Source organism: Pollachius pollachius (assembly GCF_949987615.1).
Source record: "Pollachius pollachius genome assembly, chromosome: 6".
NCBI lineage: Eukaryota > Metazoa > Chordata > Actinopteri > Gadiformes > Gadidae > Pollachius > Pollachius pollachius.
Window position 1 is genome coordinate 17153584 of NC_136939.1, and position 57500 is coordinate 17211083.

General features: G+C 44.8%; 2 protein-coding genes across 2 annotated transcripts in view; both read right to left on the reverse strand.

Moving 5' to 3' along the window:
* Positions 1-22782, reverse strand: part of nsg2 (neuronal vesicle trafficking associated 2) — a gene marked incomplete at both ends in the record, with an annotated part of 37905 nt that extends 15123 nt beyond the window's left edge. Inside the window, 2 exons of the mRNA XM_079738449.1 lie at positions 12697-12807; positions 22654-22782. Coding sequence (XP_079594575.1) covers positions 12697-12807; positions 22654-22782 — 240 coding nt within the window. The remainder of the gene's footprint in view (positions 1-12696; positions 12808-22653) is intronic.
* A 1305-nt stretch (positions 22783-24087) lies between these two features.
* On the reverse strand, positions 24088-56190 carry cpeb4b (cytoplasmic polyadenylation element binding protein 4b). Its single transcript, XM_079737517.1, has 10 exons — positions 55800-56190; positions 53586-54824; positions 46863-46953; positions 40311-40361; positions 35977-36147; positions 34463-34552; positions 33490-33608; positions 32549-32663; positions 29055-29236; positions 24088-28659 (listed from the first exon to the last, which is right to left on the reverse strand). Exons 2-10 carry the CDS (start codon positions 54777-54779, stop codon positions 28432-28434), a joined length of 2241 nt encoding a protein of 746 aa, XP_079593643.1. The 5' UTR covers positions 54780-54824; positions 55800-56190; the 3' UTR covers positions 24088-28431.
* Positions 56191-57500: the final 1310 nt, after the last annotated feature.

A 57500-nucleotide genomic window follows, 5' to 3' on the forward strand; every position in this document is an offset into this window, starting at 1 on the left:
ACGGCAGTTTCAACAGCTCCATTTACCAAGCTAGGCACGTGTTGGCTGACTCCTAAAGGTTAGACAGGTTACTTTGTGAACAGTAATGGGACCACAGTGACCACAGTAATGGGATGAATGCAACAGTGGTACTGTTGCATTCATCCCATTACTGTGCTGATAGAGCAGCAGTTCCAGCTCCATGAAAGCTGAAATCGCTTTAATGTGAACACCGGTCTGTGCACGGTCAGAGGAATACGACCCCACAGTGTCCAATAAAACCAAAGCTGAGAACCTTGTCACTTTTATTCAGTGCGTTGACATGGGTTGTATAATACACTGATTCTGTCTGCTACCGCTGGCCGTCTTTAGGAGACCCGGAAGCGAAAGCCAGGATAACATCCTTTGAGGAGACCCTTTAACGAAGGAAACAGTGACCAGGCCATTCCAGGAAGGTTTAGCACATTGGGGATCGAACTCAGAACCTTCCGGCAGGGAGACGAGCACACTTGCCACGAGCTTCTCCTGCTTCCCGTGTAGCATTAACACAGCGTTCTCCAGACAGCCAGTGTTTACCACCTCTCTTTGGGTAACAGCCCAGCCCGCCTGCAAAAGCCAAGCTCTCCTGCCGTCGTGGTTCCCCAAGCAGACATGATTTGCGTAAACAGGATGCTGTTGTCAAGGCTTAGGGGTTGATAGAGACGAACTGACAACAAGGGAGACGTGAACCATGCGGAGGAGACCATGTTGGCTAGGGACCCCTGGGGGCCCTCTGGTGCAGGAGAGCGGGATGAGGCAGGCATTCAACGGAAGTAAAGAAAAGACCAGAGAAAAACGACAAAAAAACGTTTGAAAACAACCTATGGAAACAAAGACGTGTAAAATCCCTTCATTTGTGGTCCAGTCTGGCTCAAGCCCACGCACACACACACACATGCTCTGAACACGCACACATCCTGGGATGATGAATGGTAATGGTTATAATGAATCCCAATGAGGGAAGGTCTCTGGAAACAGAACTTAAATGTGTGTCGGAGCAGCGACGGCAGCAACCGTCAAGAAGGGATGGTCCCCAAACAAGGGTGCCTGGACTCAGAGGCTGTGAATAACCAGACAAAACGAGTCGGATAATGATTTATCCTTTTTATTGTGTTCACATGTCACTTTAGAACATGAAAACACTATGCGCTAACAATTGCATACTTATATAGAGATTCCTTTATTTATTATTCGTTTGGTATTTCCTATTTTTCCTTAATATTTTTTGGTATTCTATATTTTATGTTTCGATTTCTTAAGTAATATTAGAATAGTTATTCATACACGTTATTATTTCTTACAATTGTTTAAATGTTCATCTGCCTTGGCAAAATAAATGTTTATTTGACATGCCAACAATGCTCTTTTGATTAAATAAAATTACCTTGTTAGGAGAGGCAGAGAGAGAGAGAAGTGACAGAGAGAGAGAGAGAGAAGTGACAGAGAGAGAGAGAGAGAGAGAGAGAGAGAGAGAGAGAGAGAGAGAGAGAGAGAGAGAGAGAGAAGTGACAGAGAGAGAGAGAAATGACAGAGAGAGAAGAGATAGATAGAGAGAGGAGACAGCCTAAACAGAGATATTGTTAACACCACTAAATCTCTCGATGCATGGCAGGGAGAGCGCCTTATGGTTTGGCTTATGTGTGATAATGAAGGTTACCTGCTGTAAATTCAATCCTTTCAAAGTAATGTCAAAATCGTATAACGGGCAAAACTTTGTGAACCCATTGTACACAATGCTCTTGAGTGTAAAAGCATCCATTATCGTCCTTGTTTCTTTCTTTCTGCAGCGATAATCAAATGAAAAACAATTTTATAACACTACTATAATATTATCAGTAATTTACTGATATTTTTAATATTGTAGATACATCCGTTAGATACTGATATTAGACTATTCTAGAATCCTAAGTAGAGAGAGAGATGTGCCTGAGTATTAAGATCTGGTTCTACTGTGTGTCCATACGTATTATCATTGATATTACACAATATTCACAGCAGGGTAAATGCTTTAAAAACAGCTTCCAACGTCTGGCCAGAACTGGGCTCTGATTGGTTCATGCCAAAACCAACCCATGTTTCTATTTAACGAACAAATCGTACTACTTTAATAGCAGGCCTGTCGCGCCAGTTACTCAAGTAACTCATGAGCGCATGGGCCTAGCAGCCTGCAGCTCACACACACACACAGCACTCGTGACCGCATACACACACCGCAAGCATGCACATACACACCGCATACACACACTGCACACACACGCACCTGCGCACGAACATACATGGAAACAAACACACACACACACAAACACACGCACGCACACACACCGCACATCAAGACAAAGGCAGCGACACATACACGGAAGCGCACACACACGCATGCACACACACGCGCACACACTGTACGTCAAGACAAAGGCAGCGACAAAGTCCCCGAGCTAAGACGTTATGTTTTTAAACATAACGGCTCCGCCATGGACACGCGCAGGTAAGAACACTCACGCACGCGCACACACTGCAGCCACACTCGCCCAGGTAAGACGTTGTGTTTAAACACGGCTCTGCCGTCGACAAACTCTCCCAGGTAACACGTTCTGTCTATGGACTGTAGAAATTGCGATAAAAGAAGGGAAGAGACAATTTCTCACCTCGACAACCAACCGCGGGTCGTTCATTTTGTCATATAAATATCGTTAAATTCAAACATTGCACCGACCGACATACCAACACACAAGTCACATGATCTTAAAGAGACAGCAACCCTATAACACAACGAAAACATGTCAATAACACAGTATGCTAAATTATGTCTATAGAGTCCACCACAAGACTACACTTTGCTGCTCAAATGTAATATTACTATCTTCCTTGAGCCTCCCGAGATGTCTTTACACTTTGTTGCTCAAACTTAATATTACTCTCCTCCTTGAGCCTCCCCAAATGTCTTGTGATATTGATATCCTGCGGACTCTTTTAGCTGTTTTATTTTTATTATGTTTTGTGTGTATGCTATGTGCGACTGTAGGATACTGCTGCCTGTCTTGGCTAAGACACTGGAAGAGATGTTTAATCTAAATGATTATTATTTTCAACTAACCAATAGTGGTTGCCTTGCATTTTAAAATGTCAATGCAGTTTTTCAGCCCTGAATAACAGTAAAAGCTATTTAATAATTGATTTGCATGCATAATATACTACACTTTCCATTGAACAATTACCCCTGTTATCATAAATTGACAAATTTTATATGTAATCAAATGCTCACACACTAGCTGCTTTAAGACACACGTGTAAGTCCTGATATTCTCCTGATGGGCCATATGTGTGTGAACAACATATCCTTACATTTGTACCCTGAAAATCTCCTGAATAATACTACCCCTGAGGTAGTATTTTCTCCATAGGAAATGTAAATTACGTTATATGTGAATGAGGAGTAGAAAGTCGGTATTTCTCCCACCACTTCAGTGGGAGTGTTGACGACGCTTCTGCATGTCATTGAGTGGCCCCCTAAATGATTATCAGCCTGTTGCCTTTTGTTCGCTGAATGGTTAAAAAATATTTAGAGGTTGGCAGTGCTTTTAAGAGTCATTTGTGGTGAACGAATGTTATACGTTGTAACATTATAGGCAAAATGTTATTATATTAAGCGCTCAGAAATTTGTTACATTATCGACTGGGTTTCCACATTATTGCTACGGGTTTAATTACAACTAGAGGTAGAGCGAAAAACTCTAGTGTATATTAAATCATGTCCCTTCTCTAGCTGTCCTTTTTGTAATATGACTGAGACAATGCTACCCTTCCACCACCCACGAGCACAAACCAACACACGCACATGGGATCCACTCAGACACGCTCCAGCAGAAGCAAAACCAGACATCTGGGTAAGCTAAACATCTGGACTGGAGATGCTAATCAGCTCGATACTCTGCTAGATCAAGGTGTCTCGGAAGAGCCAGAAAAATAATTGCTAATACGGTATGTATCTCATCAAACCACTTAAATACACAATGCAAAATGCACGCACACACACACACATTAATTATGTGTGCAATTGCATCCATATAGGGGCCATTTTCCACGCATTGTGTCGGTATCCCGGGATTGGAGCAAACGACCTTGTGGCAACACCGTGTCTCTGGTGTGGTTGTTTACATCGCCTGACGAGCTTCATTACCCTAATGCTTTCCTACCTCTCTCGCCCCGCGGGACACACTGTTCCTGTTCTCCATCACACCTTTTAATGCGTGAGTGTGTGTGTGTGTGTGTGTGTGTGTGTGTGTGTGTGTGTGTGTGTGTGTGTGTGTGTGTGTGTGTGTGTGTGTGTGTGTGTGCGTGGGTATGTGTGTGTATGTGTTTGTGTGTCTGTCAGTTTGTCTGTCCGTATGTCTGTCTGTCTGTCTGTTTGCCTGTCCATCCATTTCAACATAAGTGTTTTCTTTGACTGGGTCTAAATTCTGTATATATTCCTGTAAGCTCATGTTGGGTAAATGACCAAATCATACATTTGTTTCACTTTGTATCAGCTGCAGGATGTCAACAAATTAAATATGCACAAACCCAGTGCAGTCATTTTACATATTTAAAAAATCATGGGGACAGTGATTGGTTGACTAAATGAGACAACAGTAGAGAACAAACTGGCCTGGCTCCGTTTCTATAGAGCTACAGAACAACAGATGCACACGGCCAACCAGCCCTTAGTGTCTATCACAGCGTTCTCTGCATCCCAATGTGACCGTGAGCTTTGTTCACGGCATTCGCCACACGCTCGGATGAGCCACATCAGTGCTTCAGAATTAGACCGCTAATTCCTGGATTACTATTATGAGCAACAACAAAAAAAAAAAAAAACACACACTAAATGTGTAGCTGGAGTGTCACCGTGATATTCCCGTTGGTCCGGGTGATTACTAGGAAAAATGCTTGAAGAGAGAATGTCCCTGTGAAATGAATTAGGAAGAACCAATGAGATAAGGAAATAGTAGAAAATAGTGCTTTCCTTCAAGATAAGAGCGCATTCAAGTCAGGACAGGGGGTGGAGAGGAGGCGGTGTGTGTGTGTGTGTGTATGTGTATGTATGTGTGTGTTTGTGTGTTAGTGTGTGTGTGTGTTTCTGATGAGTGCAGTTTCTGATGAGTGTTTACATCTGTACAACACGACGAAGACGAGGTCTGCTCTGCAAGGGTGCCAAGGTCAGCGCATGCCATTAATATTCATATCAGTATCATTCCATAGTCTGCTTCTGAGCTAAGCAGAAGACAGGGAGGCCAGAGAGCACTGCACACACATTTGAACTAGACTAGAATATTTAGTATGTCAGTATTTTGTTGTAATTGTGTACAGTGATTCTGTGAGATGTACTTCTCTCAATGTTGGTTCCTAATGGTTGCCTTGAAGGTTTCGTACTTTCCTGCAGAAATGTGTGGGCTAGGGACTTTATTGCCTTTTACATTGGGGGATCCAATATCACAATCAAATCTGATTAGTGGAGCGGTGTTATTTATTTTAAAATGAATCGATTAATCATTTAGTCTAAATCTCTCCAATAGTACTAAATGGTTATCTCATGTTACCAGCGACCAAATGGATGTCTTCAGTTTGGTTGCTTCATCTGACAAGCAGCCAAGAAAACTCCATTATTTATTTTAAAATGATCCAAGGACCAAATATTAAATTTCTGGAGCGTTAAGCAGGACATGTTTTTGGATATTTTAGACACTTTTGTTATAAATAAGTCAAATTAATAATTAATTATCGAAGTAAGGATAATACAAGTTAGGGTTTGATACATTGTCTGTCTTTCGACTGAATACCGGGATAACCATTCAGGCCCCGCTATTGATTTTCATATTGTCCCTTGTCTGTCATTCTGTCTCTCAGCCTGTCTCTCTGCCTGTCTCAGCCTCTCTCTCAAACTGTCCCTCAGAGAGAGAGAGAGAGCGAGAGCGAGAGAAAGAGAGCGAGCGAGTGGGCGAGAGAGCGAGAGAGAGAGAGAGAGAATAGTAGGGTTAGGTATGTTGGATGATCAACCCCCAATTTGTTCTAGTTGCTCCCATGGCTCAGATTTTCTAACCATCAGCTCGACCATCTTTCCCATAGGGAAGGTGTCACATATCACGCAACTCAATATGCAAAATATTACCAGCTCTTTATCTGCCTTGAAGAAATAAAACATTTGACATATTGGGGAATGATTCCATAAAAAATGTAAATAACATAATATCTATAAAGAAAGGAAGTGCAGCAGGGTTTGTGTCACACTTTGAGTCCGATGTACTCGTCAGAGATGAAGGGGTGATTTATGTTTCATGTATTCACACCTGCGGCTATTGATAAACGCCACTGACTAGCATGCTGTGCGTTTGAGGAGCTTCTCTGATCCCAGAACTGAGGCGAAAGGAAGATGAACGCAGCAACACACACGCCTTCTGGCGCTCTGAGTCCTTCTGGATGTCCCTCAGTTTGTCTGTAATCCTGTCTCTGAGTCTTTCTCTCAGTCTTTCTCTCAGCCTGTCTGTCAGCCTGTCTGAGTCTCTCAGCCCGCCTCTGAGCCTGTCTCTCAGCCCGCCTCTCAGCCTGTCTCTCAACCTGTCTCTGAGCCTGTCTCTCAACCTGTCTCTGAGTCTGTCTTGCAGCCTATCTCTGAGTCTGTCTGTCAGCCTGTCTCTGAGTCTTTCTCTCAGCCTGTCTCTCAGCCTATCTGAGTCTCTCAGCCCGCCTCTGAGCCTCTCTCTCAACCTGTCTCTGAGTCTGTCTCTGAGCCTGTCTCTGAGCCTGTCTCTCAGCCTGTCTCTGAGCCTGTCTCTCAACCTGTCTCTGAGCCTGTCTCTGAGCCTGTCTCTGAGCCTGTCTCTGAGCCTGTCTCTCAACCTGTCTCTGAGCCTGTCTGTAAGCCTGTCTCTGAGCCTGTCTCCCAACCTGTCTCTGAGCCTGTCTCTGAGTCTGTCTCTGAGCCTGTCTCTCAACCTGTCTCTGAGCCTGTCTCTGAGCCTGTCTCTGAGCCTGTCTCTCAACCTGTCTCTGAGCCTGTCTGTAAGCCTGTCTCTGAGCCTGTCTCTCAACCTGTCTCTGAGCCTGTCTCTGAGTCTGTCTCTGAGTCTGAGGTTCCTGCAAACCCCTTTTGTAGGGTCCTGCAGACCCTCATTTAAAAATAGATGATAACAAATAAGTCACCAGGCGCGAGTCCAAGGTAGTCCTAGCCCCAATGTGAAGGCCTTGAAGACCTGATGAGGTGTCCTTGGGTTCAATCTGCCAAGGGAGCAGGCCCGTGTAAACGCTCCGTTGTGTTCATGGAGAGGTCCAGCAGGAGAGAGCGGTTCTTCTGTTTGTGTGTGTGTGTGTGTGTGTGTGTGTGTGTGTGTGTGTGTGTGTGTGTGTGTGTGTGTGTGTGTGTGTGTGTGTGTGTGTGTGTGTGTGTGTGTGTGTGTCTCAGTGCACTAGTACCTGTGTATGTCTGTGTGTGTATGGTGGTCTGTGCCTGTGCAGGTCTGAGGGTTTGTGTGTTGTGAGGCGGTCCAATCCAGCCGACTGCAGCGTGTATTGTGGTGTGCGCGGTGGACCCGGCAGAACAACATGATCTACAGGCAGGCTTCCAGAGCCAACCTCCATCAATCTCCCCTTGATCGCTCATCCCCCCCCCCGCCCCCCTCTGTGAGCACGCATCGACAGCCCATTCACTCCAAAACTACAAAGCGACGGGGGGAAATTGCTAAGAAATATGATGCAATGTAAGACTACAAGGATGGTTTTTCCACATTTCCACACATGATGTCAAACAGTGACAGAGTGAGTGTGTGCTTGGAACTTGCCCTTGACCACACACACACACACACACACACACACACACACACACACACACACACACACACACACACACACACACACACACACACACACACACACTCACACACAAACACACACACACAGCTCTAATAAGCCATCTGTCTCTCAGCCAGAACCTGCTCCTAGTGTGTACGCTGCTGCCATTCAAAATCAATCAATTTGCAGTCTTTACAGACATTTACAAATATCTTTGCGTCACTTGATTTTTCGCAATAACGTGATCTGATCACCAAAAACTTTCCACAGATAAGAGACAAGGAGACAGTAAACTACAAGTCAGACAGCCCATAATAGGAGTGCTTGCATGGAGATGTCCCCCTCTTTGATATAGGGCAGTGTTTCCCAAACTTCTTTTCTGGGGACCCATTTTTTTCAAAATTACAAACCATCACAACCCGATTCACAAAAGGCCTCATCTATAAAATTGTGAGAAGAACAAATTTGGGCATAAATTAACATTCCTAAACGTTTTTACTGCCAATTCCGCATCCCCTTATGTATTAATTTAATCCAGCCATTTCAAAGAGATGAGTCAAAACTTTGTTTTATGCACTTGTTAATGAAAACAACACAATACACGTATTAAATACTTAAATAATATAAATGAGACCAAAGAAATGCATTTAGGCAGAGTTAACATCTCCTTGTTTTGGCTATCTCATTGTTTTTATTTCCTCTCATCAGTAAAGCAAACACAATGTACAATAGCCTTTCAACTAGATTCAATGTTATATGTAAAATTATCAGAACAATACAAATTCAGTACTATCAAAGACATGGTTCTTATTGAAAGTTTTTTTAAATGTTAATGTGTAAAAAGGGTCTCTATTTATTTGGCGACCCAATTCAAATCTCCCGTGACCCAGTCTTTGGGAAAGATTAACATAGAGTATAGTAGTATGTAGTGATATATGATGATATAGTATATAGTGATATCAGGGCAGTTTTAAAGCAGAGGGCTATATTGTTGTATAGTAGTATTGTAGTATAGTATTGAAGTATAAGACCCAGGCCCGTCCATCTCTGCTGGCTTCCTGTTAGCTTCAGGTCCATACAGGGCATTAGGCAGCAGATGAGCGGATTTACCATAATTGCTAAACTCAAAGCGCTTAACAATATTGCCTAACGTTCATCCATTCATGCGCACATTCACACACCGATGGCGATGTCAACCATGCAAGGCAACAGCCACCTCTTCAGGAGCAGTCAGGGTGAGGTGTCTTGCTCAGGGGCACCTCAACACTCGGCAAGGAGGAGCCGGGGATCGAACTAGCAACCTTGAGGTTACCAACCAATCAGCTATATCTCCTGAGCCACATGCCTCCCCAAGGATGCTTAGAGGTAGCTGGAGGATATTGGGGATCAAACCCATAAACATAGAGACAATTTACCTCAGGTTCTATGCCAAACTTATATTTTAAACTTCCTGTTGTTTCTCCCGACAGTGTCTGCTCCCTGACTGCTTCGTGCCTGAAGCCCCGCCCACTTCAACCCAACCTGGAATTCAGGGTCTGGTGTCGGCTGCCTGAGTGGCGCTCAAATAAGTGATGCAGGTCCACAGAGCCAATCAGCCTCTAGTAGGCGGGACTTGAAGAACAGCGTCAGCCGTGATCTGTGTTTCCACAGCGAGCATCAGAAAACCACACGCCAAACTCCCGCAGCTGAAGGTCTGGATTCCCCCTCTAAAGTGCCTGTAGGGCCTTCGCTGTTCAGGCTGTTTGGATTCTCTTGCGGAATCGTTATCCCCTCCGTGATTGGTCTAGCCGAATGCAAGACTGCACAGCCTCAAGAAAACAACTCAGACGGAAGAAACATATGCCGGAATTATGGAGGGAAATCCAATCAAACTTCAGGATGATTGTCAGGCAACCGGCTCGCAGCCACAATAACACCTGTCTTCACATCGCACAGCGCAGGGAGCAAAGGGGCCCCAGCAGGGCTGCGTGCCGTGCAGGGGCCCCTGCCCTGCTGCAGTGTGGTATCGGTTAGCTGTTGCTGTAGAGGTAGTGACCAGGGGGGTTGGAGCTGTGCCCTTGTGCTGCTGTAATGACTGAATATAAAGGAGGCGACTTAGGGGAGCAATCAGAGTGACGGAGAGAGAGGGGATGGAAGAGAGAGAGAGATAATAAGAGATGGGGAAGAGAAACACAGAGAGAGAGAGAGAGAGCGAGAGAGAGAGAGAGAGAGAGAGAGAGAGAGAGAGAATAAGAGATGGGGAACAGAGTCAAACGAGAGAGAGTGAGAGAGAGGGAGAGAGAGAGAGAGAATAAGAGATGGGGAACAGAGAGAGAGAGCGAAAGAGAGAGAGATAATAAGAGATGGGGAACAGAGACAAAGAGAGAGAGAGAGAGAGAGAGAGGAATATTGGAAGAGGGCCAGGTGAGAGAAGGAGAGGACAGAGAGAGGGAGAAGGAGTAAAGATTGGCAGGGGACTAAAACCAAAGAGCAGAGCAGGTAAGGCCAAGAGAGTGAGATGGAAAGATGGAGAGAGATAGTCCCAGAAAGCATGGGGGGAGAGAGAGTGAAAGGGAAGGCGTAGAGAGAGAGAGGGAGGAAGGAGAAGGGCTGGGAGGGTGAGAGGCGGCGTTTGCCGCAGTGCATGAGAGCTACAGAAAGGTATGTTTGTTTGTCTTTCATTTTCCTCTAGAGAGAGAATGAGAGAGAGATCGAGAGTGTGAGAGCGAGAGAGAGTTAGAGAGACTCTGAGGGAGAGAACTGAAGAGATGGATGTTGTAGGAGGTAAGGTCAGACAGACCAGCAAGGTCGAAAAAAGGTAAGTTAGAGGTGGGATGGAGAGGGGGTGGGGTTAGAGTGTACTTAGGGTGGAGGTGGAGTTGGGGTGGAGGTAGGATGGAGGTAGGGTGAAGGTAGGGTGGAGGTGGAGGTAGGGTGGCGGTAGGGTGGAGGTAGGGTGAAGGTGGAGGTAGGGTGAAGGTGGAGGTAGGGTGGAGGTAGGGTGAAGGTGGAGGTAGGCTGGAGGTAGGGTGAAGGTGGAGGTAGGGTTGAGGTAGGGTGAAGGTGGAAGTAGGGTGGAGGTAGGGTGAAGGTGGAGGTAGGGTGAAGGTGGAGGTAGGGTGGAGGTTGAGGTGGGGTGGAGGTGGAGGTATGCTGGAGGTAGGGTGGAGGTAGGATGGAGATGGGGTGGAGGTGGAGGTAGGGTGGAGGTAGGGTGGAGGTAGGGTGGAGATGGGGTGAAGGTGGAGGTAGGGTGGAGGTGGGGTGTAGGAGGGTGGAGATGGGGTGGAGGTGGAGGTATGCAGGAGGTAGGGTGGAGGTGGAGGTGGCGGTAGGTTGGAGGTAGGATAAGGTTCACCCCGCTTCATGTTCATGCCTCACTGCGAAATCTGCACTGTCACTCCAACTCAGAGAAATCAGTTCAGCCAAAGGCAGAACCACAGAACCACCTCCTGACTCCCACTCATCCCCCTGATACTCACAGAGTAAAGGTTGTGTGTGCGGACTGTGACACAAGAGATGCATTGTGGGTCCGCGTTCTGCTCTCCAACATCCTGCCGCTGGTCTGGCAGCTGGCTTCTTAATATCAATAGTAAATATGAGTATTACAAAATATATGTAAATTGTACTTGTTTTATTTATTAATATACAACTACACTAGACACACTAGAAAACTACACTAGATAAATACACATGTGTTGTGTGTTTGTGTATGGGTGTTGAGTGAGCGAGTGTGTGTGCAAGTATTTCAAGGGAGAAAAAGAGAGAGGGACACACGCAACACGCACACACATACAATGGCATATCAGCCATATTATCCCCTCACCCACATACAGACATGTCGCAGCACACACACACACACACACACACACACACACACACACACACACACACACACACACTCCGACTCCTCTTAGTTCATTTTCAATCTTCCTCAGTCAGGGTTGCCATGGAAGGAGGTTTTGTCCGCTGCCATGACAACATCACTTCTATCCGGTCTCCCCTGACAACAATGGGAGACTGGAACACAATATGCCTGGCTGATGCCTGTAGACGCACTCCCTTATTATGGGATTCACCAGCCCTGCTCCTTCTGCTATTCCAGATAAAAGTGTACATGTTTTTGTGCATGTGTGTTGCCCTGTGTGTGTGTATGTGTGTGTGTGTGTGTTGGCCTGTGGCCGTGTGTGTGTGTGTGTGTTTGTATGTGCAAGCGATCATGTGTGTACATGTGCGTGTGCGTGCGTGTGTGTGTCACATATTGCCTTCATCAACAGCGCTTTCTACATCCTTACTAACGGTAGTAATTGCTTGTCAGTGCTGCCACTTCTTTGCCGCAGGCTTTTATTCAACAGTCAGTCAGAGTAAATCACAGGTAAGCGTGGGATTCTAACTGGCAGCCAGTCCGAGTTACACGCCGTCAGAATTGGATAAGCCCAGGGGAGGGGTCGGTGGTGGGCTTCTAGCGAGCGCATCTCTTGATTGTAATTACTGCTAGGCCATGCATGGAAACAGAAAAAACTGTAAAGATTGCCACGGTAAAGTAGCGTTGAATATGGGGGTACAGAAGGGTTGTTTCATTCTCTAACTCAAGCTTGTTTTGTTTTGCGATGTTCACGCACATGCTCATGCCAGATGCGCGCACGTTGAACACACCTCGTTAGACTTCTGAGATTACCCACCAATCAATTCACACAGGGCTGTGATGGAAACCTCTGAATACACAGAGATTCAGGGCCACACTCGCCTGCCAAGCCAAGGTTGGTTCTGCCTGGGCTTGATGAGGACGTGGAAGAGGAAGTGTTTGAAGCCAGGGAGTTGATAAGGAGAGGGTTAGGCCCTGAGTCGATGGCTACTTCCCTCATTAGCGCGGGTCCTTACCTTGAGACGCTCCGACACGCTGTCCGTGAAGCTGATGGTGAACTCCTCCACCTTTGGGGGCTTCAACCTCTTCTTCTCTGTCTGGAACTCTGTGCGAGTCTTCACCACCACCTGGAGGAGACAGAACAACGTCGAGGGACAGGACGGTAAGACTGGCTTTAATGGAGGCTGAAGTTTGACATTCTGAGACGCTCCTCATAACAAAGGTCAAGACTATTCTAAATCCTGTTCCAAACGGCAGTGGGACTCCAGGGAGACATCAGCTACAGAAGGACAGACAACAATAATCATAGTAATTGTGAAGCTGCGTAATTATCTTCAATTTGGCCTTTGATATTGAAGTTAATACAATCTCGAACAGAACAGTATCAAAGACTCTAAATAAAAACGGATTCAGCTCAGTAAATAAGAAAATAAATGACACTAATCCTCAGAACTCCCTAAAAGAGAAGAACAGGTTTTATCATGAGTCTACTGATTAACTCAGACAAGGGATCACAATTGCCAGGACACCCACACCCACACGCACACACAAACATGCAACCTGAATTTCCATCTATTGCTCAGTGTGTGTTCAAATCAGTTCAAAAGCACACCCTGCTACCCTTCCCCTTGCAACTCTTTGAAATATGGCCCTGCATTGAGAATCAAGAATTATCACACTGTCTTTAACGCAGCCACCAGCTACACACTTCATTCTACCAGCACCTCAGTCTCCAAGTCTGTGAGCAAGGCAGTGGCATGTAAACACAGAATCCAAACTCGTGGATTTCATGATGTCTAGGTTCTATTCTTCATGTCAATGGATGGCCAGCTGCCCAATCTGGGGACGTGTCGACACGGTCAGAAGGAAGAGCTGAACAAGAATCACAGCCGACATGTCGACACCTCGACATAGACAGCCTCAACAAGTAACCTGGGGTCTTAACAAACCGCTCAGGTTATTTAATCAAAAGACTACAGACTACCAATTTCAGAAAAAAAGGTACAATGTAAAAGCACAAAGCTACCAGTAGACACATATAGGAAGCTGTAATCAACAGCGCTGCAGTGATGTGCTCAGTAACACTTTCCCTGATTGGACCCTTGAGGCGCAGTCTCACCAGCTCAGAGGGGCTGCTGCTGCTGGCTAGCTCTGCCACCAGTTAGCAGAGTAAATAAGCTCTCCGTTCAGCCTCCACTGCCCTCTCTTCAAGCTCATTTAGCAATTATATGCTCAGAGCCTGGAGGGTTAGAAACCAAAAATTAAGAAAAATGGAAGCTTTCGGTCATTACCTTTGGCTTTAGCACTGGCTGTCTGGTTTAATTGGCCCATAAAGCCACTATTAATCCGCATTATCTCCTAGAACAGTCATTAGTTTCCATGTATGTCCATGAAGAGCTAAGTATTAGGGCGGCCCTTTGGTCAGTTAGCATCTTATCAGCAATGCTTAGGCAATGGTACAGATGACAGCATTTGGTCTTATATTTCTGTTTGGTGATGAATCTATTTGCTGATACTATTAAATGCATGCATTTGTACCAAAGAGCAAGAGTCAGAATAGACTTTATTAATATCAATAGTTGGATATGCCTACTTCAGTTAGGGACGGCATGGTACGAGGTGACCATTGATTTCCTGTTATGATCTGATTTGGAAGCTTAATCTAAAATGCCGACCAGAAGAAGGGCATTATTAACCAAACCACAGCGGCTAGGTGTATGTTGAAGCAGAGAGAGACGGATCTGATGAAGACAGATAAGCTAGTAGTTAAACATTACAAATTATGATCAATAATAATAGATAAATGAATAAATAATAAATCATGAAATTAATTCCTAAATATTTTTTTTCTCTTCTTTCTTTCTCCGTTTTCCCTCCTTCCCATTCTCATCATTAAACATCTGTCAGTCAGGACTTTCTTTTGCTTCGCCTCAAGTGACCCGATCCAGTCTGATCCGGTCCATCCAATCAAGCCATTGTGACCCAGTGGAGCCCTTGTTTCAGCTAGGCCCTGCTGGGCAGCAGAAATCAAATCTAATACCTTCCCCAGTGTCAAAAGGCCAGCGTGTGTGTGTGTGTATGTGTGTGTGTGTGTGTGTGTGTGTGTGTGTGTGTGTGTGTGTGTGTGTGTGTGTGTGTGTGTGTGTGTGTGTGTGTGTGTGTGTGTGTGTGTGTGTGTGTGTGTGTGTGTATATATTTGTGTTTGGGTTTGGTGAGTCTGTATCTGTACTTATGTTTGATGTGTTTTATCTGTGTATGTATGTATGTATGTATGTATGTATGTATGTATGTATGTATGTATGTATGTATGTATGTATGTATGTATGTATGCATGCCTGTCTGTCTGTCTGTCTGTCTGTCTGTCTGTCTGTGTGTGTGTGTGTTTGTGTGTGTGTGTATGTATGTATGTATGTATGTATGTATGTATGTATGTATGTATGTATGTATGTAGGTATGTATATATGTATGTGTGTGTATGAGTCGTTGTGTATGTGTGTTTGTTTATATGGGGAGTGTGCAAGTGGGCTGCCCAGAAGGCCTCTGTCTTCGAGGGTAAGCCCTCGGGCCCTCATGCAGAGGAGACCCTACAGTCCAGCAGGAGGATACCCCGACATCAGGGTCCCGACAGGATATGAACTTCCTCTTCCCAATACTGGGCTCCATGGAGGCACATGTCTCATAGCTCACAGGCCACAGAGCTCCAGGGTGCGAGGCTATAGATGGCTGAATAAAACCTATGATACACAATGAGAACTGGACATGCCAATAAAACTATTCCTTTTACTGAAACACCCACAAATGTTTCCTTTCTAGGGCTACCCAATTAGTTGCAACTGCATCAAAATCCCGATATGACCCCTTGGCTAATCGTGACTTGTCACAATTCATATATAACCCCGAAAAATATGAAAATCGATAAAATCACAAAAACTTAAAAAAATGTGTGTACCTCTTAAATTAAAAACGAAATAAAAACCATTACAACTGCTTGATTATCATAGTTTGTTTGTTACTTATTTTGTAATAATCACAAAAAGATATCAGGCTAGATATTCGGAATACACTAAATTACGCAGCATGCAGTCTTGGTGGGACCAGGGGACCACGGACCATAGAGCACAGGAAGTCTCCCCGTTCACAGTGCATCCTGACCCCTAGTTCAGCCCTGTAGAGTCTAACACAGGACTAACAATACAGCCCTGTAGAGTCTAACACTGGACTAACATAAAGGCCCTGTAGAGTCTAACACTGGACTAACATAAAGGCCCTGTAGAGTCTAACACAGGACTAACATAAAGGCCCTGTAGAGTCTAACACAGGACTAACATAAAGGCCCTGTAGAGTCTAACACAGGACTAACATAACAGCCCTGTAGAGTCTAACACAGGACTAACATAACAGCCCTGTACAGTTTAACACAGGACTAACATAAAGGCCCTGTAGAGTCTAACACAGGACTAACATAAAGGCCCTGTGGAGTCTAACATAGGACTAACAATACAGCTCTGTAGAGTCTAACACAGGACTAACATAAAGGCCCTGTAGAGTCTAACACTGGACTAACATAAAGGCCCTGTAGAGTCTAACACTGGACTAACATAAAGGCCCTGTAGAGTCTAACACAGGACTAACATAAAGGCCCTGTAGAGTCTAACACAGGACTAACATAAAGGCCCTGTAGAGTCTAACACAGGACTAACATAACAGCCCTGTACAGTTTAACACAGGACTAACATAAAGGCCCTGTAGAGTCTAACACAGGACTAACATAAAGGCCCTGTGGAGTCTAACATAGGACTAACAATACAGCTCTGTAGAGTCTAACACAGGACTAACATAAAGGCCCTGTAGAGTCTAACACAGGACTAACATAACAGCCCTGAAGAGTCTAACACAGGACTAACATAAAGGCCCTGTAGAGTCTAACACAGGACTAACATAAAGGCCCTGTAGAGTCTAACACAGGACTAACATAAAGGCCCTGTAGAGTCTAACACTGGACTAACATAAAGGCCCTGTAGAGTCTAACACTGGACTAACATAAAGGCCCTGTAGAGTCTAACACAGGACTAACATAACAGCCCTGTAGAGTCTAACACAGGACTAACATAACAGCCCTGTACAGTTTAACACAGGACTAACATAAAGGCCCTGTAGAGTCTAACACAGGACTAACATAAAGGCCCTGTGGAGTCTAACATAGGACTAACAATACAGCTCTGTAGAGTCTAACACAGGACTAACATAAAGGCCCTGTAGAGTCTAACACAGGACTAACATAACAGCCCTGAAGAGTCTAACACAGGACTAACATAAAGGCCCTGTAGAGTCTAACACTGGACTAACATAAAGGCCCTGTAGAGTCTAACACAGGACTAACATAACAGCCCTGAAGAGTCTAACACAGGACTATCGTAACAGCCCTGAATAGTCTAACACAGGACAATCGTAGCAGCCCTGAAGACACAGGACTACCATAACAGTGCTGTAGAGTCTAACACAGGACTAACATAAAGGCCCTGTAGAGTCTAACACTGGACTAACATAAAGGCCCTGTAGAGTCTAACACAGGACTAACATAAAGGCCCTGTAGAGTCTAACACAGGACTAACATAAAGGCCCTGTAGAGTCTAACACTGGACTAACATAAAGGCCCTGTAGAGTCTAACACAGGACTATCGTAACAGCCCTGAAGACACAGGACTACCATAACAGTGCTGTAGAGTCTAACACAGGACTAACATACAGCTGCCTCTCCCAACGGAAGAATTTCTTAGTTAACTCTGAGATGTCAGGTCAGCCTGATAGTCGACTTATCGCTGCACTTTTAATGTCCTTATTTCATTTGATTTCTTGGGCCTCAGAAAACGAGTTCCAGGGCTGAGATAGTGCTATAAATAGAAACACTGGTAACATTGTGCTTTGTCACAAGCACATGCACAAGCGTGCCGCCTGATAACAACATCCAGAGAGCGGTTCTGAATGTGTCGGAGCAAATCAAGACATACCAAAGGGCTCTACTGGAAAACAGGGTCCAGATCTCAGCCCCTTTGGTAGGCATCATAAGGTTTACAGAAAGAGTCTGATAGTTTCACCCAACGTACACATATGGAAAGTAAGTTTCACCTGTATTGTATCGGCCGATTTTCTTTGTGGGTTTCACTTACACCAGAGCGAAACTGGACACACTGTTTTTTACCTCCTCTTGCTGTTTCAGTGATACACTTTTAACTGCAATTTACAAACTAGTTTCAAACTGGCATCTGTACTGATACAGGTGTCTGCGTACTAATAAGCTAGGGCTCTTCCTCACCTTGCGTTCACTAAGTCTGTTCTCCATTGGACTCTTCCTCACCTAGACTTCACTAAGTCTGTTTTCCATTAAGATCTTCCTTACCTAGAGTTCAGTAAGTCTGTTCTTCAGTAGGCTCTTCCTCACCTAGAGTTCACTAAGTCTGTTCTTAAATTAAGCTCCTCACCTAGAGTTCAGTAAGTCTGTTCTCCATTAAGCTTTTCCTCACCTAGAGTTCAGTAAGTCTGTTCTTCATTAGGCTCTTCCTCACCTAGAGTTCACTAAGTCCGTTCTTCATTAGGCTCTTCCTCACCTAGAGTTCAGTAAGTCTGTTCTCCATTAAGCTCTTCCTCACCTAGAGTTCACTAAGTCTGTTCTCCATTAAGCTCTTCCTCACCTAGAGTTCAGTAAGTCTGTTCTTCATTAGGCTCTTCCTCACCTAGAGTTCACCAAGTCTGTTCTTCATTAAGCTCTTCCTCACCTAGAGTTCACCAAGTCTGTTCTTCATTAGGCTCTTCCTCACCTAGAGTTCAGTAAGTCTGTTCTTCATTAGGCTTTTCCTCACCTAGAGTTCAGTAAGTCTGTTCTTCATTAGGCTCTTCCTCACCTAGAGTTCAGTAAGTCTGTTCTTCATTAGGCTCTTCCTCACCTAGAGTTCACTAAGTCTGTTCTCCATTAAGCTCTTCCTCACCTAGAGTTCACTAAGTCTGTTCTTCATTAAGCTCTTCCTCACCTAGAGTTCACTAAGTCTGTTCTTCATTAGGCTCTTCCTCACCTAGAGTTCAGTAAGTCTGTTCTCCATTAAGCCCTTCCTCACCTAGAGTTCAGTAAGTCTGTTCTTCAGTAGGCTCTTCCTCACCTAGAGTTCACTAAGTCTGTTCTCCATTAAGCTCTTCCTCACCTAGAGTTCAGTAAGTCTGTTCTCCATTAAGCTCTTCCTCATCTAGAGTTCAGTAAGTCTGTTCTTCATTAGGCTCTTCCTCACCTAGAGTTCACTAAGTCTGTTCTTCATTAGGCTCTTCCTCACCTAGAGTTCAGTAAGTCTGTTCTCCATTAAGCTCTTCCTCACCTAGAGTTCAGTAAGTCTGTTCTTCATTAGGCTCTTCCTCACCTAGAGTTCACTAAGTCTGTTCTTCATTAGGCTCTTCCTCACCTAGAGTTCAGTATGTCTGTTCTCCATTAAGCTCTTCCTCACCTAGAGTTCAGTAAGTCTGTTCTTCATTAGGCTTATCCTCACCTAGAGTTCACTAAGTCTGTTCTTCATTAGGCTCTTCCTCACCTAGAGTTCAGTAAGTCTGTTCTCCATTAAGCTCTGCCTCACCTAGAGTTCACTAAGTCTGTTCTTCATTTAGCTCTGCCTCACCTAGAGTTCAGTAGACTAGACCCAGTCATGGGTGTAGATGATACTTCATATCGACTGTATTGGAATGAGAGAGTCCACCTCCTGATGCACTGTGTCTGACTGCGACTCACATGCATCTAGTAGAAGAATATAATCATTTAATTCCATGTGTCAATTCCACCCATAATCAAAAGGTTTTGGTTGGCTTCCTTTAGTCGGGTCAGATCACGATCACTTCGTAAGTCAACCGAACCTGAGTTCACTCAAAAGCCGAACCGGGACCTGCTTCCAGCAGACCAGGTTTGGTCTGTTTGGTTCAGAGTTTGAATGAGCGTTCACACCCTACATAGACCAGTAGTCTATGAAGTCCTGAGTGAGAGAGAGCAGAAGTCTATGTATTCCTGTGAGAGAGGCCAGTCGTCTATGTAGTTCTGTTAGAGAGACCAGTAGTCTATGTAGTGCTGAGTGAGAGAGAGCAGTAGTCTATGTAGTCCTGAGTGAGAGAGACCAGTCGTCTATGTAGTTCTTATAGAGAGAGCAGTAGTCTATGTAGTGCTGAGTGAGAGAGAGCAGTCGTCTATGTAGTCCTATGAGAGAGAACATGAGTCTATGTTATCCTGTGAGTGAGCGAGAGCATTGGTCTATGCATAGAGGAAGCTCCTTATATCCACTGAAAATTTGCAATGTAGGCTGATAAAAATTGTTTTGTAATTGTGTAAATAATTTTAACATTAGGTTACGATTAAAATGGTAGTCAGCCACCGGCTGGTAAATGCGGGCTGAATAGAACCCTGGTGCGAGGCTACAACCCTTTTGTTGAGCGGACCCAAACCACTTGTGAACTGTTTTCATTTTAAACTGCTTGTTCCTATCAGGCCAGATTTCCTCCCTGCAGGAGACCAAATCAAAGCCTCCCAGCATAAAGAGCAGCTTGGTCGGTCCTGAAAAACAAAATCAAAGACTATTTGATTGTACTTGGAATACAAAGCACTTATATTGCGGTCCCATCTCTGAGAGCATCTAAGCTCTTACAGCAAAGACCCTCCAGTTATCCTAACAATCTGCTGCTAAGAGACATGACACAGAGAACTGGGTCTTCTCCTCATCACACAGGCAGCTCGAATATGAAGCGATTACATCAAGCGCCTACAACAGCCTCTTGTACCATCCTGTCCTTTAACTGGCAGAAAGATTCATTAGAAGTTGAGGAAAACAAACCAATTTGGCCTCCCCCTGGTCTCTCTGGAATGCAACAACTCGTTGGTGTTTCATCAGCGGAGAACAGCCAATCTCAGCCAATCTCTCTCTGATGCCCTCTTAGTTTCTCCGTCTCCATTAGTCCTTCACTCACACCCTCTCACTCACACTGTGCAGGGAGACTGAAGCATGTTGGTATGTGTGTTAGGAGATATATTGCTGGCCTTTTCTCTCTCTCTTTCTCTCTCTCTCTCTCTCTCTCTCTCTCTCTCTCTCTCTCTCTCTCTCTCTCTCTCTCTCTCTCTCTCTCTCTCTCTCTCTCTCTCTCTCTCTCTCTCTCTCTCTCTCTCTCTCTCTCTAAAAGAAACATGCATACGGACTGCCTGCTGTAGCTCAATAAAAGGTGTGTGGGCAGATAATGTGTGTTAGCTTGTGCATGCACAGTGTGGTATTAGCAATCACATCAGTTATTACCTCCAGTTTGATGGATTTGGACATCTTCACTCTCGTGCATTCTGCTATTAACTGGTGGGCACTGTCTCAGATCACACACAAACACACACACACACACACACACACACACACACACACACACACACACACACACACACACACACAACACTGCTCTGCTTAGAATGGATAGAAATGCAAGGTCTGCGTGTTTGTGTTTGTGTGTGTGTGTGTGGGAGTGTGTGTGAATGGGTTTGTGTGTTTGTGCGTATTTGTGTGTGTTTGTTTGTGTGGGCTAGTATGTATGCATGTGCCTGAGTGCGCCTCTATGTGTGTGTGTGTGTGTGTGTGTGTGTGTGTGTGTGTGTGTGTGTGTGTGTGTGTGTGTGTGTGTGTGTGTCAGGCAGATCCCCTCTTAGTAAGCAGGTATATGAGATGGAGAGTTTGCCTGCTCGCCCACTAGCAGAATCCACAATGAGGAACTCAGCGTCTGAGCAGCACTACCCTCTGCCCTCCCACCTCTCCATCTATGTGGAAACATCAGCTTTCATCCATCTTGTCTCATCTTGATTCTAATTAAAATCTTTCACTCTGGCACCAAATGTATGTTTTTTATCCTACATAGGACTTTACATGTATGATTTTTTGTATATTATATATGCAATTTAATACTGTTTTTGATATTTTACTTAAAAAATATTTTTTTTCTTCCTTGAGGATATAATGTGTGGTCTTTAGTTGTATTTTCATGGATTATGTGTTGCCTGGTGTTTTCAATGGTGGGATGTTGGATATAACTTTTAGAAAATGTAGCCAATACTAAATGTAGCCAATACCAAAACTCAATTTGAACATGAATGAAACCATGTGGTGTTCAGGAGTCATATGGACTGTCCTTCACCACATGATCACAGTGAACTTAAGCTGTGTGCAAGTGCCCTTGTGCAAGGCATCAGCCTCTCTGTCCTCAGCTTGCTCTGCTCTTTATAGTTGACCCTTTGCTCTGTTCCTCTTCGAAAGAAAATGAAAAGATGATTTCCCTGAGGTGAGGAGGAAACTATTACATAAATATAGAGGGCAGGTCCTAACTGAAGGGAACGGGGGGCTGCTCTTCCTGATATCTGAATCCAAGGAGCCTTCGCTAAGCCTTAGCCTCTTGGAAACAGACAAATTAAGCCCATTGTTGTCCAACTGTTATCAAAATGTCATATTGGGAACACTATAGATCTATTACATCTACTGGAAATGGGGAAACAAATGGAGGAAAACGATCTCCTTGTGTTATTGAATCATTCCCTTTGTTGAGACACATCTGAGTCTTGTCCTTTGATTCCAGCCGACACTCCAGCACTCGCCCGGAGTCAGTTGAACTGTGCGGCCATGGTAACTAGATTAAGTGCCGCTAGTACCGCAGCGTCTATGGGATGCCTTGGTGATAAATGAGTGTCTGTCCAGCTCCAAATCTGTCTCCTAATCTCGGCAGCACACAGCGGAGCAAACCCAAGATGAATGACTGAGCTAACAGACAAGGGAAAAGATCAGGGTGGGGGGTGACGGCGCTTCTCCTTATAGAAGGGTCGCGAAAGTTAAGCTAACGGCAGGAAGGAGGGCAGGCGCACACCCACGTACACGCACGGCGTGGCGCGGCGCCCACCACCATGCACACGCACAACAATTAGGGTAGTCGCTCACCTTGTCAGGTGCTTGGCACTGGAGGCTGCCCACGTCCAGCGGAGTGATGAGGGGCACGTTCTGGAAACCATCCTCCACGCTCACCGGCTTGGCCCCTTTGTCTTGAAGATTACTTCCTAGTTTCACCATGTTTCTCCGAACAATCCCTCGGTTTCCTAGAGGAATGTGAGGAGTTGCGAGCAGAGGGGTTCAGAGAGAGAGAGAGAGCATACCGTCATGGGCTCTTAATCACCAACACACGTGACAACACACGCACGCGCGCGCGCGCACACACACACACACACACACACACACACACACACACACACACACACACACACACACCGACATGCGCTCAATGGGACCCAACATTGGCTGTTGAACTTGTGCCCCACAATTCCTAAATCAAAGGCTTGATTGAACCGTAAGGTTTCCACAGCATTGTCATTGTGACCGTGATTAAATTATGGCTAACTGTTACAATATAAAAGTCTTACATGTCGAATAAAAAACATAGCTCCTTAGGAGATAAGCAACACTGAATTAAGAAATAGCTCTCATACATATTTAACCCCTGTTGCGTTCAATCCTCTCCCAGACGATGCACGAATAACGGAATTATCAATCCACGCAAAATCATCACATTAATTCCTCATCATATCCCTACCCGTTGTAAAGGCCTACCTATGGTGTGGGTGGTGGGCTCTCCTGCGGCAGTATGTAGTGTGAAGATAAGGGATCAAACGCGACTCAGGGAGCAGGAGAGTAGGAGCGGCTGCGTGGTGCTGCTGATGCTGCGGGAGCCAGACTGCACTGGCTGGCTGGTGGCTCCTCGCATCGGAGCGCCTCACAGCGTACCGCCCAGCCCCTGATGTCAACACCAGCCCTCCACCACCCACACCACGCCGCTAGGCGGATCAGTCGGGGGTCTCCGTTCCGCCTGAAATGAACTTGAGACGTCTAGATCACGGTGAACACTGGTTTCATTGAGTGATGTTGCCACCTAGCGTTGATTGTGCTACATCAACGGAGAGTTTGGACAAGTTGTGGTTCGATGTTTCGCCGCCAGGGGGCGTCAGTTATAATGCAGTCTTGAGTGGTACTCGGAACACACTGCACTATTTATTCATCACACGGCCTTAATTGGGAGGTTCAGGTTTCAAGATAAGCCTAGCCTAGGTTCAGAAAACATAGATTTTGACCGTTTGAATGAAGCCCTAATAGGATTTAATATTAAATGGTCACCTATTGAAAATATGGCCACATGTCAGTCAGTTATTAGCCTTTCAAATAAAGAAAATAGATCTGCACTCATTTATATACATAAGGGTTGATGAATCCTTCTTACAGTCTACTGATGTGAGTAAATGAATACGCCAGGCACATAACTTCATCACAGTTAAGTTTTATTTCATTCAACATTTCACATTACAAATATTGAAAAATTATGCATACTGTTATAAATAGTTGGCTGCAAACAATTAAATAACATTAGATTTTTCTTTTTTTTGTTGTTGTTTCACTAGCACTTGTACAGACCAACTCCTAGAAATATGGACATAATATTTTGTATTACATAAATTAATTAGAAAGGAAAATACAAAAATAGGAACTTATAAAGTGAAATGACAATAAAAATTAAGGTGATATCTTAAGTAAAAAATGCTATTAATAAATACAACAACCTTCCCATACACAGTTAAAAACTATTGAAATTTTTACCATTAAGTAACATCATTAACAGACAAATATTTAAATATTTATTTTCCTTCAGAAAATGTGAACCATATATTGTGGAGCACAATATAGCAATTAGTAGAAACTAGACACTTTAACATATTAAAAGCTTCACCTCAAAAATATAACAAAAATCTGATCCAAATTATAAAAATCAATTATACATTCCAATTAAAAATATACCAATAAACAGCTAAATACATTGTTGACCTATTAATTACAATGCAATCAATCACAGTAGCTTGAAATAAACAAAATAAGCAAATGAGCACAAAAACCTTAATGTTTTAAAAATAACTTCAATTATTTATATTAGTACAAATAGTTTGATTTATTTTTCTTTTTACAAACACCAGCATGAAAAGGATTACAATAACAGTAGAAAATGACTGTGAAAAACATATTAACATCTTCTTCAATTAAATGTCTGCAATTAAAAATGGCATTAAAGAATTACATTGCAAAGAGTCTTTATCTGGAAAAAGGTTCAAAAGAAGTATTGCACATAACAACTTGAAGTTTACTTGCAACATTTACCACATTCAAGTCTTCAAACTCCCCTTCCTCTAGATAGGTCTATAAGATCAACTCCACTAAACAGCGGGGGTTACTCCAGTCTTCTCCACAGTGTCCTATAAATATGCTCAAAGTGTTGCACTGCCAAATCGCCCAGTAGCGGATTATTAGTATTTTTTTGTCTCTCATACTTTGTTTTACCAATAATTAGTTAATTCTTTCTCTGTGCATCTTGCAGAGGTCTGCGATGGGAGAAGCGGGGGCCCGAGGACGCCGTGGGGGGCGGGGAGGTTTGCGGGAAGTGAGGCGAAAGTTGCATTAGGGTTGTCCTTAACGTAATAACTGAGAAACATTTGGTGCACACCACACCACAACAATTAATTTTCAATAGCTAATTCATGTACTTGTCATTTTTCTCTTTTTTTTGTCATGCATGCTACAGATTACAATAGGAGCTAGTTGGCAAGTTCAAGAATATATATAATATATATGTTTATATTATTTTTTTTTCAAATATTAAAATATCTAAACACCAAACATCCATTCGTGTGATACGAGATTCAGCGTCGAGCGCGAACCAAATTTTGCATTCTCCTTATAGTAAGTCATATTCCAAGAAAGGAGAGGAAACCAAGACCAAGGTACTATTTTTCCAACTAGGGCAGCCATTTTAGAGACATCACATCAATTCAAATTAGAAATTATTTCTTGCCATGCTGTCGCCCCCCAGATTGCCTGGAAACAGCTAGTGTATGAAAGCTCAAGACCAGGAGAGCCACAATTTGGTGCCCTCTCTTCAGGGTCAAAGGCGCGTCCACACGAGTGCGCACTAAGCTGTCAAAGATTCCTCAGCACTGAAATGTATAAAAAGCATAATTGAAAATAATATTTATTGAAATCACTCAACTTTCTTTTTAAATGAACATTTTCCATATACGCAGATCTCTCAGTAACAAAAGTACAAAAGCTACCTTTCACAATGTGAAAAATTGAGGTATTGCAAAAAGGAGTTTCCCCATTTGTGAAAAATGTGCCTAAAATGACTGCTGGAAAAAGAAAAAAAAAATATTTAGAAAAGTAGTGCATAATAAATGTTTATATGTGCATGACAAAATAATTTAGCTAGAAAACACTGTACCAAAAAATCAGCAGGCCATGTATAAAATAATCTTTTTTTTTCTCAAATCGCATTTAACAGCAAATTCTTCACAAAGTGTTTGAACTTCTAAAATGCTCACCTTCCAGGGTGCAGAACTGGTGCGACAGCACAATGTCACGCTGGCCCACGTACACGTTTCTCACTAGTGTGTAGAGTAATCAAGTTTCTATTTCTGGACAAACTCCCTGACATAGCTAAGCTCGCAGATTTGGAAACCACTGAGTGACTTAAACAATAGAACAACAACCTTCAAACAAATGGGGGTTAGCTACTTTTTTTTTTGATTCGTAGTTTTTCTTCTGTGCGTGTGTGTTTTTTAAAGTTCGACAAACAATATTTTATGATACGGAAAATTAACAAATGGCTGCGTCTGAAAGTCAGGAGGCTGCAGAGAGGCCTGCGAGCTGACGGGCCGCACTCTGTAAGCTAGCGTGTTTACCGCTCGGTACTCAAGGCCAATCTTTGGTTAGCTGGAGTCCGTCCGATCCCAAGAAGCAAGCGAAAATAATGGGAAAACAACTTGAAAGATATATGTATTAAAAAAAAAAGATAAACCCAAGAAAGAAAAATAAGAGAAAGTGTAGAGAAAAAGAGTAGGAAATGCGCTACAGTATGATCTACTACTACGCCTCATCTCTTTGGTTACCTGAAGCCACTAGGTACAACCTGTCATCACCTGCAGGGGGCGGGGGGGGGGGGCAAACGCATGCAGTAGTAGTTAGTAGTAGTAGAACACATTGCAGAGGACTATCTTCATTTATGCTTCGTAACACTGGATGCTGAGTAGGTCGATGGGATGACTGCTTAGGGGTGGGGGGGTGGGAGTGTTCACTCAAAGGGGCAGACCCCCTCTCATGACTCAATCATATGGGCCTGGTTTGCTTTTGAAGAGGTTGGATGCAAAAATACAGTATTGGGTGAACAGGTGGTGGCAATTGCACAAAAATGTTGTATGGGGAGGGGGGAGGGGTGAAATAAAATAGGCATGCCTTTATCAGCTGGGAGCCCTGATGTGAAACTGCATCGCTACCCTTAATATTAAACTTATATCCCCTCCCACCAAGACAGACAGGGGGAGAACCATCCGCCCTGACCACAACTACAAGCCCTGCATCTCTGCTAGCAGCTGGCGGAGCAGCCATCTTAGCAGCTAGCTTAGGAACGGGGGTGGGGGTGTCTATCGTTCTCTAGACCATGGATGGTCTATCATTCTCTAGACCATCCGTCAAGCCTTCTCCAGCTCTCTGTAGTTTGTTTTCTGTTCGGTACATTCCTATAATACACTGTACACTGCACAATGCTCCGTTCTGTCCCTAGCATAACCCTGGGTTGACTTACAAAAATAAGGAAGTGACAAAGCAGTGTGTACAAAAACTGTGCCAATGACATCGCGCTCCGCCCTGCTCGCGTCGTTTCCCTTTGATTGTGGTCCCAAGGGAAGGAGAACATCAGCGGGCTTTTGTTTGTTTCCTTGTCTGCTCTCATTTCCAATTGTAGTCGGCACATATAGCAGCTGAGTTTGAGGTATTAGTTTTTGCATGTCAAAATGGAGATCGAAACCCAAATTTGTATAGCTGTGGTTTTTATCTTTTTACTACGCTTTCAAGTAACATCAAACTGTGTTGCGTCGTGTCGGTGGAAACAGTTTGATCTGGGAGGAATGAAGGATCTGTCTAGTTTGCCCTTCCTAATTCTCGAATGGCGTCTTCGAGATTCTGCTTTGGTTAACTACTAAGGGTCTAATATGATGTGTTTGCACTTTGTTGACAGGAAATAAGTGCACTCTTCTATAGCAACACCTTTTTAATTCACATTTGCTCTGGAGCCTTCAGTATTAAAAAAAATGAATCAAAAAAATAAATAGTTAGTTGGAACGCAATCCAATCTAAATTAGACTGCTGTTGGGAGTTAATTAAAAAATGAAGTTGATTTTGTTGTCAATCATCCCCCAAAAAATGTTATGTACTCTGGCTCTTATCTCAAATTACCTTTTAGAAAGACATGGCCAATCAATTGCCAATTAAAAGAGCAGGTATCTTATATATATATAAAAAAATAAAATCAAATGGATAAATTAAATTATATTACATCTTTTTTTTCTCCTTGATGAACATATTTGGATATATTCCAGTTTTTGACGGCGTTTTGCTCTACGCTAAAAAATATAGATATATTTATATATATTTACTTAAAATAAACCCAAAGAACAAAACAAACTCAAAACTAAACGTAAGCCTCTGTGACACTAGAGCTAAAAAGGAACCAGCAACAGAAAAGTGCATTTATTTGTACAATGATTAGCGACTCCTACGCTACCTCCCCTTCTCCTCCTCTCCTGTTGCCTCTCCCTCTGTCTCCGCGTCGGCGGCAATGGCGCCCCCTGCTGCTCAGTTCCAGCGGAAGGAGATGTGGCGCGGGCGGTCGCCTCCCTCCTTCACCAGGGGCTTGTGGAACTCGCGGCCGGCCCGGGAGTGGATGGCCGCCCAGCAGTACTCGCAGTAGTACTGCAGGCAGGTGACGTTGGCGCAGAAGAACGGGGCGAACTTGCCGCCGCAGCGCGTCCCCTGGCACTCGTCGCACAGCTGGTCGTCGAGCACGTATGGCTTCACTTCCACCTGCGGGGACACACATACACACACACACACACACACACACACACACACACACACACACACACACACACACACACACACACACACACACACACACACACTATGAGTTGTGGCTACGTGGACGCATCAGGCGCGGGGCAGTCAGTGTGCTGAACGTGAACCTTCACATGAGAACACATGAGTACAAGATGTGTTTGTGCGTGTGCATGTGTGCGTGTGTCTATGTACGTGCGTGCGTGCGTACGTGTGTGTGTGTACTTGTGTGTGTGCGGGGTGTGTGCGTGCGCATGTGTACGTGCGTGAGCACGTATGTGCTTGCGTGTGCGTATGCATGTGTACATGTATGCGTGTGTGTAACCCAACCCAACCCTTCAGTTGGGGCCTCGGACTCCACCCACCCGTTTGTCTATCTCTCCGTGCTGCAGCTGGACGAAGCGGGCGCTGATAGCGGCGATGTAGCTCTGCTGGTTGGAGAAGGCCACACGGCCCGCCCCCTTGGGGTACTTCAGCTCCGGGTCTGTGTCGATGCCCGCATAGCAGACGCCCCCGTACAGGCGGTCCATGATCATGGCCAGCTCCACTGTAACAGGACACAGCATCGAGGCGACGTTATGGGTGATACCGCGACCAGAGGACCTTAGTCCGTCACTAAATCAACCATGGAGACAATAACCCAGCTAGAGGAAACAAGGACACACACACGCTCTCCAGTGACCTTGCACTGCTACAACAACAGTCTTGAACACATAAACAATGGCTGTTGACCAGACGACACTTGAGAGGTCATGAGAACACAATGAAAGCCATGTAATCCATTTATCTCCATTAGAGACTTTAAGAAGGAAAAAGCCGAAGCTGTTGTGGCACACAGAAGGCCGGCTCTGACATGCATGGCTCTGGGTAGTGAATATTGTCCCCACACAGGGGACCCAGTGGGGGTGTTGAACACAGGCCCCGGCACGGGGGCCTCTAGAGGCACAGATAAGGAGGGTGTGTGGATGCAGGGGTTGATAGCAGCAGAAACCATCGAGTGGAGTCGCGGTCGCCGGTGCTTCTCCGCAACTGACAGTTCTTAGACAGACCCCCTGCTGCTTCGTGGATGACTCTGAAGCCCTTCGTTGGAAGCCATTAGGTCTTCAAACAACGGTTGGAAACTTAAGTGGCGACAAGAGCTTGTGTGAATGCAAGAGAACATGATAACAAAACTAGTAAAACGGAGTGTGATTGAGTTTTTTAATAAACGTGCGTCCAAAGATTTTTAAATGATATTCCTACATTCTTTTTTTTTTTGTCTTTTTAACAAAATGCTGCCACACAGACTACTTCTTTGTTAGGTCTTTATAGGTCTATTAGGTTTTATTAGGTATTATAGGTTTATTGTAGGGCTGGGCGATATGGACCAAAAGTCATATGTCGATATCTTATATTTGTTGACGCAATAACATAGTTGCCGTTGCCGCGCTCCAACTCGTCATTCTACATCGGTGGCGTCGCTGTGCTCTAAATTTCCAGCCTGCCTGCGTCGCTGTGCTCGTTAACCTGCCTCGCTGACGGGGGGGAGGGGGGAGTTACCATGGAGTTACCCTTATTACTATAGCCTACCTACCTACCGTTTGGATTTACCGTTACTATTCCTACCGTTCGGAATTGAATACAGTTTGATGGTTGAATAAACCGTGGACTAGACACTGCCTCCGCCTAGTATTTGAGAACATTACAATATAATATATAATATCACGGCCAAAAGCTGTGTGCGCCTCCGGAATATTATGAATCTAATTATATATGAATAATAATTATATTATTAATATATCTCCTGACCGTCTTTAGTTCTTCCACTTCCTCATCAATCTGAAGCACAGAATTGAATCGCGACATGAGCTCCGCCGGAGCGCACACCCGCCGGACACTCCGGCGGGTGTGGGGGAGTCCGGAATCATTTTGGGACAATTGCTGTGCTGCCTTTATCTGAATAAAAAATTATTAATGTCGAGACAGCTTAAGATTTTGGGTCGCTGCACACATTTTTGAGCACGTTGTGCTGCTGCAAGTGGTGGAAGGGGTTGGTCGTAGTCTACTCGACCCTTTATATGAGACAGATTTGAAGCACTCTCTACAAAAAACCTGATTCTGTCATTCGTCAGAGACCTTGTACCCAAAACATTTCCAAACTATGGAGCCATTTGTCTTCTGCTGACATACAAGCTCCTCTGCGCCGTGTTTGCCGGCGGACTCCATGTTTCGCGCCGTAGCGGGTTTAAAAAAGTGACGTGAGTGGAAGGGGGGCCGTGTGTGTGTGAGGCAGAGCGGGAGAGAGATAAGCAGAGTTACGAAATAGCAGGCGGCAGTCGAGGTTCGAAACTGATGTTATTTGGATAAAATATGCTGTAGGCCTGCTTTCAACGCAAATTAAACTATATCGATGTTGACGATAGTGACTCGTTCCATATCTCGTTTTAAAAAATATCGATATATTTGAAACATCGATATATCGCCCAGCCCTAGTTTATTGGTCGGCATATGTCCCTCCCACCCATAGATGATGGATGAAAGACTTTTCTCCTCATGAAAGGAACACCAGCGATTGTCCCACCAATGGGAATTTGATCGAACATATGTGCATATCAACCAACACAGCACAACTTGCCCGCCTTATCTATAGATCTATCTATAGCTATAGCTTTATCCAAACAATAATATGTTAAAGTCATTGAAAAAATTGCATTTATGAAAAATAAATGATAACGAATTAATGTTTATAAGAGGATTAAGCAGGAAATGAGAGTATCCTATATCAAGGGCATGATATTTATAGTCCAGCGCTTTGGGGTCCAATGTACACAGAACAATGGGTCAATCAACTGAGGCTTAGCACAGGCTTCTTCGTGACCAACAAGCTCCGGGACCTCATTTCCCTCATCATCTACCCTACCATAAACCCAGAGGAAGTGCTAATCAGTCTAACATTATTTCTGAGCTTTCTCTCTATTATGAGCGAAAGCTCAGAAATAATGTTAAGACTGATTACACTGATTACAACATCAGAAAACGTAAACACTGTACATAATGTATCCCACATATGCCTTAAGCGTTTTGCCGGTATTCCAAGACCCAAGGAAATTGTAGACATCGTCTAAGTCTCAAGGTATATGAGTCGATGAATGTGATTTTGAATCAGCAAGGACTTTTTTTCAACTCATCCCCTCTGTGAAAATGGTCAGTTTTTTGTGCCATCTGTTCGGTGCCCAACAAGCGTTACCTAACCCTAACCCTATCTTTGCTTTGTGAGTGCATACGACCTGCCTGTCTAGACTAGTATAGTGTTCACTAAGTAACAAAAACACATCCATTCTGTGTTTCCAGCCACTGCACTCGTGACAGACTTGGACTTGGAGGCTGGAGCTAGTGGCTGTTTGTCTGGGCAGAGGGATGATTCTGAATTCAAAGTGCAAAGCCAAAGTTAAATAGGTTGTGAGGGTACGTTGAGGAGGGGGTGTATTTGAACTGATTGCCACTTTGACTTGTGAATCAAAATGAAGAGCTCAGTAGCTGGTTGATGAATGTACCTAGAACCATCTCGGTCTCCAAGTCCATGAGTGCAGTGGGGTGTAAATAAAGCATGAGCACGTGTGGATATGCTTGCTTGCGGGTCCTATAGGGAAAGTTGACATCACACCATGTTGTCCGCGCCATGTTTAGAGCTGGCTGCCTCCATTGGTTATTTGGATCACACAAGATGGCGCGGGCTGGGACGCAGCCTCACATTCCCTCAAGGACTAAACTACCTAGCCTGGGCGCTTCGTATACGTTTGCTCGCGTCAGACAAGTAAACACATCCAGCTTTGGAGCTGCGTAACACTTTTTCAGAGAGCGGAACCAGACGGGGGCTGACCTGCGCGGAGCGGGCGAGGGACACCGCCCACAAAGATGGTCTTGCGGGGGTCCAGGGGCTGGGAGCCATCCATCACAAAGTCGCTGTCGTTCAGGTTCCAGGGGCGGATCTGGACCTGTTGAGGAGCCACACCATCAGGGCTCAGATCAGCTTCAGAGACGGCGGATCAGGAACCACAGACACGGGCCGTGAGGGGAAAGCACGCTCTGATTCTCTTAGACTAGCAGACCTACGTCATGTTTGGAGAAGCACCACCCGTCACTCATTTCCAACGTTCAAAAATGACATTAACCCTCAGTGTTTGGTGCCCTTGGTTATGATGGTCGCTATCGTTTCCTCTCCCCACCTGCCCAACGGCGGCAAAGATGCATTCCAGCAGTTTTATTTAGGCTTGTATTAATTGCAATATTGTTGTTCCTTTAGGAGATATCCTTGATCATCCTGATCTGAAGGTGCAGATCACCAGGTTGATGCAATGATGGATGATCAGGGGACCATTCAGTGTAACCCCTGCAACCTCTCAGCGGGCTGCTGACCCCCTCCCCTGATGAACCACACGGTTATGAAGGCTGCACTTCTCTGTAATGAGCACAGCACTAATGGCACCTATAAGTCTTCAAATACTGCTACCGCAAGCAATTCACTGAGGTCATATAAAAGGCAACGCCGTAAATAGGCCAGTATTCGGTTTTCACCCGGCAGGCTAAATATACACGCAGATAGGCCTGGTGTGTGTGTTGCATGCATGATTATGTGTGTGTGTGTGTGTGTGTGTGTGTTGCATGCATGATTACGTGTGTGTGTGTGTGTGTGAGTTGATTGTGTGTGAGTTTATTGTGTGTGTGGGCATGTGTTTGTGTTTATTGTATGCGTGTGTGTGTTTATTGTGTGTGTGTGGGCGTGCATGTGTATCTAGGTTTAGGATCTGTGTGCACACTGACCGGCTTATCTTTGATGGTGGGGCTGGACACACACAGATAGAGCTTCCCGTCCTCCTCGATGCAGGCCTCGATCAGGGCCTGGACCGAGCTCTCGTCCTGGAACAGCAGGAAGGCATAACCTAGGGGCGCACGCACACACACACACACACACACACACACACACACACACACACACACACACACACACACACACACACACACACACACACACACACACACACACACACACACACACAAACGCTTTACTTACAGAGCACATACTGCCCCGTGACAAAGCATTACAGCACCATCTCACTCATGACGACATAATGCGGCTTAAAGGTCACGTCCTCTATGTCGTTGTCCTAACCAGCCCCTACCGCCAACGGCTGAAGTCCTGCCAGGACCTTGTGACTCACTGGTGAGCAGCCCTGCCTGCAACCTTTCCTATTCTGCGACCCCAGAGCAGAAGAGCAATAGTGTCTAAACTACAATCAAAAGACCAGTAGAACACTGGCGAATAAACTACAAACAAAAGACCAGTCGAGCAATAGTGACTTAACTACAATCAAAAGACCAGTAGAGCACTAGTGACTAAACTACAATCAAAAGACCAGTAGAGCACTAGTGAGTAAACTACAACTAAAAGACCATTAGAGCACTAGTGAGTAAACTACAATCAAAAGAGCAGTAGAGCACTAGTGAATAAACTACAATCAAAAGATCAGTAGACCATTAGTGACTTAACTACAATCAAAAGACCAGTAGAGACTAAACTACAATCAAAAGACCAGTAGAGCACTAGTGACTAAACTACAATAATGCACTACTTTTATGTTTAGATGAGGCATTGAATTAAGTAACGATATTGCACACACTGCTTTAAAGAAAAGAAAATACATAATTAATCAAGTGATCATTGCCTGTGTTGAGTGATCGTTTTTCGTATCAATGCAACAGATAAAGGAAGAGGAAGAGGAAGAACAGGTCTTACCTTTGGGAGGGAAATAGGACTTGCTCTCTGCTTTGTGAGGCCAGTCCACAAACAGGTGACCGAAACGGCGGAAACTGGCAGTGATCTCATCTGTAGAAGCAAACGGCACAACCCCCAAGACATTAGAGACTTTCTTTGGAATCAAACTTCCTCTTTGCAATTTATCAAAAATTAAAGCAAAGAATGAGTAGACGTAGTGATATAACATTTTACAATTCAATTGAAAAATGGATGTGACTTGAAAACAGATGGATGGTACGTGAAAAACGGCTTAGCTCAGGAGGTAGAGCAGTTGTCTTGGAACCGAAAGGTTGCTAGTTCGATCCCCAGCTCCTCCTAGCTGAGTGTTGATGTGTCCCTGAGCAAGACACTAAGCCCTAACTGCTTCTGACGAGCTGGCTGTCGCCTTGCATGGTTGACTCTGCCGTCGGTGTGTCAATGTGTATTAACCAACGTAAGTCGCTTTGGATAAAAGCGTCAGCTAAATGCCCTAATTGTAATTGAAAAAAAACTCTAAAATACTGCGACCTAACCAAATTTGGAGGGGGGCCCCGGGCCACCAAATGAAAAGTCAGTAGAAAAAGTTATTCTTTAGCCCCGCCGGGACAGCGACTACACATCCTCCAAGACTGAGAGTTCACTGGGGTACTGTGATTACGGCTCAACCGAACAATTCATACATGAACCGGGACTAGAGGACTGAACAGGTTGTATTTTTTACTTGAACCATCCCTAGTGTTTACTATATCGGGCCGCCTGACGAATCAAATCCGAGCCAATGCAGTGAGCAGCCGGTCTATTTAAAGACAACATCCGTACACTCGCTGTAGAGCCCCTACACTTGCATTGAGTGTGTTTTACCCTCTTCCTTTTGTTCTTAAACAGTGTGTCATCTATACCAAGGTAAACCTCTTCCTTGCCCTGTGTCGGCAGCGGCTGATTCTGCTGTGTAACTCTGCTTTGTCTGCACCACAAAAGCCTGCGATCTTGCAGAGAATTAGAGCTGACAGCTCACGAATGCCTTTAAGTGCATGAAAAATAAAATCACTGCGGAAAATATCTATGACATTGAGGATTTGGGTTATATTGCAGTGGCACAAGAACGCTTTAGGACTGCTGATTTCACAGTGAGTAATGATAAAATCCTATTCAAAGCAGCCTCGGAAAAACCTTCTCTTAGCTTCCGCAAGCTCTGTTGGTGAGCGAAGCAGAACTTCCCAATAGCTTACGTGACGAATAGCTGTCAAGTGTGGTGAGGAGGCTTTTTAAACACTCATTAGAGTATGGACTTTTCTGAATAGATTTGAAGCTAAATGTGCACGGACTATGTTTGCTCCACACCGTCCAAGAGGGGATTATCCACAGAAAGAAAAAAGTCAATTCAGCTAAAGGGTAGACCACTAGGGGTTGGCTCAGCGCTGTTAGAGGACGGCCCTGTTTGGAGAGCCATCCCTGCTAAGATGGTGGCCCGTTTCACCAGGGCAGTCACGCGGACACCTGCAGGGAGGGGCTACCTTCGTCTATGTCCGGGGGCAGGCCTCCCACGAAGACCTTGCGAGAGTAGCGCTCCACGCGCTCGCCGTTCTGGTGAGGGAAGCAGTGAGGGGACCCCAGGCCGGCCAGGCCTTGGTCGCCACGCTCGTCGTCAGGGAAACCGTCTTCCATGGGGAACAGGGAGGAGTGGCCTGTGGGCGAGAAGCAGCTTTAGTTTGCTGAGGGAAAAGGAACAACCGTCACGTCAAAATGGAGGCCTTTTTCACCGTCGTTGCTGCAGATAGATTGAGGGAAAAATAAAACACTTGGTCGAATTATTTGGGGAATGAAACAGCGATAGTTCCCCCTTAATCTGATTAAAATGTCATAATTGGATTTAAAACCCCACTGCTGCCGTGGCTAAGGACATTCTTGTACAGAAGGAGTTGTTCTATATAACCTTATTAATAATTAACTTATCTTGTAAGTCCTTTTGAGTCCTCCTTTAAAACTCCGGTTATAATAAATATTTGTGGTGGAAATACTCCTATTTAGTGTAGAGTTGGACCTCTCCATTCAGAGTCTGAAGTGTATTAAGATTATTTCATCAAAAGTTCTCATGGTCATCTTCAAACAGGTATCCGTGGCTTTATAGAAGAGCTCAAGAAATTGCAATCTGCTGCAACATTTGGTGGAAAAGTTTCATGTTTTTTGGTGGACGTGGTTTGGTCAAATACATGTTATAGAGCCAAAAACTTGAAAGAAATTAAAGATTAACAGGAACATCCACCTCTTTCAACTCAAATCCTTTCATAATAATCAAAGGACTCAACTCAAATGTAAGAGAAGTATTACAGCATGCAGAAATGATGTAAAAGGTGTATGTGAAAGCTGCATCCCTGAAATGTGAAATGCATGTGCTTTCTTTGCTTTTATTAGCTGGCCTTAATCACCCAGTCATGTCATGAAGACATGCACATGCACGCGTACAGGGCTGCTGAAAATATTCATGCAAATCCTTACTGTACACTGTAGAGAAATCTGGGACTATCTAGGTAAAACACGGCTTTACCTTTATTCAACTCGCCTAGAGTTGTTTGGTCTATAGGTTTCTATATGTGGGGTCATTTGTCCCCACATGACTTGTGTTCGTCCCTGTTGTGCGTGTGTGTGCTCCGTGTCTATTCCTGTCGCCTGCCCTGTTGTGCGTCGTCTGTCCCCGTTGTGCGTCGTCTGTCCCGTTGTGCGTCGTCTGTCCCCATTGTGCGTCGTCTGTCCCCATTGTGCGTCGGCTGTCCCCGATGTGCGTCGTCTGTCCCCGTTGTGTGTCGTCTGTCCCCGTTGTGTGTCGTATCTGTGTGTCGTCTGTCCCTGGTGTGTCGTCTGTCCCTGGTGTGTCGTCTGTCCCTGGTGTGTCGCCTGTCCCTGGTGTGTCGTCTGTGTGTGTGTTGTCTCTGTGTGGGTGTAATGCCTGTCCGTCTGTCCATGCTGTACGCTCCCTGGAGGTTAAGCCTCGCCTGGCCTATTCCTACTCCAATCCACCCAGCTCTGAGCTGCCTTATACTGCTTTATGTAAGGGGGTAAGCCCACAGCTTATGCAGTGGGATGTGTGTGAGTGTGTTGGAGCATGAATGTGTGTTTGAGCATGAATGTGTGCATGCCTGCTTGTGTGGTGTCACAGTGGGTTTGTGTTCCTGGACCATGTGCAGGGCCATGTGTCAGTGTTCTTGCAGATTTAAATTATGGTCTGTGTTTTCTATCCCTTTGTTGCCTCCGGCTGCACCATCATAGATGCGAGGGACGCGGTCGACTTTTGGTGTCAGACTTCACATGTCAGCAAAGAGTGCACAGCGAGGTCAGCACTCGACGACAGAACAATTTTTCACTAATTGGTGACAAGAAACAACACTTAATTAGCCTAACGACAGACATCATGGCCACAAGACATTCTGTTCACTGATGCAATGATTGAACTGCATTCATTGTCAAAATAAAACGCAAATTAAAAATCACTCCACAAGACAAAACAACGACAGCAATAAGTGTAAGCTAACACAGGCAACACGGATGTGCAGCATGGGGAACATGGACTAAGGCAACGTGGGTGCTTGTTGTTTTTTACCTCGTCTCCGGCCATAATTCCTGGCTGCATGTGGAACAAGAAAAAAAGATGGAGAAAAATGAAAGAGGAAGGATTATACATAACGCCGGTTTAATCCAGAGTACTCTCGTGGCCTGCAACACACAGGGGAGAGGACCCATAATGCCCTTGCCAGTTTAGCACCCAGCCGCAGAGCAGAGGTCAGCCCATGCCTCTGCCCTCACTTTAACATGGTGCAACACAAGTATTTTTGGAAAGGATAGGGACAGAATAGAAAGTCCAACACACCTCTCAATGTACACATATGTACTCATACAGAAACATTTACATACCAACATGTTTATTTTTGTTGGAGGTCCATGGATCAGGGTGTAAAGTCCCTCCCACAGGAAATCTGCGATAGTGCTAGATTACCAGAACATTGCAGTACCACGGCTCTACAGGCTAACCAATGAACACTGAATTTAGGTTTCTACAGTGTTGAGTACGATCACTCTCATGAAAACCTCCCAGAATAGGAATCAGAGGACGATTCCCTCTTCATTTAAACCTCCCAGAATATGAGTCAGAGGAACATTCACCCCATTTAAACCACCCAAAACAGGAATGGGAAGAACATTCACCCTCATCCCTCTAGAACAGGTAGAGAAACCAGCAGCAGCCCTATTAACCCCATTTGAACGCTGCAGTGAACAGAGATCTTCACGAGGTCCACCCAGCAGGAGATGAATGAATTAATGTGAGATGTGAGGGAGTGCGGGGAGGCTGTAGTGAGCAGGAAGTGGTCAAAGCCCACTGCTCCTCCCTCTCCATCCCTCTATCTGCTTCCAGCTCTCTGCAGAACCAGATGGACACAGCAGCTCTCGGGGGGGGGAGGGGAGGGGGAGGGGAGCCGGGAGGGAGGGAGGGGTTGACTGAGGGGGGCTGGGAGGGGGATGGAGTGAACGGAGCAACGCAGCCCTCTTTGGCTGATTGAAAGAGAGTAGAGTATGCTATAAAAAACTGACGCGTGAGGACAGAGCAAGATGGTGCAAAGAAGCAGATCTCTAGTGGGATGGAACGGGAAGGTGTCGCAGCAGGAGAGAAAGATAGCACGAGAGAGAGAGAGAGAAAACGAGGGGGAGAATGAGAGAAAGGAGTGAGAGAGAACGAGAGAGAAAACCAGAATGAGCGAGAGAAAGACCATGCACGCAATTAGAGAGCATGCACAAAAGACAGATAGGGAGAATGATGGAAAGAGAAAGCAAGCGTTTCAGTGAGGGAGGAAGAGCTGTGGTTGGTGTGTGTGTGTGTGTGTGTGTGTGTGTGTGTGTGTGTGTGTGTGTGTGTGTGTGTGTGTGTGTGTGTGTGTGTGTGTGTGTGTGTGTGTGTGTGTGTGTGTGTGTGTGTGTGTGTGTGTGTGTGTAACCTCGGAATCCGGCCTATCTGCTTGCACCATCTGTCTCAGGGCTAGATTACAGCTCCTGAACATGTGACACCGTCATGTGACAGGGGGGGTGGTCAGAAGCACCGGCTTCCTGGCCAGCTGTAGTGATGTCAAATGTACCCCCACCACTCTCCTCCCTATTTCTGGGGTGCTTCATCTCGTCCCTCTGGCTCAGGACCAGAAGGCAATAAACTACCACTGTGAGTCATGGGAGCTAGAGGCTGTGTCACTGTGACGACCACGAGATGCATTAAGGAGAGAGTGACAGGAAACAGAGAGAGAGAAGGAACAGGCTCAGAGCCTGTAGCTACCGATGGCATTTATATTTATGTTGGTGTCCATCTATCTCGGTTCCTATAGGAGCATGAAGTAGAGGAGGGTACTATCTGAACAGAGCACATTGAAAGCTGATACAGCCTCTTACATAAAGATGGAAAAGTCTTAGAGGATAGAGGTTGCCATACAAACAGATGAGGTTTCAATAGAAACCGAGTAAAGGTGTTTACACTAGAAACCGAGTAGAGTAGGTTCCATAGAAACAGTAGAGGAGGTTCCTATACAAACACAGGCGGTTCCACTAGAAACAGAGGCAGTTCCACTAGAAACAGAGGCGGTTCCCCTAGAAACAGAGGCGGTTCCACTAGAAACAGGCGCGGTTCCACTAGAAACAGAGGCGGTTCCACTAGAAACAGAGGCGGTTCCACTTGAAACAGGCGCGGTTCCACTAGAAACAGAGGCGGTTCCACTAGAAACAGAGTAGAGGAGGTTCCTATAGAAACAGTAGAGTAGGTTCCTATAGAAATAGTAGAGGAGGTTCTACTAGAAACAGAGGAGGTCCCTATACATACCATTGAGGGGTAGAGGGCTCTCGGCTCCTGGGTGGGGGAACCCCAAACGACCTACACAGGGCGACACAAAAAAATAACATGAACAAAATGGCGCCTGAAGAATACACCTCAGTGAGATTCAGCAAACCAATGTTAGTATGATACATTTTGCTTTTATCATCAGCTGTTAGTTGTTTTATTGGCTAGCCCAAACACACATACCTTCACATAATGACAGAGATCATGTTTGATTGTATAAAACAGATTAACATAAAACAGAGTCATTTAAATTAATTAATCTGACCACCATACTCTGTCTCATTGCATTGGATGTTTATACACCTTCCATGTGCCTGGCCCAACAACACTGGCAGACATTCCCCATACTCAGATTACATATGCACACACTCCCATCCACACGTGAGCAATGCCCACCAGTCCTCCGTGCCCACCAAGGCAGTGTGTTGAATAGATCAGCCATTGTTGTGCGGTTGAGAACACCCCCCCCCCCCCCACACTCTCTCTATCGGTACATTCCAACGCCTGGCTCAAACGGAATTCTACTAGCCCGTCCTCTGACGGCCCACATATTGTGTCCATGCTGCCCTGAGGCCCGCTGGGTAGAGGGCGCTTGACAACCAAAGGCCAGTGGGAGCCTAGGTGTGTTCCAGTCCCTCCCGGGTCCTTGTGAAGGCCACTTAAGATACTCCGATGTGGAAAACAACCATACTGAACATTATGACTATGAAGTGGACCACTGCACCCTGCAGTTTGGGCCTGAGAAACATTGAAGATATTATTATTGCACATTTTGTTAATCAGGAATTCATGGCAGAATATATAAAAAGAAAATTGAATTACTACAAGTATGTATGCATGTAAATACAGGATCTACTATGTAAAAATGTGTGGAATGTAAAATAAGATACATTTTAGATTCCATTACCATGGCAATCAGAGGTGCGTCATGCGTGCATTTTTGCCAATTCATTTTCATACATTTTCGACGTTATGTGCAATAACAAAACAATATTATCTCATTACAGTACATGCTCTGTGACACGACAATGTATGCACATACTGTTGCCAAACGTACACAAACAGTTGTTTTTAGTGGTCACAAATGGTGTTTGTTTTGTGTGCATAGCATGTGGGCACACATTAGCATACCACATCACCCAGTGTCTGGTGTACTGTGTGGCCGCTCTGTGAACCTTAAAACGCCTGCTGTTAGCTGCACGCAAGGACTGTGCGTGCACACGTACACACACACAAGAGCAGCAGAACAGAGGGATCCTTTCTGTCAGTCACGACAATGCCTGAAGACATCTAAAGCCACTTCTACAGTAACACTCTCTGATCGCATGCGCTTCTCCCCAGTACATCAGCATATGCACCCTGGCTTTCTATCTGCTGTTTATGGGCAGGCGTGTTAATTTGAGAGGGCAGCAGATGTTCTGGTTACACACGTAGCGATGGAGAGCAGTATAAATTCATAGCTACGGTGTGCTCGTGAGACACAGCCAGATAGATAGGCGAAAGGAGAATGAGACCGACAAACATATGCCAACGAAGAGAAAAGAAGGGCAGTGAGAGTTGAAAAGAACAAAGACAGCATAAAGGGGGGGAAAGCAATAGTAAGAATAAACGACAGTGAAGCAACATGAAGAAAGACGACGCCTTGCCAGCAACTCACAAAAAAAAAACACTCCATAATCATGCATATTCTTGTTTTTTTACTTCTTTAACCTTGCCCATGAGAAAACTCAACTGAAAAGCACTAGTTACACACCAACCTACCCTCACATTGCATGGCATTGTAAAAGCAACACTGCAATTATGAGGGCAGATTATACAGTATGTGTTCTATAGGAGGGAGAGAGGGGCAGCACAGAGAGGCTGCTGAAGGCTGAGAGGTGTGAGGGCGTACCCTACCGTGGAGAACGAGCTGGGGGTTCAGCAGTGGAGGAGGAAAGGGCTCAACACACACACACACACACACACACACACACCTGCTCTCCACCAGGAATGCCCAGTACACTCACACGCCACTGGATTCAGAATGAGGCCATCTTTGAAGGCCGCCCCGGTCGCGTAAGGACCTTGTACAGAATGGCCGATTGGGATAAAAAAAAGCCTGGAGCCTATTCGGAATAACAGACTTAAATAATTATCTTTTCAAAGATGGTGGTGTTGGTAACCCACTCATACGCCCCCCTCCCCCACCAAGCTATTTCCATCAATGAGTTATCACCTTCCGAGTCATGGAGAGAGGGGTTTGTGTGTGCGTGTGTCTGAGTGTGTGTCTGTGGCAATCACAGACATTTCTAGTCCATTTTAGGCATTATCCATCTTGATAGATAATGCACAGCAGAAATGACCCTGATTCAACTTAATAAAAACATTAGAGCCACACTGTAGCAAGGAGTCCAGTTATATTACTCACTATATTTATCATGTTGCTTAGCAAATACGCCCAACCTTGAAACCAAAAGAAAATGCTGGCATTAAGAAAGCATTAATTAAGTTTAAGCAAGCCTGATTACTAGTGAACTTGCATGCTGGCGAGTCAGAGAGAACTCTGACTTGTGTGGTGAGGTTAATGGTAAGCCTCTACTTGCGATGGAACGGGTCAACTGACAATGTTAACCTGTACCGCAATTACTGCGCAAAAAAAAACAACGAATTTCTTTCCTCCTCCTGTATCAAAAACCTCTACCTACCGATAACAAGCTGCTACAGTAATATACTCCTCCTATATCAGCTCTACCTTATAATAATAACAGGCTGCTAAGGGAACGAGTTACGATGTGTTTTTATCATCTGGCTGTCCATACTCTACAAGAGTGCATTTCTTCACATGCTCTTAAATAGCGCTAGTGCTGCGGTGCAATTTAAATGAAACGTTGCACAATGTTAAACCAACCTATTCAGTTTTATGATCATTTGAACTAACCCTGTACATTCAAAGCGGTGGGTCGTCATTGGACCTTCCAATGTTTTCAATAAGAGATCAATCACCAGCGCCGCCATACAACAGCGCTATAACTTACGGCAATGCTCCAAACCGTGGCACGCATCACAGTACCATTCATCACCACTCATTGTGTTAAACACAGATCACACCCCAAATCGACGCTGCGCTCCGTGGCTAGTTTGGTGTGTGACCCGCTTTACATTGAAGCTTCCTCCACACATCACTTATGTGAATTGCAGTTTTGCCATCTGAAGCGTTACTCCAATAAAAATGTTAACCAATTAAACCGTTTCAGAAACTAAATGTCTTCGTCACTACATCCCTATTTTAAAATGTAACCTTGTTTTTTTATAGGTCATTGTGTCATCAGCTTTACAAAAAAAAAACTTGCCAAACCGAAAACCGTGACCCCAAAACATTAATATAAACAGAACCGTGTTTTGTGAACCGTTCCACCCCTAGCCTCTACAGATGTGGAGGGTAAACTCTGTGGTTTTGATTTACTTCAGTAATAATAATAATAAAAACTAGCAAGGTTAACAGCCCAACACCAAGTTATCCAGCCTGAACACATATTACACATTAAAAATATATATATTTTTAAATTATTCTTAAAAATATGTGTTAACTAGTGAAGCTGGCTTTGCAGTCTACACCTTTACCCTCAGATATATGAATATTAGGCTTCATGAAATACACCCTATACAAGTCCAATACTTCACACAAGAATCCCTGAGGCGTATTAGCATATACCTTCATATTGGAAGGTGACAGAATGGATTCTCTTTGCTTCATAGTTTATCTCTAGGACAAATTAACATTTAAGACTTTTGCTGAAACTCCTTTTCAGGCAAAGAAGATAAACGGTACAGTAGGTACAGTTCAAGAGTAACCATAACGAAAAATCTATTTTTGCTTCCTCAAGCAATTGTGTCTCAATTCTGGAATTCCCTTTGCAACTCTGAGCTAGCGTGGAATTGTAATCGCTTACATTTAGAGCAGCAAGTTATAAATTGAGGTCATGAGTGTTAAGGCCATCGACTCAGTAAACATGACACTAATGTGTTCAGGGGTTTGTTTATACAGGCCATCTATGGAGCTACAGAGATTTGATGAAGGAGTCGAACACACACACCTACTGGAGTCATAAAAGGTGAAACCTTTTCACATCCTGCACATCTACTCAAACACTCCACTCCCTGATGTAAACACTATAACAGGGCTGGTATTTATTCTGTTAAGTAGAGACAGAATAAATGGATCTAGCTCTATACTGAGCCCCTGCCTCTTATTGTCCACCAATGTACAGTTTGATCAAGAGATCAAGATAATGCTGCAGGGTAGATATGGTAACACGAGTAAAGATAATGCAGAGACTTATTCTATAGGAGTTAAGTGTTTATATGTGTAGGCTGATGGATGTAGGGTAAGTGCATCTATAAGTAGGCTGATGGCTGTAAAGAAACATAAGTGTATCTATATGTAGGCTGATGATGTAATATAAGTGTATCTATATGTAGGCTGATGGATGTAAACTTAGTGTATCTATATGTAGACTAAGGATGTAGGAAACATAAGTGTACAGTGATGTTGCTAGGTAGATGTGTATATTGGAATCCCAAAGGACACCCTAAACTCACTTCCGACCCTACAGGGAGGCACACTACATCCTCCCTGAGAGTGGTACTTTGTGAACACCAAATCCGTGTTGAAATCATAGAACCAAAGAAACCTTGCTCTAAAATATATAATCCACCTTTTACCATTTTCAAACTGTCCAACGTTCAGAGCCCTGCCAAACAGATTTAATTTCAACAATCAAGGCAACAAACTTGGCAAATGAACTCACATGGCCACAAGACATAGACAAGAAATACCAGATATACCACCATGGTCCATAAGCATGAGGTTACTTGAGAAGACGTTTTGCAACGGTTTATTTTTTGTACAGATGTACACATTCAAGTCAGTTTTAATCTTTCTTTTATACACTCCATGTGTGTTCGCCCACACCGAAGCTGGGGAAACCGTTCTTCCTGCACTTTTCTGTTATAGAACCAGCAGGATACACTTATAAGCAGCAATTCTACGTTGTATCCATTGGAAAACATTGGAAACGTGACTCATCTAGTATAAATGGTGGATAATTAACACAGTTTGCTATGCATCGTGATTCCACGATGCATACTACGAGAATAGACATACACTCAAAGAATAGAAATAGAGAGGAAGAATGAAAGAAAGCGGGAGAGAAGAAATTGAAATGGAGAAGCAAGAGGAATAGAGATAGCTTCGTACACCACTCTCCAGTCACTTAAAACGCCTATCCTAATCAAGTCACAGCCAGGTTTGAGGAGAGATGGATTGAGGTTAAATAGCTTTCCTGCAAATTACCCACCCTTGGGCTGGAGGAAACCCAGCAGCAAGGTGTTCCAGTACCACCCCCCTGACCATCTCCTGACCACCCCCCTGTCCACCCCCCTGACCATCTCCTGACCACCCCCCTGACCATCTCCTGACCACCCCCCTGACCATCTCCTGACCACCCCCCTGACCATCTCCTGACCACCCCCCTGACCATCTCCTAACCATCCCCTGACAACCCTCCTGACCACCCCCTGACCATCTTCCTGACTTTGATGACTCAGACCCTCTTCCTTTTACTCTAAAATTCCCTCTTGCAGCAAATTTATTTCCAGGTCTTCGATTGCGGCCCCCCGCCCCCCCATCTGGTTCCTGAGGCAATTCCATTTCTGAACTGCTGAGTAAGTGGATTCAAGTCAGCAGTGGTCAACAAGGTAGGACGGTCCATCACTTATTAACAATAAGGCCCCGGCTCGCTGCTCCTCCTCACTAAGCCAGTCAAGACTAGAGGAGAGAGACATCAATATAACATCAATGTTGTCACATGAGCTCGGGTGTCATGTGGGCTTCTGAAGATTGAGGTATTGTGATGGAGAGTGTTTCCTTTCCAGGCTCTTACAGGCTTTATTAATGTAATGTGATCCTGTTTTGTACTCTTGTTAGGCAGTTCTAGCGTATAACAAACACAACATCCCCCATTTTGTCTTTGTGTTCATCTTATCTCCAGTGCTAATCTGATTCGTGTCATTGGCAGTGAATAAATAAAACTAAAAATCCAATATCACCTTGTCAATATGGAGCCGTTAGAGAATTCAATATGTTTTTCTGTGAATATCTTCGCATAGAAATTCCTTGTTCTATCAACTGAGCAAGACGATAGGTTAAATGGTATTAGACGAGACTGAGTGGATCACTCGTTAATGTCCCTGTGGGCACTCTGTGGTTCACAGGCACAGGGCTGTGTTCAATGGACTCACATTTTATTACCAGCAGATTGGTGACGTTCAAAAGAAAATGCACCAGAAAAAATTCCAATTGGAAAAAATTCCAATCACAGAAGACAGATCGGAGAAGGACATTGAAACAATATGCAAGGTTTTTGTCGTTTGTATATTAAGAACATCATTTACATCATTTCCATTAGCTGACAGAGGTCCTCTTGGTGTCAGAGTGACGGCTGTCCCAGGATGAGCCTGATCGGCTCAAGCTGTAATGAAACCACAGATATTCACCTTTCAGGGTGTCCTGCTCGGCCCTCATGATGTCGATCAGGGAGCTCTCCAGTGTGTTCATGTTGAAGCCATCGAATGACCGGGTACGCTCCTGAACACAAAGACAAGAGATGCTTGATTAGTACAATTGTTCCATGATTGCACTCGTTTTTATCAGTGGCTTTATGGACTTTCAGCCATCAACCAGCTATTACTACCGATGACCAAGAAACCGGTCTTCTCTAAAACGCTTTGAAGAAAGGTCTCTCCTAAATGTCAGACTAAAATATAATACATAATAAAATGCAGCATACTGCAATATACACAAGTATATATTTTGGTATGTGTATGCCAAGAAAAGAGTTGGAATTGTGTATGTGATGCAAACATACATGCATAGAATGCATAAATTATTATATTATTATTAATTGATGCAAGTCTGGTTACCGCTGATGGGCTGCAGATAGATTTACATTCAAATAATTATATGGACATCAATTAATCTGTTTCCCACAATCTGAAAAAGAAAAACAGGATATTGCCCACGGGTCGGGTAGCACTGACTTGATTTTCTGTGAACGAATCACTGAATGATAATTGCCAGAAAGGTAAATGGTCTTGGTGACATAAAAATTCAGTATCCTTTGAACTCCAACCAAATTGATTGTGAGTTATCTAGCACAAGTGAACATAAGTAAACAGAATATGCAACAGGACAAAACAAGAAGCTTCCTACTGGTAATGAACCATGGCCCAGATTGAAGCTTACTGGAAATGTAACTAGATAATCAGACTTCTGTGTTTGTTGCGTCACCGATTCCTACTGAGACCCATGAAAATAAGGGCTGCGTGATACAAAACTTCAAAGTAGCCCATAATGTCTAAAGATATTGGATTCCAAGCGTGATTAGCAAATCAGCCATATGTTCTTTCCTTTAAATATGTGCTTTATCCCACACATATTTTCAGATCAACATAAACAGCCTGCTTTGAGTTTCTGCCACACTGGTTTGAGTAGCAGACCTGCTAGCGTTCTTAAACCTAGCCAAAATGGACCACCGCTTTCCTCCTCTGCAAGAAAACAGCAGTTCAACCAGGCCACGTTTTCACGAGCACGCCCAAGCACACACTCTCTCCGAAAACAAACATCCACCCGGGGATATAGGCCAGACCAAGTACACCATTTTCTCACAGCTGCCTCTGCAACCTATGTGGACACAGGCCATGGCCTTGGGCCACATGACCCTCGCACAGACAACACACAGCCCAAACGGCTAGGTGGGTCCAGGAGTTAAGACGCCTCAAAAGTTCACTTTAACTACAGTGGGCATTTGTGTTTTATAATCATTATCATCAACCTTCTTAAATTATGCTTTTATTTATAAATATGGTTCTGTCAAGGTGCAGTGGCTGCATTAAACAAAAGTAGTTCTGTGTTTGTTTTTTGTATCATGGTTCACTTAAGACATACGATACTGGGAACACTTATTTATTTTTATCATAAATTAGGTGTGCACACACACGCATGCGCACACAGAGGACTGAACAGTCGCAAACAAGAGATTAAATCCTCAGATCTGCTTGTCTTCTCCCTTTACAAAACGGGTTGGTTTACCAGCAAACACAGAACCCCAGCAGACGAAACATCCCCAATCACCATCAGACACATGCCCCAGCCACAGCGAACAGGGGCCACGTGACAGCCCAAACACCGCTCTGCGTACTCGTTACATGCAGGGACATGGGGGTATAGACAAAAGCAGAGGGGCCAATCAGCCGAGGATGACACGCTTCATAGGGGTCACAGCCATGGTTACATGGTTAGAAGAGACGCTTACATTATTTGCATTAAACCCACAGTCTAGCTCTAACGAAAGGCGACTTGTTTCACTACAGAAACTGCCATGGGTGAACCTGCACATTGGTGACACTATGGTCACAATGTGAATTCAAATATATTCTATTCCTTTCATGACAGGAGCGTTCAACATTATCAAAATCAACAATGTCTAAAAACAAAGAGGATTCATATTACATCATGCGGCCAAAATTACATTCATGTCAAAGACTTTCCGTACACACACACACACACACACACACACACACACACACACACACACACACACACACACACACACACACACACACACACACACCAAGGGGTGGAGGGGGAGAGTAAGGAGGGATAAGGAATAAAGAACAGTTGATGAGATCTTGATCGTCTTATCCTTTACCACGACATCAATTAGGTAAATGAAACTGAAACAAAATGAAGGCGGTGGGAGCACCGGGAGCTTTAAAGAACGTGTCTTTAAATGGCCCCTGCAGCCCAACAAGGCTTCGGCCAAGTGTGCAAACATATTGTCCGCTCTGTGGCCCATTGTTGCAGCGTTATGTGAGCATGCAGTTGCTGTCTTTGGGTACAATGGAGCACAGGTCTGTGTGCAGAGACGGTTTGTAGAGCCAGGGTAGTGATCAGCCAGTGGTAGGAGGTGGAGAGACACATGCAAAAGGGTTGTAGGTGCCACTGCGCAGGGACGGACTGCGTTATCACACAACAAGCTGGGCCGAAGAGATCGGGACCCTCCCGTGCCTTCTCCTCACCCTGCAGCTACGTCACGTTTGTGCGTCGTGTCTATTATGAGAGCACTTACACACTAGGGGTGTGTGTGTGTGTGTGTTTGCGTTCATTCGTTGCTTTCGCAAGTTCACGTCGTTATACACTGTCCAAATTTTGCCAAGTCGTTAATATTAAGCTTTACCAAATATGACCTTGGTTTATCACTTAGAAAGACGTGTTTATTTACTCTTTAATAAATTGTCTTGGATTTAACATACCAATTAAATTAGAAGGAACAAAGCTTTTTAAAAAGGCCATAGAATCAAGTCTAACAAGAGAGATCTGTCAGTTGGCACTAATGCAGGGAGTGCAATGTTTCAACAACACGCCTAGCTAAAAATACAAGAAAGAAGCCTTTCTTGTGTTACTCTCACCATGGACAACTATTACAGCAATGAGACTAGACTGCCTTCACCAGCTAGCCAAGAATTCAAATTCCTCAGCCATACCAGCTTATCTGACCGTAGACAAATGGTTGTAAGAGGTTAGGCCTAGTAGGAACCTAGGGGTTTCCTTTAGGACATGAAAGAAGAAGTAATGAAGCTGATAGATGGATTGATTGATCGATCGATTGATGATGTATAAATGATTGTGTGCAATGCAATTTGGATAAAATGTCTACCATAGAGCATCATATGGTCAATAAATAATTAGTGATAAATAGTGAGTGACACTGTCCAAGGCAATGGACAGAGAAAATAGCTGAGAATGTGTGGGCACCTTTGCTATAAGGTGTTTTAACGTCTAGAATCAGACTGGCCATGGTTAAACCATGCACACCACCATGTCTTCCACATTATAACAAATGTGTTACTTGTTGGCCCCTGGACTCTTGAGTCAGTGAGTGAGTGAGTGTCAATCAAGTCTCAAACTCTTGGAAGACTTGATTTTGGCATGTATAGCATAAAACAAAAGACCGGGCATGACCCCCATGTTGTGTGACTACAAGCAGGAAAAACAACTGGAATTCTTTAATGAAGGCTACTAATCCCCATCTGTTGCGTCTCTGCTAGAATGGAAACTATTTCCAGCGGGCTAATAAGCAGGCCGCGTGGCACCAGCTCTTCGGCCGGCCTTTGCCCTCAATTACAGAAACTATTTCCATTAGCAAAGTAAAGACTTCCCTTTGAAGCCCACAGGTTGAGCAGACTGCAACCACGCTCACCTATAAAGACCATTCAGTTATATTCTATGCTGAATGGCCTTCATAGTGACATGTATACCAATAGTATGTGTTTGCGGGTCTGAAATACAGGGTCTGAAATAATGCTGTTTATACAGAACCTATCATATATTTATAAAAGGCAACATATCAGCTAACATTTCAGAATCTGTTTATTTCCGACACATTCATCCACTAGTGTGTGAACCAAGGTAAATACCAAGTCCAATGTCCATTATTTTATAGCTGCTCAAATTACTTGGTGGAAGGGACACATCTCATCAAACTGCCACTTCAGAAGGAGGATGAAGATTACCTAGAGAACCTGTTGTATGTATTCTATCATCCCCAAAATGAGGAACTGTAAATTCTCTGGATACTGTGCACAGGTTCATGTAGCTAGCTATAAGGCCCTGAGGTTTAGCCACATCAAACAAAACAGGTCACAAAAATTCCCTTTGTGTACTTCTAAAGCCCCCAATCCTTGCATTATTTTCCATATCCAGGCATAGATTTCCCAAGCATAGTCATAGCCTTACTTTCTTTTATTTAGCTTTATACACAGTGACATAGCACGGCCATTTGGCCTCCCCTCTCCCTCTGCCCTTGCAGTGTCTGGAGGGCACAGGGAAAAGGCTTTTGGGGCTGATGTGATTGTAGCCGAGGCCAGGGAAGCAGCCTGCTACAGTAACCAGGCATTAGCTTACATCTGCAGCCAGTGCATAATGGCAGAGACACTCGACTCCCATGCGCAAAATGGACGCCACACACACACACACACACACACACACACACACACACACACACACACACACACACACACACACACACACACACACACAGACACACACACACACACACACACACACACAGCTAATTTAGCATGGTGCAAAAGCGATAGCCTTAAGAGAGTGCATCTTCATAGATAAGAATGACCTTGTTTAGCTGAACAACACGTTAAGGCATGATAGAAATATCTTGTGAGATGTAGTCTTTGGTGTTGGAATGCAATTTTGGCCTCTTAAAAATGTAGAATCACTATACTAATATATAGTTTAATATATAATATAAGCATGGTAAACGGTTAATGATAAAACATTGTATTCAATCAAACTAGGGCTAACCAGGAGTAATGTATAATTCAATTCTAGGACATCTATAAAAAAAAAAATCACCAAGCAAACATGGTATAATCCTAGTTTAACAGACTTGGCATAAGCTTCTAAACCATGTTGTATATGGACATTTAAAGTCCCTACGAAAGGTTTGAGCTGACAGCTCTTTTCCTGGAATAAGGTCTACAATCCCTGTAGTTGCAATGTGATACAAACATTGATACACATTCAAGTTATAGAAATGGTTGTCCCTGTGGTCCCTTGTATCTGTGACAAGCATTTTTAATCATCATCATTACATACAATGTTCTCCATCATTCTGATCCATGATTATATTTGCTAGTGTCATAAGACGCACTGAATTTAGACGTTTAACATGCCAAATCAATAAGTTAGTGGGGTTTGTTTTGAGATGCATAATAAAGATTTTCAGGGGCACAACTACAGAATAGAATTCAGATTATCGGCTTCTTCTAAAAGCCAATTAGTGGCGTTGTTGACGCCGTCACTAGCATATTGACAGTCAGGTGAGACTTTCTAGATGGTGTTAGACACACACAGAGATAGCCATCTGATAAGACAATGGAAAACTGCATTTGAATAGAAGTAGATGATGATTGACTTAACCCAACAAGGTATACAGTGAGTCATCAGAAATAGCCTGGATAAAATACATGCTGTTAGGAGGAGCCGTCAATCTTGCGTGGTCAGCCAGGCTGCCTCATGTCTAACGCAACCCCCACATCACACGCCGGGGCCCCGGCTCAGCCGCATACCCCGCCGCCTTACTACAGCTTGGATGATCCACCCAGAGGGTAATCAATAAAACTAATTAATCTTCATCCTTAGACCTTTCACTATCAATCCCGTGGGCCATATAGTAAGGGTGATGATAGCCCTTAATGTCCACCGGCCTGCCTTATTGGACATGGACCTTGGCATCAAGAGAAGAAGATAAATAAAACAAGGCAGGTTTTTAAGGAGAGCCTCGTAGGCAAGGAGGCCAGGTCCCTTTGTGATTAATAACAAGGTAATCCTGGGAAATCATTAGGCTTCATTCCACAGAATCGAGGGGACTGGTGCCATGAGATCTGGGACCAGGGAGAGAGTAGATGTTATGAATTGAGTCCTATTTGGATCTATCCATGTAACGTTTTTTGAGGACGGTCAGGGGGCGGTCCTTTGCACAGGAGAGGTCATTTAAGGATAATCCCTTCCTCCTCGAGTGCCTTCATCTCTCCCCACATCACATCCCTCATCATTGTACCAGTTTCCCCATCATTCTCACCTCAGCCTTGTCTCTCTTGCACCTTTACCACTTTCTGACCACACCCCCACCCCCCACGTTCTCCAACCCCACCCACCATTGTCTACGTGCCACACCTTGCTGCAGTGCCACATTAGTCATCATCAGGGACCCGCCGCCCAGGGAGCAGCGCCCAGAGAGACGGATGCCAGGGCTAACATGCTGATAAATGCAGTATGGAAATCCATGGAAATCCTCCTCCCCCGCCCTTCTTCCTAGACACATCACCCCCCCCACCCTCCCCTAAGACACTCCCACCCTCCCCCACGCTGAATTAGCAACCACTATAACTGGCATTACACTTTTGGGTTATGTCGTTTAGAAGATGATTATCGGATATATTGTTGTCTGCTTGTGCAGATAAGAGGAAAGAAGAGGGGAAATGGAAGCGGTGCATGCATTCAGAAAGGAAACACGTAATATATAGGAGGAACAAAACACTCTCCAAAAATCTATATTGATCAATGAGATAATCAACTGAAAGAACATCTTGCATAACGATAAAAATAAACCATCAACACACTATCAAATGACCTCTGACCTGGAAGGGGAAGATGTTGTCGGTGCGGCCCACGCCGTCGTCCATCCAGGACTTGGGGTTGAATCCGGCCGGGCTGTTCCGCTGGTACTTCTGGGATGCCACGTGGTTGTTGGGGAAGGTCTTCTTCAGCGGAGAGATGGAGTTGATGGGGGTCATCCCTCCGTTCAGGCCCCGGCGGTACTCTCTTCCCTGGGATCCACCCCAGCCACTCCCCCCGCTGCCGTAGCCTCCGCCCGGGCTCCAAGAGGTGGAGGAGCCGGGGGAGGGGGAGGGGCTCTGGTAGCTGGCCGGGCCCCAGGGGGAGGGGGGCTTATTTAGGCTGTTTGAGAGATGGGGCAACTGGCCGAAGGCCGCATTCCTGTGTGGGAAGGGGGGCGGAGGGTGGGGCGAAGCCGGGGAGCGCCTGTGCTGCTGGTGCTGGTTGTGGGGGTGTTGGAAGTGGGGGTGCGGTGGTGGGGGCGGGTGGTGCTGGGACAAGGCGGCGGCCGCCGGCCCGATCTGCGGGGAGAAGTTTCCACCGAAGCCGGGGCTGACGTGGTGCGAGAAGTTCTGGAACAGCAGCGGGCCGTTGCTGGCCGAGGCCGGGTTGAAGAAGCTGACGTCCTCGTTGATGATGTTGGAGGGCGCCGGCGGGATGGCGGCTGACCAGTTGTTGAAACCGGTGAGAGACGAAGATCCGGTACTGGACTGGATGGGGCCCGTTCCACAGAGCCCCGACGTCTCCTGGTAATCAAAGCCTGACAGGACCGGAGACTCGAGACGTAGTTGTTTCTCTTTCCCGTTGGTTCCCTCTGGCGTGCCGTTGTCTGCTTTACCGTCCTCCGAGCGGGCCTTCTCCAGTTCTGAAATTATCCCTCCGCCACTTCCACTGTCTTGGTGATTCCCGGGGGACAACTGCTGCTGCTTCTCCTGCGTTTCTTGCATTTCCTGTTGCTGCTGTGCTTTGGGCTTCTCCGAGCCTCCGAGGATTTCGTCTTGCATGCTGTTGTGGGTGGCAGAGGCGGGGAAGAGCCAGGGAGACCCCCCTGTGGTGCCATTCCCCGCGGCTGTGGTGCTGTTTATGAAAGCAGCAGGGCTCTGCGACACATTCTGGTGGTGGTGTGGGGGCTGCAGGTGCGGGTGGAGTCGGACTGGGAATGCAGACTTGTTGCCAGTGTTGTTTTGAACTAGGACTCCAAACCCGTAATCCCCCATTTGTTTTCCTCCCCCACACAAACGCTAACCCGTGATCGTTAGGTTCTATTGAGAGGGGGGAACACATAGGATGGCATTCATTGAGTTAGCAGGCCCTCTAATGCTTTACTTTGAAAGATTTAGCTGACAACATATGAATTAGACAGGAACATCTTTTTGTGACATGTGACGTGTCGGTGTTCATGTGGCTGTGTGTGTGTGTGTTTGTTCATGTGGCTGTCTATGCACGTCTATCTATGCGTGTCTATGTGTGTCTATCTTTGCGTGTCCATGTGTGTGTCTATCTTTGCGTGTCTATCTATACTTGCCTATGTGTGTGTTTGTATGTGTGTTCAGGTGTGTGTGTGTGTGTGTATGCGCGTGTGTGTGTGTAGACTCAAAATAGCAACCGGCTTGTCTTACACAACGAATATCTATATAGACCTTTTATATAGACACTTGAAGTTAAGAATAAGCGACTGTTTTAACGGCGCGCAGAATGAAAGACAAACGACTTCGTCTTTGGCTAATTGTTACCCCGTGACGTTGCCAATATACGAGCCTTGCTGAGCTGCTGGTAGCCACAAACCGGGCTAATTAGCATCGCGAGTGGAGGCGACAAATCAAGCGTCGAGACAGCTTTCTACCCATCACGCTTGACAGGTGGTTTATGGTTCATGATATTGCCATATTAATCATAAATCATATAACAAATATCTGAACACCGTCGTATGCCGATGCCGTTCGAGATGAGAAAATGACAAACGGAGAGAAAACCCTCGACCTTGTTTGACAGCTGTCACAAGTCCGTGGATAATCCTCCTCGACGCGTCGTATCTCGTCCTCACGATGCATTGCTGATGTTAAAGCACCTCATATGGGTGAGGTATACACTGTTTGAGTTTTACATCGAAGACAGACCGGTTGGTATAGATTGGAGGCGTTAGCCTGACCGCTAACATGAACAGTGTAGCTAACGCTAGCCGAGTAGCAGCTAGCACGGAGGTTAGCTAGCTGGAAGAAAAAAAAAAATCTTCTCACCTTTTGGCTTCGATCCTGGAGACGGTCTCCTCGAGTTCCTGGTCTCCTGCCTCGACTAGATGAGATGTCCTCAACCAAACTACCCGGCAGAGAAGGCTTGAGGAGGGCTATGTGAGAGCTGACTCGTACGGTGCAGTCGGTCAGCTTTTCTTCTCTCTTCCCCTGACGTGTCCTGCCTTGCTCAATGACACAGCTCTCTCTCTCTGCCTGATCCGGATCCTAGCGCCTCGTTTATCCGCTACGTGGCAATGTATGACATTTATTCAGCCACCGTTATGACAAAAAGCCTACTAGGTCTGTTTCATTGTTTATACGATGTCGGTTTATCTGCTGGATGTCTTCAGTAGAGCCGGCAGAGTCCTGTGCTTCTTGGCTGCCCCTCTCTTGGAACCCACCGCGGCCGAGTGACAGGCAGAAAGCAGCCGCGGCGCACTTCCGGTAGGAGCGCCGCCCCCTGCGGAGAACCCGCCCTCGACCTGCCACACCTCAGCTGTCCGGGAGTTTTCATTGGTGGAAAGCTTACAGGTGCCGCCCATTTTATCCATATATGGTGCTGTGCCGATTGTAGTAACGCCTCTTGAGGTAAAAATAAAACGAATAATACTACACTATGTACGCCTACTGAGGTCGAACCTTTAAAGATCCAGCTGGTATCAGATCGTGAGAAAATGTAAATGCCCAACCCCCCCAATCCCCCCCCCTCCCCATACACACACACACACACACACACACACACACACACACACACACACACACACACACACACACACACACACACACACACACACAGACACACACACACCCTTATAAAGAGCGTGCCTCAGTACATTCGTGGAGCGTTTGTCATGATGATCCTCTCTACTGGGACGTTAAGATGTAACCGGGATAACATAGAAAAACACTTTGTTATAAAGTATGATTATTGCAAAGGATCTGATCAGCTGCATTAAATCTAAATATATAGACTGTAACTCAAGGCCTCTCACTAATATTCTCAACAACCCATCATCACCATAATAACACTTATATTCTGTCCTAGTATCCAAACAACAGATATGTAGAGGTTAATGTTACAACCATCCAGAATTGGTAGGATTTGCCTAGAAACCAACCTTAATATTCACACATACCATTAGCTTGTGAACATTAACATGTTCTTTGCAGTCTTATTCTCTGCCTATGTTGCGTGTCCTCTATGTCCTTCATGTCAGGCCACCAGGCCTTGATTAGTGCTAGGTCATCAAGACCGCTGCCGTGCCATCGTCAGAGTTGCACTGATCGGCAACGTTGCACACGACACACCAACGACTCTCTAATAAATGTGTCAGTTTTAATCCAGCTGGAGGGAGTGATATATGGCTGTAGCTAGCTGTTTTGCATTATGAATAAAGATGTTCATAATACACATGGGAGGACGGCAGTTGGGGTGTTAAGACAGGTGCTGCTATTCTTAAGTCAGTTTAATTAAACACAATGTTAAATAAATAATAAAAGCAGTCATATTTTGCTGTTTGTCCATTTGATCAAAGTGCTAAAGGGAAGGGATGAATCCATGTATTGGTGGGAGTACGGCCGGTAATATAAATATTGGGCAAAGCACTAATATGCTCTTAATCCTTTAATCTAAATAGATTTTATAGCTATGCAAAGTACTTACAGGCAGAAATATACAGGCCATATATGCAGTTGAATGTACTATAC

Excerpts from the sequence above, each read along its gene's own strand:
- cpeb4b (XM_079737517.1), bottom strand. The coding sequence starts at position 54,779 with ATGGGGGATTACGGGTTTGGAGTCCTAGTTCAAAACAACACTGGCAAC. Across the intron at positions 46,954-53,585 it reads ACAACATCTTCCCCTTCCAG|GAGCGTACCCGGTCATTCGA; the intron begins GTCAGAGGTCAT and ends CTTTGTGTTCAG. Across the intron at positions 33,609-34,462 it reads GTCCTATTTCCCTCCCAAAG|GTTATGCCTTCCTGCTGTTC; the intron begins GTAAGACCTGTT and ends GTGCGCCCCTAG.